This window comes from Bidens hawaiensis, unplaced genomic scaffold, assembly GCF_021521415.1.
Source record: "Bidens hawaiensis isolate Kalapana, Puna unplaced genomic scaffold, B.hawaiensis_p1.1 tig00010597_1, whole genome shotgun sequence".
Taxonomy (NCBI): Eukaryota; Viridiplantae; Streptophyta; class Magnoliopsida; order Asterales; family Asteraceae; genus Bidens; species Bidens hawaiensis.
The window spans coordinates 1-58,590 of record NW_027491812.1 but is presented as its reverse complement, the minus strand read 5'-3'; the positions used below and the strand labels follow the sequence as shown (position 1 = coordinate 58,590).

Below are 58,590 nucleotides of genomic sequence, written 5' to 3'. Positions count from 1 at the left end.
TTTTAATTTAATAGAATATGTTTTTTAAAGGATTAAAAAGGTTTTGGACATGGTAGTTGATTAGTGGAGTGCCCCATATGTTTAAGTGAGCTAGGGTAGTGAAAATAAAAATGGCATGGCATGAAGGGATTGGTGGGTGTTGGAACACCTTAGCGGAGCACCCTCTCCCCATAAAATCGCTACTTTTATCCTCCACTTTTCCTTTAAACCAACTTCTTCTTGTGAACGGCATTTTCTGGCGAATCCCTTTCCCCCAGGGCATCCAACGCCTATACAAAGGTCATGGACATGACGGTATCATCATATATAGAAGCTGACCGACAAAGATGCATGACCAATGGTTTATTTGTTATAGGAGGCCCCTTGCATCATAAAATAATACATCGCAAGTTCAAATGTTCAATACATTAAAATGTAAGTTTACGCTCTATTATATACCAGTAGAAAACCCGCACGATGCAGCGGCGCCGATAACTTACAACGCGATATATGTTTCTTGTTAGTTTATCAATCCTCTTGCGATATATCATATAGTAAAATAGCCGATGTTTATTTCTTATAGCTTTTCTATGTTTATTTCATCCGCTTTTTGAAGTCATTCCAGTGAGCTTTATACGACTGGTTATGCGTGATGTGATTCTCCAACCTCGTCATTTCTTGTACATATTCCATATAATAGTTGTAAGTAAACTTATAAAGATTCATTTGATATAATAAAATTAATAAAAAAATTTATTTGTTTAGTTTAAGATAAGTCTGCCAAATATAACCCATTAAGGTATTATGCTTTTAAGTAAAATGTTTTATAAGTCAAAATCAGTCAAAACTAAAATAATGAAAAATTTGGAATTAGTTAGCATGAATCCAAGATAAAAAAAGGGTGAAAATAAGTAGAAAAATGTTTAGCCAAATTCTTGTACATACGTAACGTGTAACTAAACCAAAACGAAAAAACCCGAAAAAATTCATCTCTTTTTTCGTTTTATTTTGGTCCGTTTTTTGTTTTGGTTTTTTTCTCGGTTTTGTTTCAGTTCGTTTTGATATTTTTTGTTTCGTATATGTTCGGTTTCCATTTTCTTCCTTCATTTTGGTTGGTTTCATTAAGTTTTTTTCCAGTATTTTTGTTTCATTTTGGTCGGCTTTTTTTATTTCTATTTTTTTGTTTCGATTTTGTCGGTTTTGTTTATTTCGGTTAGGTTTCGGTTTTTTTTTAGTCAGTTTTCTTTATTTCGGTTCGGTTTGTTCAGTTTAATAAAATTAATAAAAAAAATATTTGTTCGGTTTAAGATAAGTCTGCAAAATATAACCCATTAAGGTATTATGCGTTTAAGTAAAATGTTTAATGAGAAAGAATCAGTCAAAACTAAAAGAATGAAAAATTTGACATTGGTTACTACGCGCGTAACGTGTAACTAAACCAAAACGAAAAAAATCGAAAAAATTCGTCTCGTTTTTTTTTCGTTTTGGTTGGTTTTTTTGTTTTGTTTTGATTTTTTTTCTCAGTTTTGTTCCGATATCTTTTGTTTTGTTTCTCTCGGTTTTGTTTATGTTCGGTTTCATTATGGTTTCTTTTTTTTTCAGTATTTTTGTTTCGTTTTGGTCGGCTTTTTCGATTTTTATTTTTTTGTTTCGATTTTGTCGGTTTTGTTTATTTCGGTTAGGTTTTGGTGTTTTTTTGTGTTGCTTTTTTTAGTCAGTTGTCTTTATTTTGGTTCGTTTTTCTGTTTTGGTCGGTTTCGTTTCAGTTTCGGTTCGGGCAAACGAAGCATTGAACGCAACATCGGACCCGTAATCGGTGCCAATAAGTGCGTCACACATCGCTTCTGTACAAGCGAGGACACCTGTTTACCGACCCCGATACGCGTGAACAATGTCATCCACGTAATTGATGCATTAACGCACGTAACCTTTGGCGAAAATCAAGAATTGAAAGCAGCAATATAAATAAATCATTTTTTTAAACCAATTGGTTTTGACCTGAATAGCGTTACGACCCAACATCGTTCTAACCGAAACTTGTTCTGACATTACCCCTTTCAACATAAACCCATACTTACCCTACCCGAACCAAATTAACCATTTTATATATCGACTTGTTCGGACACTAATAAGGATTGAACCAAGCCCGTTCGACTCGTTGCCGTCTTAACCGGTAACCACGTAACATGTTGATTTTTTAAAATTTATAAAGTACATCAATATGGTACTCAGGTTAAAGAGAATAAAATGCTTGTTTTTATGATGTATTTTTTTTAAAAAAATATTGGCGTGTTAAAAAGTTATATCCGTTAAATTGGTGTGGGGGTTGTTAGTTTATAATAAAGGTTAAATGTGTTTTTTTTTTGAATTTCCAAAAAATGTGTAAAGTTGAAGGACCAAGGTTGTATTTAGTTTTTGTAAATTAAAGTTTACGTAGATTTGGTGGTGATGCAAAGACCATTTTACCTAGCATTTTCAAAATTATATGCAATGTAGTTTGTACATAAAGCAAATAGTTTTGTACCTCTTAAATTTTAAAAGGTCCTTACTATTTGTTTTATATATAATATAGATATAGATAATAATATGACGATTCATATAAGGTTTTGATATTTTCAATCAGTTTGAATTTAATATAATAATTATAAATCATTGTTACATACTTACATATTTACATGTAGTACTAGTCGTAGTTGACTTTAAGTTCAAACAATTTACCTACAAAACAAAACCTTCCCTTTTAATTTAGTTTAGGCGACTCTTTCTTATTCTCCAAAGTCCTAGTATGGTGCATGGTCATGAACCTATTTTACACGTAAACTAAACACCCTTTACCTTATTGTTCCAAAACGTGTTGTTCCGGACACGCAAACCACCTTTACCTTATGGGATCAATATGATCGGTAATGCTTAGAGATAGAGTGAATTATAAATTGTACGTTATAAAGGAAAATGATAGAAGAATTAATAGAGGTTTATAAAAATCTTGGATATATTTTACATCAATGATAGCGTAGAATAACACTTTATTTGTATAACAAAGAAGTACTAAATGAAACTATTTAGTGTGTTCATTTTATGTTATAAACATCGTATATTACGTATACTTTACAATATTTAAGTGAGGCAAATTTGTATATCTAAACACATTTATAATGACACGAATATAGTGAATATAAGTGAGATGTAATTTGATCTGACATGTTCATAAACATACAAATGTATAAAAAAAATTGGTATAAAAAATTTGGTAATTTTGGTGATTAAGATGATATTGTTGGTTTGACAAAGTGAATGTTGTATGGTTGTTTATTTACTAAACCACATAGTGTGTGAAAACCATGTGATATTGTTTTTGTTAGAATGGAGATTATAATTGAATATGGATCGTATCTCTATGTTTTTGCTACAAGACATACTCAATAAGTTGCAATCCCACCGCCGACTCTGCAAACATACCTAAAAGCCAAAAAGATAGAGAGTAAAGAAATTAAGTGTTTGTTTGCAAATTGATCCGTGTTTACACACAACTTGCAAACTAAACCACTTTGAAAAATATATAATAACTAGATTATATTCCCCGTATTACGGGGGTTGTTTTACATTATTCGTTTTTAATATTTATATATATATATGGATTTTATTTATTGTAAAAAGCTAATAATTAATATACTTGAGATATGATGATGAAATGGTTTCACAAATAAATGATATGTTATAATTCGGTTTAAAAGCTATCTGGGTTTGGTGATACCTATTACCCGTTTATTTTCTTTATTATAAAATTATTTCTTAATTATAAATAATATCTTTTTTTTAAATTAAATAGGATATAAATTTTTAGTATATCCCTATTTTATAGGATCTTCATATCAAATATTTGATGAGATTATTTTTTAATATAATGAGATTTTATAACCCGTTTAAGAGCTATATGGGTTTGGTGAAACCTTTACCCGTGAATTCGGGTCAAATGCGTGAGAAACCTTTATTTACAAATAAAGTAATCTGATGGCTTGAGAGAATGGTTGTTTAACATTTTTCTTTTTTTAATACTTATTTTTTGGATTTTAATTTTTTTTTATTGTAAAAAAATTAATAATATATATACTTAGAGTTTGTTGATGAAAGAGTTTCATAAATAAATGATATGTTATAACCCATTTAAAAGTTATCTGGATTTGGTGACCCATGACCCGCTTATGTTTTTTATAATAAAATTGTTAATTAATTATAAATAATATCTTTTTCTATTTAAATTGGATATTAAATTTTAATATATCCCTATTTTATAAGATTTTCATATCAAGTAATTGGAAAGATTAATTTTTTTATTTAATGAGATGTTATAACCCGTTTAAGAGCTATCTGGTTTTGGTAATACTCATACCCATGAATTTGGGTTAAATAAATGAGAAGCCTCTATTTAAAAATCAAACAATCTGATGGCTTCCATAAAAAGAGGGAGCGACCACATCGAAACACATAGGATTTTAGGATTTTATATGTAGCATTATAGCAAGTCAGCCCAACCAAGGCTGATTTCTTTTTCTTTTTTCGTGATTGAATATAGCCACAATCACCAATCAATCTGAGGGATTAGTTTATATTAAATTTCTACCTCTTAGATTTCGTCAGGGCATTCTCTATGCCCCTTAGAACCCTAAAATTCATTGGTGGCGAAAATCATGTTAGTATCAAATAAGTGTACATTATGTATTTTCAACTCATATTGATATTTATTATAATATCTTTTTGATATTAAGTAAATCTCATGTAACTAATTTTCTTTAATAATTCTATATGATCCCACGACTCTGAACATGACTTCTATACAAGAATAAGACGTACAAATTGAGAAAAAAAAACATAAGTACTCGTTTGACTTCGATTCACTAATTTCTAGATTTTGCCACATTATTAAAAAAAATACTCAAGTGGTGTAGTTTATTAAACATTTTGTCTATTTTCTTAATGATTATATATAAATATTTTATTTGTTTATGTAATTTCAGTTTTACATTTATAACTTTTTATTTACTTTCAGTAAAGTATGCGATGCTTGCATTAAAGGATGTGATTAAATAGTACTTCAAACCTTTTTCTAATAGTGATTCGTGGTCAATCACTCATATTTAATTATGTTTTTAATTCAACTAATCCATAACTTTTATGCACATTTATTTAGGCTGAGGGGTGTGGGGGGCGCGAGAGGGGGCGCGAGTGGGGGCTCCAGCCAATAATATTGTGACGTGTGGCAGAGAGAGAAACTTGATAAGATGGGTGTTGGTTGTGGTGCTCGCGCCCCGGGCCCTGGTGTGGAGGGGCGCGAGAGGGGGCGCGAGCGGTTTATTTTTTTATTTTTTTATAAATGTATTAAAAAAACGTATTATTAAAAAAACAAGAAATTATTTAAAAAAACACACATTTTTTTGAAAATTCATAATAAAAAAAAACATACTAAAAATTAAACAAACAATAATATTTAATAATAAAACTAATCTAATACAAGATCATCTGGTCGCCTCGCCCACAAATGTTCAACCAACTCATGTCGAAGACCCCCGTGTATCTCACGGCTCTTGATATTTGCTATGTTATGAAGTTTTTGTTGATCACTGATTGTGGACGGTTGTGGCGGAATGTCACCTTGGTAGTTTTGGCATATAGCTTTGCCCTCGTCTTCTAACGTCATGTTGTGTAGGATAAGACACGTGTAGACGACGTCCATTATCCTCTCCCGAGTCCAATAACGTATCGGGTTCGCCAGAACATAATATTGTTTTTTTATAGCTCCAAAAGCTCTTTCAATATCTTTTCTAGCAGACTCTTGCTTCTTCGTAAAATATTTCCGTTTGTCGGTGATTGGATCTGTAAAAGCTTGAACTAACACAGCCCATTCGTTGTAAATACCATCGACCAGATAGTACCCGTACTTGAAGAGGTCTCCATTTGCAACAAAAGATTGAGGTGGTTCAACCCCGTCGATAAGGTCGTTGATCAAATGTGACTGATCGATAACATTAAGGTCGTTATTTGACCCAGCAACACCAAAAAAAGCATGCCAAAACCAAAGATTCTGTGACACCGCCGCCTCAAGTATGAGGGTCGGCCCTTCATGATCACCACGGTGGAACTGACCTCGCCAGGCCGTTGGACACATAGCCCATCCAACATGCGTACAATCGATGCTACCTAGCATCCCAGAAAACCATGTTTTTCTGCGTGCACCTCATATATGCGTTGGATGTCATACATTGTAGGTTTACGCAGATATCTCCGAGCGTAAGTCGATATGACTCCTACATACAATATACATTACAAAATGTAATAAATATTTAACAAAAAGTAAAATTAATGTTTTTTACCTTGGCAGAAAAAATGAAGGGATTCACGTGCAACCCTTTTCGACATCTGTAAATACTCATCCAAAGCGTCCGACGAGATGCCGTACGCTAGTTGACGGATAGCAGCCGTGCATTTTTGAAGAGGGGTAAAACCGGGAAGACCCCTAGCATCCTCCCTTTGTTGAAAAAAGGGATACCGTGCCTCTAAATCACTCGCTATACGCGTGAACAATTGCCTGCTCATTCGAAAACGAGTTCGAAAATCCGACTCCGCGTATACCGGTTGAGGGCTAAAATAATGCCTCATCAAAGTATCGTTAGCACCCGATCGATCACGATCACGAGGTGGTGCTCTAACCCTCGGGAGTTGGGGTTGATGGGCTTGATTTTGCAAGAGATTGACCACGGTTGCGGTCAAAACTCCCCCTACATGAAGAAGCAAATCACCCTCTTCGGAGGAGTCGGAATCAGACGAGTACGACGACATTATTTTAAAAAAAAAAAATTGGGACGATGGGTTGTTTTTGGATTTTTTTTTGAAGTCGTGGTAATTGATTAATATGAAATGGGTTATATATAGGAAAAAAATTTTGGGTTTTATAAAGGAGTTTGGGATATTATATATGAGTTTGGAGATTGAAGTTGTGATTGATATGGTTAAAATGGGTTGATTTAGGGGTATTATATAGGATTTTGTAAAGGTTTTTTTTAAAAAAAACCCGAGCTCAACGGCTCTTTTGGGTGGGCCCACCAGCTTTTCCTCTCTTTTCTCCCGCGATCACCCTTGCGCTCGCCTGGAAATCCGCGCTCGCGCCCCTCTCGCGCCCCTCTCGCGCCTCGGTGGTGTGGTGCTCGATAGGATGGCCTCACGCGCCCTTTCTCGCGCTCCACACCCCTCAGCCTTATAATATGCCTATATTTTTTTTACAAGTGTCTTGTAAACGTAACCATCAAAACTAACACATGTCAATTGTGACCATATATTCCTTTGACCAATGTCTTATATATTTTTATCAAATAAGTCAAGTGCTTAATCTGTGTGTAGTGGGGGCGATTATCGCCCCAATGTAGCCCTTCACACCGTCTATGAGAGATGATTTTGAGCAGTTTTGGAGGGAGGCTACAATTGCATGTCGCCCATCTTCTTCTTTCTTTTTTAAAAGAGAAAAAAAACTTTATATTTGATTTCTTTTAAAGGCCACTTTGAGTTTTAAGAACTCGAAAAAACCAAAACTCAATGTAATAATCTTTTTATTTTTATTTTTTTTACATATATGTAATATGTAGGTTACATGTACGTAAAAAATTACAATATTTTTACATACCGAAACGGTTTTTTACATAGGTGTAACTAACGTTTACATTAATGTAATCATCACACATCTTTATCCTCTCTCTAAATTTATTTTTTAATCAGCTTAATCTTAACCACATATTTTATACCCATTTAAATGATTGTGTGGTCTATGTTGAGTTCTTAAAGTTTTTACAACTGATCAAGTTTTTAAAATCTCTCTCTATATATACATATAGGGTTTGGATCAAATATAAATGAAATTAACGTACTGATTATGAGAATCAATTAGAGTAATTATATATACAAGTAGAATAATTATGTAATTACATCATAGAGTAATTACATAATTACTCTATGGTGTGATTACATAATTACTCTACTTGATTTTCATAATTAGCACGCTAATTTCATATGTATACATGATGTGATGGTGCAATGATGTTCGGTTTATTTGTACAGATATTAGTATGTTAACTTAATCGTTTTACTCGTTTAGTTTAGGAACTTTGGTACTTCATACATGTTTATTGTGTTTCAGGTCACAGGTACTCGCGCTTAATTTGGACCTGTACGAACATGAAATGAAGACCCGGGATGTCCAGCACGCTTACCAAGGCAGTCATTTGGATTTGCTAAGAAAAGAGACCCATCGCGTAGCGCAATGGGTGTTGAAGGTGGGGCATCGCGCTACGCGATGCCCTGTAATTTGGCCAGCGTTGACTTGTGGTCCATCGCGTAGCGCAATGGACCAGGGGAGGAGACCATCGCGCTACGCGATGGTCCCCATAATCGTGAAAGTTAGGGTTTTGTTTTATAAAATATTGGGACGACCCTAGAGGCCATTATTCACCTTCCAGGCGATTTTCAGAGCAGCAAGGAGAGCCACCATCACTTCCAATCATCTCCAAGCATCATACATATCCTATCAGATCATAACCGAAGCCCGAGAGATGCCGATGCACGGCTAGATCCTTCGAGTCATACCCGAGATGTAGAGTACTGTATCTTTAAGTTTTTCTCATGTATTAAGAATGAATTAATTGCAACTATCTTTGATGTTAATCTATGAGTATTGATGTCTAGTATGATTGTGCACAACATCAGTTTAGGTTTATTTTGATCAGAACGATTTGTGTGTCAGTTGCTATGATAATTGCTTGTATGATTGTTTTGACCTGTTAATTGCAAGAAAGCATACGTTTGCCCTTAGTTGAGTCACACTGGTAGGGACCGTTTGATAACCAGTGCCGTGTGTTAGCGAGCGTGGATGCCTAAGGTTTAACCAGTTAGTCAGTCTGTAGTTGACACAGGATAGTTTATCCGTTAAGTTGCATGAGTTTGCTGTTAGGTTGCGTACTTGGATTCCCAAGTGTGATTTGTCATTGTTAACTGATTGAAACTTTGATTACTTGTTCGTTTACTATAAAACCAAACTGTTTGCTAGTGTGATCAACACTTTACTTGAACTCCTTCATAATGTTAGGAATCAGTTTCACTGCACACTGACCACATACTCCTCGTGGTTTGACACCTTACTTACCCTAGCTTGCATAGGTGATTAGGAACACTGAATTAATAGTTTTTGACTAGATAGCGACAGTCTAGCATCATGCAATATTGAGTTACAAACTACACCCTAAAATGAAAATCGCTCTCATTGCTGACGTGACGCCATGTGTCAAATTTTTTTATATAATGTAGTCCCTCCACTACACATGGCCTTAGGCTAAATTAAAAACTAACGTTACTATTGATCAACCACTAAAAGTAAGAACTAACGTTACAACTTATTTTTGGCCTCTTTTTTTTTAAAAAATAATAATAATAATAACGGACAGTTCCGCTAATATACTTTATCGAATTTCTTTAAAAATCAAGGATATTTCAACATATATTTGAATTGAATTTCTTGTTACATCATTATTGACCTATGCATTCAAACCATTTTTATTGTAAAAAAGAAAATTACTTGTGAGATTGTCAATATTTACTTGTTTCTTTTATGTATTCACATATGGTATTTACACATGCTTCTTAAATAAAAAGTTTAGAGCATGTGCCATATGTACTAACAAATTAACATGGGGGAAAGCGTGAACAAGCTACGATACACCTTTTTGTGTAATCATTCTTAAAAGTTCCATGTGAGAATATAATTTAGAGTGATAGATTTGCATATACATAAATGATAAATCATAAAACACTAAATTTTACTCATAAAACGTAACGATTGTACACCGATAATACAAATCAATATAATCTAACTATATATCAAAACAACATGATTTTTTCACATGGCATCATTATAAGGCTTCCACATAAGATGCCACATAGATGCAATGTGAGCAGTTTTCTATTTTATCATCTCTTCTTTCAAACACAATATGGAGCATGAACCCGTTTAGTTATGTTCTAACCATGACCCGGTTTCTCTTCAAATACAACCATCTTCATATAAAGATAACATTTTGAAAAATTTTGAAAAATAAATTATTATGTGATACAAGTCTTGAACCCAAGACCACATGTTTGAAACTAAAGATGCTTACTAACTCCACTTAAGTAGTTATTATGTTGAATTTCTTGACTTCTAAATGATATAATGTTAATTCACTTATAATTAATGTATTACATATAACAATTTATTATTATTATTATTATATTTTTCACCTGTGTGAAACACGAGCTCTAACCTAGTGTTTAATATATGCATATGAAGTGATTTTTTTACGAAACATATGACTTAACCTGTTATAGAAGCACTCAGAGACAATCTTGAACTCATTAGACACTTTAATTGTTTTAAATGAGAATTTCGAAGTTCACTATACGAACTCGTTAGACACTTAAGAACCCATCAGATGCATTATAATTTACTCCTGACTAATGGAATCTTTGAATCATAAAAAGCAATAAACATAAGAAATGGATCATTCACAAACAAAATAATCAATAACCCTCAAAATATAATTACAACACTATTTTCTAAGAACATCATCAGGTATGGGTTTTTGCCTTTTAGACAAGTTTCACCCACCAAGTTTGTTGAATACAAACAAATCTCTTGATTTATCACCACTAGATCGTGGGATTGAGGCCCCCTTGTTGACCAGATTGTCATTTAACTTTCTCAAACTGGCATAAAGCCCCTCCAAGTTATGGGCATTACAAAGTAAAACAAACTTATTATTACGTACCTTATTAATTCTTAAATAAATCATCCTAATTTTACACTAGCCACATCGAAGATAATAATAATAATAATAAATGCACGATGCAAATAAAACCCTTCAAAGGTATATATTAAAGAATTCAATATTGTCCTAATTATATGTTCTTAAGCTATATGTTATCGATGCTTATGAATTGGGTGTTGTCTTAATTATATTTTGATAGGTATGCATGTTATATATTATATTACATGGCAAAAAAAGTTATTAATATGGTCAGTCACAAAACTTATTTTGTACGTACATTTTAATATCCATAAGAAATAAAAATTGAATAGCATGTAACATAAATATAAAAAAAATCAAATATTTAGTTGTTTGGAGGGTTAGGGCCAAAAAATGCTGCTACCAAAGTAGGGAGCCAAAATGTGAAATGGGAGTAGGCAAAATCATATGATATGAATTAGCAAAAAAAGCTTAAATTATATGATTAATTATTCCCGTGATTCCTGAACGTCCATGCACCTATACACATGTGATGATGAGACTTAAAGCAATGAGATACGGTAACTAATTAAACTGTCGATATGATGTTTGATGACTCGGCTCTTGTGGAGCGATGATTGCATTAGTACAAAAACCCTCTTATGGAGCGATCTAAAAATATCTTTCCGGAGAACTTTAATGAAAATCGCCTAAAAAACAAAATAACTGCCCTCAAATAATTGAAACCACTTCAAAAGATGATTTTGATTTTTATGAAGCAGTTTACACGAATCACACCGAAAGACTATCTTTTGAAACGCTATTAAACCATGTGTAGTCAAAAGACTAAAACTCTCCACATGAAGGCGGTGCGTGACACGTGACGTTCCAGTTAACAATGGAGAGTTTTGCGAATCTCTCCACATGGGTGGGAAATGCTCACAACGACTACTATTCGAATAAGCACTTTAAAAAGAGACCCTATGAAGTGATTTTAGCATAACCGCATTTAAAAGGTGTTCTATAAATTAAATTAACAACTAACGTTCATTTCTTCATTTTTAAGCTCCTGCATCTTTAACCAGCTACATTTAGTATCCGAAATTTTTAATTGTATTACATTAGTTATTAATATATTTAATTATTAAGCGACTCTTTTATGCATTATTTATTTATTTTCTTAGTTGTGGCTAAAAATAGAATTTATATTTATTTTTCATTAAAATAGAATATACCTTTTCAAAAGTTATCTAATAGAGATTATAATTTGGATTGTCCTCAATGTGGTAATGTGGAAGAACTACATGGGCCGATGCGAGATGGAAGAAGGAAGACAGGTGTATAGGATTTGATGAGAAGAATGATTGTGAAATCATGTGGCAGCGAGCATGTCGAAAGGGGAATGCTAGGTGGTGGGTGGGGGAGGCGTGCCAATGTGGTGATGGTGAAGAGAAGCCGACCTGGAGGAGAATGGACAGTAACAAAAGTTAAATGTTATGTTGTGTCTTTTATCCATCTTTGTTGTTAGATTTAGTCACTAACAGGGAGGTTTTAAGTTTGTGTATGTTCGAAAAAAAAACATGTGCTAAAAATATTAGATAAATATGTACATATTACTCATGTAAGGCAAAGGGGTGTCTTCCTTTTTGACCAATGAAAGTGTTCTGGTCTATTAAAAATGCCCGTGACCAAGAAAAATGGCACCACCAAGTTATAACCTATACATTATGTTTAGAGGACGAATCCCTCCGGTTGTTTTGGAACAATTATAGTTTAAATGGTAAAGAATCTATTAGAAAGTGACTCGAAGCCATAATATCAGGAGCACCTACAAGCGGTCAACACTAGTAGAAAAAAAGCCTTTAATGACACGCGATGATTCATGACGTGCAAATGTGCTTGTCATTAAAAAACATCATATTTTTGAAAATTTAGAAGATCTATGACACTTATTTTTGAATTGAAGAAGCGTGGATCGACTTACTTGTATACGATCAACGTCCCTCGGGTACGAGTGTGCTATATCACCGATGATTTTCCGAGATACGAGTTATTCCACCTACAAAACGAACAGCACCGTGAGCTTACCCCTCAGAAAGGGACAGAGGGGTCCTCTTTGGGGTAACCCTCCGGTGTGAGAATCAGATATTGTAGGATGGGATAATCAGGATGTGAAAATGAGTAAAGGATTTAGAGTATATTTTCCTGCCCCCCCCTCCAACTGTGGAGGTGGTGTGGTATTTATAGTATCAGGGTTTCCAATGACTGGGCTCAGACCCAATTAGGACCTTTTTGGCCTCCTCCTATAGCTTCGCGCCACGTGTACTTAGGACACCTGGTGCTTTTTCATTGATTATTCTCTGACCAAGGTATTTCACCTGACCCATGTGCCATCACGTGGTGGCACATGGGCTTTGCTGAGTTGTCCACCCTTCATTGGCAGCTGTCAACATCAGCACATTCTTTATTCCTTAAAAGATACCTTCTGGAAGGTTGCCTGATGAGTACAATCATGGTTGTCCTTATCCTGATTTGGATTAAACTATTGTCTCATTTGTTGTGTGTCGCTTACGCGCGGCCTTTATGCGCCTATCCCGGGGATGTGCAAGGTCTTCTCTTTATTCTCACAGATGTTTCATGCGCTTGCGCATATGTGATATGCGCCACGCGCAGATGTTTCATGCGCTTGCGCATAGGTTTTGGCTTTGTGTCTTCATGACATCCTGATTTCAAGCCTCTTGTGTATATCTTGTGGGTTGACCCGCCCCGCTCGATGTTAAGGCGGGTGCATACCTCTTCAAGCCCCCCCCAGTCTAATGTGTGTCTTGTCTCGCGCGAGCGAGGTAAGATAGACATTAGACTTAATAGTTTGCTTTTTCAATAGGGCTTGTTTTTTCTTTTTCTTTTCTTGTACGCGCGTTGCGCGAAATTCCATCCCTTTGGTTAAAACGAATCGTCAATGCACGTGGTTGGTTGGTGTTGACATGCATCAGAGATGGAGACGTTATGTGTCAGACCTTTCGTGTGCTCGAGGTGCTACGGTGGCTTTTCACGTCTCCTCATACAGTGTCAGGAACACGTGTCGCGCTTATGTTGACCTACGCCTGCGAGTGGGGGCGCGTGAGCGTAGATCTGATTATTACTTGTTTCTCTCTCTCTCTCCTGGGCCTATAAAACCAAACCTTTTGAACGGTTTTTTCTTCATCTCCACTATCATTTTCAGAGCTTTTGCCTATCATTTACATTCCGATTAAGAGCTTTCGTCTTTGTCCCTGAATTCCGTGCTTAAAGTAACCATATTGTTCGATTCGCAATTGTATGTCTGATAACCCAAACACCACAATTTCCCCTAGTAAAGGCCGTGTAAAATCAGTGGTTATGTCTACTTTGAAGAAAACCGGCAAGGGTACTCGGGTTGGCGAGGCTTCGTCGGAGGAGGGGGGAAAGAATAAAACGGCGAAAAGATGGGACGAGATCCCCTGCAAGTTGAAACAGCCTGAGCTTGATGGTCTCATTGCTTCTCAGGGTTTTCTCCCTGAGTATGGTTGTCTGCTCCCGGCAGCCGGGCAGACGGCTGCGGATCCTCCTGCCGGCTATATCTCTCTATATTCTCATTTTCTTACTCACTGTAACCTTCGTCTTCCGATGACAAGGTTTATAGGTGCGCTCCTTCAATTTTATGAGATTCACATATCCCAAGTTCACCCTTTTGGGTTGGTGCGCATGACTCATTTTGAGTTTATGTGCAAAGCTCAGCGCGAAGAGCCTACTCCTCGCCGCTTTCAATATTTCTATAAACCAAAGGTTCAAGATTCTTGGTTTTCGTTTACTCCGCGCAGTCAGAAGGTTAAATGCTCTACTGTCACTTTTAAGAGCCTTCATGACTGGACTGAGAAGTTTTTCTACGTCAAAGCTGGTGTTATTCCAATTCACATGACTATGCGCGCGATCACTTCTGCGCCCGCGGATGACAATGTCCTTAAGAACCCAACGGGCACATGGGTTAAAAAATTAACTGCTGAACCATCCCCCGCCAAGAATATTTGCGAGGAAGCGTTGGTGGGGGTTGGTATGAGCAAGAGGTGGACTGACAGCGAGACTGAGCCTGTCATCCATGTTGATGGCTCAGGTGGGTTGTTTGTTCATTGCATTAATTTTGCGCGAGTATAATTCGTTTTGCTGATATCACTTGTCTTGTTTTATGCAGAAAGCAAGGAATACATCCACGCCGCCTATGACGAGCATACAGAAGGTGGCTCTGTCGCCCTGAACGCTGGGGAAGTTGCTTTCCCTGATCGCTTCGATGATATGTTCATCCCTGTCGACTTAGAATTTTGCTTTGACAGCGATGCGCCTGGTAAGCCCTTGTATTTGTGTTTAGGCCCTTAGAATACCAAATTTGGTTTTAACATTTCAGTTACGCGTATTGTAGATGCGCTCGCTAATTATGAGTTGGAGCCTGTGGAAGAGGAAGGGGAGGAGGCAGAAGCTGAAGCGCAAAAACTCAAGCGCAAGGCTAAAGGCAAGACTGGCGCAGGGGCCAGTAAAAAACAGAAAAAAGATGATGCCTCTGTTACCCAGAATCTTCCTCCTACTCAAGTGAAGGGACTTGAGAAAACCAAGGGTTTTACTTCCAAGTTTTCCTCGTCTTCTTTGCCTCAAGGTGTGGGCAGTCCTCTAGTCCACATGAGGTATGGTGCTGCCACCTCATCTCTGCGCGCGGCGGACAAGGGAAGCGGTGCTGCGCCTGCTGTTTGGTCTTCTCCAACAGGTATACTTTGTTTATATTTTGTGGTTTTATAAGCGTGATTTCGATAGAGTTATTAATGAAGCTTTGTTCACTCAAATGTTTGTAGAGCCGGCAACGTTGGTGGCTCAACCTCAGGCGCAGCAAGGTGCCAAGGCTATGCCGAAGGTTGTTTTGAAGTCCTCTGTTTTGCCCTCAAAAAGGGGGAAAATGGACTTCATGGCGATGCTTAATTCGCGGACTGCGGTGCGCCAAGGTATTTATTGCGCTTTGATTGTCTGATTTTTTCCTTTAGTTCAAGTCATGAATCATTCTTCTTGTTGGTTTTTTCATAGGAATTATAGCTGGCACACAAGCTGCTGGTGGCACTGCTAGCGCTGGCGCCGTTAGTTCTGCTCCTGCTCCAACAAGTACTGAATCTCCCCTTATTGGGATCACTAAGGAGCAGGAGACTATATTTCGCGCTACTCTAACAGCGTCAAGACCTCTCTCACCTCCTCCTGCGCGCAGCCCTCCTCGTGAGACTATTTTTGATTCTTCCAAGTCGCAGGAGAAGAGACCTGTTATAGAGGATGATGAGGAGGTTGATTTTGAAAATTCTGATGGTGGCCGCGTAAGCCCTACAGCGCCACGCGATTTCGTGGCGCAGCCTTCTTCTCATGGGGCAGGCAGGAGCTCATCAGTTGGCGCTAACCTTTCTGCCAGTTCTCCTCATGTATAACTTTATTTTGCTCCACTGCGCAGACTTCCAAATTAGTGTTTAGATAACTAAAACGTTTCTTTGCTATGCTTTGTGCTTGTAGGGAGCCAATCACATATACCGCCCGAGCTGGAGTATCACTGAAGAGAGCTCATTCCAATCCGTGGGCGTATGTGAAGACTTTTGGGCTTACTCTGTTCCTCCAGCTGAAAGGAGGTTTCAAGAGGACCGCGCTCGCGTGGATTTGCTTAATGACCACCTTTTTGCTGGGTCTGCGTTTTTTGCTGCCTCCCAAGAGCTTCGCCATGATTATATAAAGGTACGTGATGCCCTTGCGGAGGCCAAGCAAGAGGCTAAGATTTCTGCTTGGAATCTTTCTGATGCCCGAGAGAAGGCTGAGAAACTCCAAGCAGAACTTAGCGTGAACCGGGCTAGTTCCAACGCTGCTTTTGTGAAGCGCGGGCTTGAGCTGCAAGCTGCGCGGGAGAAACTGCAAGTGGCAGATGCAGATGCGGCAAAGCACGCGCGTCAAGCGCGTGACCTGGAGTTAGCAGTGGAGGCGCGTGACCAAACTATTGCGCAGGTTAATATTGAAAAATCTTTGTTGGAAAATGAGGTTGCGCGCCTGAAAGAAGAGCTTGTTGCTGCGCAAACAGTGAAGAAAGAGGCCTTGGCGGCGGCGGCGTCCGAAAAGGAAAAGCTGAAGCAAGCCAAAGAAACTGTTGAGTTGTTAAACTCTCAGATTCCTGCTTTTGAGACGTCTGTCTCTTCTCTTGCGCAGGATCGTCATTGGCTGATTTCACAGGGTGTGACTCATTGCGCTTATGCCATGAAATATTCAGACGAGTTCCAAACCCTTGTGATGGACTGTAATGCGGCGTCGCGCTTGGTGGGTCGGGCTGAGGGGTTTAAGGATGGTTATGAACATGGCATGCTAAAGAAGAATCCATCCGACTACCCTTATCAGCTCGACGCTGTCTGCGCTGACATGGCTGAGGTGGGGAGAAGTACTTGAATACTCCAATTCCCATCCTTGAGCAAGTATTTTAACCTTAATGAGTTTACTTGACTTATTTTCATAATCTTTTGTACTTATACTGTTCCTTGTGACTTGCAGATAGCCGCGCTTGCTGACTAGCCCGATCTTGGCACTTTAAAGAAATTACTTGATGAATGTGAAGGGACTGGTGGCAATGATGATGGCGCGGGCAACGCTACCTCTGCCAGCGGCTCTGGCGTGGCCAAAGGACCTACTCCTGACGCTATCATGACAGAAGACGACTATATTCAAGACGAACAGCTTGATTATGGTAAATTTGGAGATGACGAGGAGCGAGCTGCGCCAGATGCTGAGGGAGGAAATAATGATGAGGAAGATGAAGAGGCTGACATTAAGATAGAGACTTGAAAAACCCTTCTTGTTTTTTTTTTTAGTTGTGTTTGTAGTTTCTACCTCATCATTTGTAAATTTGTGAACTTCTATATTTTGGAATGAAATTTTGTTTTTCCCTTATTCGCATCTTGCGCATTCCCAATTCATCTCTTTATATTGCATGCGTGTGCTTGTTGAATATAAGGTATGCTTACACATTGAAACTTGAACAAGGTTGTAAGGAAATTATTTTTACTTAATCCTTAACAGTTGTCATATTTCAAGTTACTTTGCGATATTCAGAATATGCTGACACGTGCCTTGGCCTTTCATTATTCCTCTTTTGCGCGACGTTATCGTGCATTTATTATATGGAATTATGAATGAGTTTTGTAGCCTTTACGTGCCAGTATGTGTTACTCTGTCTATATCCATTATAATCTCATGCGTGGCCCCGACCTGAGACCTTAACAACTATGCTTTGGCGTGTGCTTTGCCTTAGTTGTGCTTAGGTATTTTTATGGTCCGGCTGCGCAATACGTAGGATGGATGCTATGAGTAATTTGAGCTAAGGCTCATATTATTGGGCTAAGACCCTGACGTTCCAGAGTTAAAACTCGTTAACGCGTCTGAGCTTGAAGCTCGCGCATGTATGTTTTACTTCGTTTTATTTTTAGTTTGATGTCAATACAATGTTGTCATATTGCTCAAAATTAATAAAGGGAAGTGTGAAACATGTATGCAAAAGGTAATAGAACGCATATTAAAATAGAGCATATCATTATTCATAATGGCTTACAAAGCCTTAATTACAAACTTGACAACTTTTACATGAAACATTTTCTAAGTTGTGCTGCGTTCCATGTGCGCGGGATCATCTTTCCATTTAAATCTTTTAAAGCGTATGCGCCTTTTCCCAATTCTTCCGAGACTTGATAAGGTCCCTCCCAGTTGGGAGACATTTTTCCCGGGGGTATTGCGCGACTAGCTTCATTGTTCCGAAGGACAAAATCATTCTTCTTGAAGTGGCATTCTTTCACGCGCTGATTGTAGTATTTTTCTAGCTTTTTCTTGTATTTGGCTTCACTGATGATAGCCGCCTCTCTGCGTCCCTCAAGTAAATTGAGATACAACCTCCTTTCTTGCTCGTTATCCGTCTTACTCATCATGAGCACTCTATAGGATGGGCATCCAATCTCTGCTGGAATCATAGCCTCCGTTCCATAGGTTAGGCTGAACGGGGACTCGCCATTGCTGGTTTTGCTTAATGTCCTGTGCGCCCACAGGACATTAGGTAACTCCTCGACCCATGCATGGGACTCTCATTCCAACCTTTTCTTCAGCCCATTCAGCAAGCTTTTGTTCGCGCGTTCCACTTGGCCATTCCCTTGAGGATGGTATGCTGAAGTGAAGACCTAATTGATGTGCAATTACTTGAACCAACTGGATATCTTCCTGTCAGTGAATTGTTTGCCATTGTCGCTCACGATTTCCATGGGCAGGCCAAAACGGCATATGATGTGGCTCCAAATAAATTGCTTCATTGCCTCGGCTATGATTTTTGCCAGTGGCTTGGCTTCAACCCATTTTGTGAAATAGTCTACTGCCACTACCAAAAACTTTACTCGCCCTGGCGCTTGTGGTAAGGGACCCACAATATCGATTGCCTACTTATGGAAAGGCCATGCAGAGGTCACCGGAATCAAGTTGTTCTTAGGCCGCATGGTATTTGGCGCATAGCTCTGACACGCTTTGCATTTTTGGATCTTTTTTAACGCGTCCAAGTACATGTCTGGCCAATAGTAACCTGCGTTCATTGCCTTGGCGATCACCATACGCGGGCCAGCATGTATTCCACAGATTCCTTCGTGTATTTCTCTGATCACATAACTTGCTCCCTCAGCGTCTAGGCATTTCATGAGTGGTCCAAGATAAGAGCGTCGATATAACGTACCATCGAGCATTTCGTAGTTCTGCGACTTGTGTCTTATCTTCCTCGCCTGTGCGCGATCGTCTGGTACCTTTCCCTCCTTCAAGAATTCCATTATTGGAGTTATCCATGATGAAGGTGTTGTATGAATTACAAGAACAGACTTCGCACCCACTGACGGGTTGCTCATTACTTCCACCCTGACATCTTTGCCAAAATGATCGAAGCTGGTTGATGCCATCTTGCTTGGCGCGTCGGTAGACTTATTTTCACTGCGCGGAATGTGTATGATTCTGAAAAAGTCAAATTGTTCGGTGAGTTTCTTCGCCTGCTCTAGATACAAAGGCATGGTGTTCTCCTTGGCATCATAAAGGCCATTGACTTGTGCTGCTACCAGGTATGAATCTACATGAGCCTCTAGCTTTTTAACTCCGAACTTGTGCGCGATGCGCAAACCAGCCAGCAGGGCTTCATACTCAGCTTCATTGTTGGTGCTCTTGAAATCCTACCTGATTGCGTAAGTATACTCATGATTTTTTGGATCCACCAGTTTGAGGCCTGCGCCGGACCCTTCGTTGTTTGAAGCTCCATCAGTGAATAATCTCGAAACGTTTTCTTCATTACTGGCTTGCGGAGGGTCTACTTCGCGCTGAGCCTCTTCAACTTTTCCTTCAGGGATTTCTGCGATGAAATCAGCTAAGACTTGTCCCTTGATTGCTGGACGAGGCTTATAGGTGATCGTGTGCTCCCTTAATTCCAGCGCCCATTTTATCAGCCTTCCTGAGAGTGCGGGACGTCGCAAGACTTGCTGGATGTTGTAATCAGTCAGAACTTCAATAGGATGACCATTGAAATATCTGTGAAGCTTGCGCGACGCATGTGTTAGTGATAAAACTAGCTTTTCTATGATGGTGTAGCGCGTCTCAGGATCTGTCAGCACTCGACTTACATAATAAATTGGTGTTTGGATTCCCTTGCGATCCACCAATAATACTGCGCCAATGGCGCGCTCTCCTGCTGACAGGTACAACGTTAAAGTTTCACCAGGTAGTGGAGCTGTGAGCGCAGGCAGATTTATCAGACATTCTTTTATCTCACTGAAAGCTTGCTCGGCCTCAGGCGTCCACTTGAATTGGCTTTTCTTTAAGCAATTTCTCAATGTGTTAATGAATGGGGTAGATTTGCTTGCATGGTTTGCTAGGAACCTGTTAATTGATACCAATCTACCATTCAACTTTTGAACTTCCTTCATGGTGGACGGTGAGGGCATGCTGAGGATAGTCTCCACCTTCTCTGGGTTCACCTTGAAACCATCCTTGGTGACCATTACGCCGAGAAATTTCCCTTCTTCCACGCCGAATGTGCATTTGCTCGGGTTGAGCTTCATGTTTACTTCCTTTATGCGTCGAAGGGTTTCTTCGATGTCTTTGAGCATTTGTTTTTCCTCCCTGCTTTTAATCACCAAATCATCCACGTAGACTTCTAAGTTTTTTCCAATCTGCTCGTTGAAAATTGCATCCATGAGTCTTTGGTAAGTGGCTCCTACATTCTTCAAACCAAAGGGCATTTTTGTGTAACAGAAAACACCCTTGTCAGTTCTGAAAGCAGTCTTGTCTTCATCCTGTGGTGCCATTTGAATTTGGTGATAGCCCTTATAGGCATCCAGGAAACATTTGAGCTTAAACGGCACCACAGAGTCCACCTTCATGTCAATGTTTGGGAGGGGGTAACAATCTTTTGGACACGCCTTGTTGAGGTCCTTGAAATCAATGCACATTCTCCATGACCCATTGCTCTTCTTTACCATCACAGGATTGGCTACCCATGTTTGATATCGTATTGGGCGAATGATATTCGCGCGCAGTAGATCTTCTACTTGCTCATTCATGGCCTTTGTCTTCTCGTCTCCCATGACTCTTTTCTTTTGAGCAATTGGCTCCACGGACTTGAATGTGTTGAGAGAGTGCTGCGCCAGGTCTCGCAGAACCCCAGTCATATCAGAATGTTGCCACGCGAAGACTGACATATACGTTGTGAGCAATCTTTTCATTCTCACTCTTGTGTCATCTGATATCGTAGCTCCGATTGTGATTGTTTGTTCTGGGAATTTTGGGTTGAGAATCCATTATTCTGGCGCGTTGTTTGCCACTGGAAGCTTCATTCTCCCCTCTCGAGGTATACTTATTACTGCGGATAAATGATCTCGGTACACAAATGTTACTCCTGTTGGTGTTGGGAACCCCAACGCGCCATGCGCTGGTGACGGTATGGCGTTCAATTGGGCAATCGTTCCTCTGCCCAATATCATACTATGGCATGAAGTGGTGGGCAAGACCAGGAAGTTGACAATTTCAGCTCGCTTGTGCTTCTCATCCCCCATAGTTAGTTCGAATTGTATCTGACCTAGGGGGTGAATAATTTCGTTTGAGACACCCGAGATTGGTGCACTCACAACTTCAAGCCTTGCTTGGTCTGCTGGATCCAACTTCCTGAAACATTGCTCATACATGATGTCTGACTCACTACCGGTGTCCACCAGGACTCTTGACACCTCATAATGAGCGATGTGTGCAGTGATGACTAGAGGGCTGCTGATAGACGGGCCTCCTCTGATTCTTGGAAAGATTACTTGTTGCTCGCGCCAATCCCCTTGGATTTGTGCGCTTCTCTTCCTCGATCTTTGCCCTTGCCTTCTTCCTTCAGCTACACAGATTCTTTTGAATTTTTTACTGGATGAGGCTCCGTCTGGTTGTTCATTCTCTGGTCTTGGATTTTTTACCAGGTGAGCCAACTTGCCTGATTTCACATCTTTTTCGATCGCATCCTTCAAATGATGGCATGCATCAGTGTTGTGCCCTGTGGATTTGTGAAACTCACAATATTTGCCACTGTTCGGTGGTCCCTTATGGAGTAATGGCCTGGGGTTTTTAAACTGGACATTCTCTGTGCTTAACACTTGCGAAGGCATTTTGGTGATGGGAGTCCATATTCTTGGTAGAGGTCTGTTAGGCTCTCTGCCGCCTTCCTTCTTGTCACATTCTCCACGATTAAGAATGTCTTTTTGGGGTTGGGGTGAACTTTGTTGCGCTTGCTTTTCTGTAGGAGATAATTGGTTTGTTGCAACCTGGACCATACGGAGTTTTGTTTGCGCCTCTTTTCATTGTTGCGTGGTGCTTCTGTTTGATGCCCTTTATCTCTTGCTCTGTCTTGGGCAATTTGCTTTTCATTTCGCTCGAAGACTCGCGATGCTTCCATAAGCTTAGCCCAAGTGGTTGGCATGCCTTCTCTGCTCACGAGAGCTCTGCGGAGTTGATCACTGTGCGCACCTTGTATAAAGGCCACGCGCAAGAGTTGTTCAGTGATGCCTCCAATTGCAAGAGATTCCTGATTGAAATGAGTTATGTAGTCTTCAATGGTTTCATCATTCCTGCGTACGCAGTGCATGATGTCATCGGGGTCGTGCGTGTGTCTGCGCTGCTGTACAAAGTGAGCCTGGAACTTTTCAAATAGCTCTTCGAACCCATCGATTTGTCCTGTCGGCAAGCTTTCGAACCAGACACGCGCTGCGCCCGTGAGGCAGCGAGCAAACATGTGACACCATGTTGGCATCGTCCAGCTTTCTAAGTTTCCAGTGTTATAAAAACCTTGTAAGAAATCATCTGGATCTGTTGTACCATCGTACTTGCCTAAACCACTTGGCATCTTGGTTTTGTGTTGAATGGGAGCCTTCGCAATGCGCTCAGCGAATTTTGAATGTTTTACCAAGATGTCTGGCCTATATGGTGTGGTTACGTCCACTTGCTCTTTCGCTTGTGGGTTGTATGGTGTGTATAAATCCATATCAGCTTTGGCTCCAGGTGCTATGTGCATGTGTGCGCGAAGCTGTGAACCTCCTGCATGAGTATCTCGCGTCTTCTTCATGCTGTGCACCTCTTCCTCATCACTAATATCAGCTTGTTCGGTGTGAACAGAATGACCGTCTTCCAGCGCGCGCGTCTTTTTTGTTGTTCCCTGAATGGTTTGTTTATCAAATGCGAGCCTTTGTGTTAAATCGGCTAACTTTTTGTGTTTTACCAACTTATTGTATTTGTCCATTAAACGCCGTTGTTCGTTTATGAGCCATTATTTAGGGTCGTTGGTTTCAACTTTCGGGCCCATTGGTCCTTTTTGTTTTGCACCAGTCAGATTTTGGAACGTGAGATCGTCTGGGGGAGTTTCAGTTTGACTATGAGGTGTTGTGTTGAAGGGATGGTTACTGGTGGTGCGCGCAGTGTCACGCGGCGCCCTCAGAACCTGATGTCCCTCATTAACATCCTCAAGCTCATTATTCTCCAGAACTTGATCATTGTTTCGAACACCGGAAACCATGGTGAAGAGAAAATTGATGAAATAGTAGTTTTGTTGCCGTTGTAACAGGTGATGGCACCAATGAAGAAGCGTGGATCGACTTACTTGTATACGATCAACGTCCCTCGGGTACGAGTGTGCTATATCACCGATGGTTTTCCGAGATACGAGTTCTTCCACCTACAAAACGAACAGCACCGTGAGCTTACCCCTCAGAAAGGGACAGAGGGGTCCTCTTTGGGGTAACCCTCCGGTGTGAGAATCAGATATTGTAGGATGGGATAATCAGGATGTGAAAATGAGTAAAGGATTTAGAGTATATTTTCCTGCCCCCTCCAACTGTGGAGGTGGTGTGGTATTTATAGTATTAGGGTTTCCAATGACTGGGCTCAGACCCAATTAGGACCTTTTTAGCCTCCTCCTATTGCTTCGCGCCACACACCTGGTGCTTTTTCATTGATTATTCTCTGACCAAGGTATTTCACCTGACCCATGTGCCATCACGTGGTGGCACATGGGCTTTGCTGAGTTGTCCACCCTTCATTGGCAGCTGTCAACATCAGCACATTCTTTATTCCTTAAAAGATACCTTCTGAAAGGTTGCCTGATGAGTACAATCATGGTTGTCCTTATCCTGATTTGGATTAGACTATTGTCTCATTTGTTGTGTGTCGCTTACGCGCGGCCTTTATGCGCCTATCCCGGGGATGTGCAAGGTCTTCTCTTTATTCTCACAGATGTTTCATGCGCTTGCGCATATGTGATATGCGCCACGCACAGATGTTTCATGCGCTTGCGCATAGGTTTTGGCTTTGTGTCTTCATGACATCCTGATTTCAAGCCTCTTGTGTATATCTTATGGATTGACCCGCCCCGCTCGATGTTAAGGCGGGTGCATACCTCTTCATGAATGTCATCTATGGATTTAATGTTATAAACTAAAAAAAAGTATCTGCATAATAAAATGCGTGTCATTTGAAATGAAAAATCAAACACCCGCACACCCAATATCGGCAACCACAATTAATCTCTCCCAAAAATAGCTTCCAGAGCTAGCCTCCAATTCTCTCCAGGACGCTATCTTCTCCATTGAGTGGGTTTCAGATAATTACCTAAACCCTGATTTCGTTACTACACCACGCCGATATCTTCTCCAACAATTTCAATTTTAATCTTCTAGGGTTTGCTTACTCGAAGGATTTTTTCAGCGGAGCATCACCACTGTTGCACCTCCTCGGCGGACTTATGCCACAAGCACCCTCAAATTTCAGCCAGCAATTCTAAAAACTTTTGGTTAGTATGAACTGATTTATGCTTAATTTGAACTGATTTGTATGTGTGTGGCTAGATTTGTGTTTAATATGAACTGATATGTATGCGTGTATCCAGATTTGTGCTTTATATAAACGGATTTGTATGTGTAGGTAGATTCAGTTGATTATGCTAATTTGGTTTGATTACTCTTGAGTTATGCACTGACTTGGGCTTAAATCAACGGATTTGTGTGGTTTTGCTTGATTTGATAGTGATTTGGGCTTAATGTAATCTGATTTGTATGTATGTGTGTTTGCTCGTTCGATAAATGAGCCCAAACCCAAGCCTAGAAGTAAGCTCGTAAAATAATAGAGCTTAAATGAGCCCAAACCCGATGTGTATATGGTTTATATTAATGAATTTTGTAACTTGAAGTCGAACCTGCACAACCAAGAACTCTATAAGTCAAGTGTTAGTAAGTCACACAAAGACCAACAGACCAAGTTTTCACAATTGTTATTACTCTTGGAATTATTTGATTTAAGCAACATTTAGAATCCGAAACTCAGTTTGTGGTACTGAAATTTGGTTTTAGTCTTTTATAGATAGTGTTAATTATCTAATAATAATAGTCTAAACGAGCTAAACCCGAGTCATGGTTGGTTCGGCTCGTGACTTTGCTCGGATTGTGTATAAATAATAATAACTAGTTAACTCCCCTACGCTTCTAATAACTATGACAGATCCGACCAACGGCAGCCCTAACTCGATAAATTTAACTAAACCAAACTCGTTTCACTCATTTTAAAAAGGGCCAAATTCGACCTGGCTTGTTTTGACTCGTTTGGTAGAGACATCAGTTTGGTTCCATCTATCTATTAATAGATAAATTATGGTCAGACTCAAAATATAATAGATAAACTCATACTCAAAGCTGCATACCCAATATTTGTCTTATGTATAAGACAGTATAACAATGAAATTATATTATTTTATATGTTACGTTTATGAACCCGAACCTACATTTTGTGTTTGTGTGTATGCTTTATGTTGTGATTTTTCAATAAACGAGACCAAGCTCGAGCCCGGGCCCAGATTTTTGTGTTTATATCAATTTATATGTTATGCATATGAATATGTGTAAAAAAATAACAAAATTATATATATATATATATATATATATATATATATATATATATATAAACAAGTTGGCTCGCGAGCCGAGTTGGAATCCGATCGTTTATAAATTAGTTAAACCTGAGCTCGGGCCCGCGATTGGACATGAAAACTACTATGAGCATGGACTCTTTTAATCTGTTTCAGCCCACCGTTCTCAATTCTTGTTCTCCCCTCCTGTATGTTTGATTTCTCTTAACTGTTAAACTCGTATAATTAATGGTTTGCGCTTTTGTTTCCTTCATGAATGACTTTTTTAATCTGCTTGTGTATATGGTATATCATATATTTATATGTTCTTATCAACCACTTAATACTTGAATCTAGAAAGGAGCAATGTGCCTAGCTTTGTTACTTCATTTTGCAGATTCATGCAGTTTAATTTGACTATCATGTGATAATGACTTTGACTTAATTTATTCTTTTACCAATTAAAATTGCAGCCAAGAAAACTTTAGTTTGACCAAATTTGTGAATCCAAAAGAACATGAGAAAACAATGTAGCAGATATTGGCAACATTTCCATAATGAGAATGCTGCTTGTGAGTGTTGTCACAATTCACAAGGTAAGTTGTGCAGAAAATTCTTGTTTGTATACTTTTTTCATATATTTCTTTCTAACTCAAATTCTCGATATATTATGAAATTTGATAAGAGCTCGTTACATGTGATTTGTGATTTTTATAGGATAGTGAATTAATATGAACTTGTGATTTGATATGAATTTTAGGTCTTTAGTAGATTTGAACTTCGTGAAGGCGATCGTTGAAGGACTTGAAACACTCGTCAATAACAATGTAAGTGTAACGTGTTCAACTTTAACTACTCTAATTTACAAGTTTGATTAGGTTTATATTGGTTTGTTTTGACCTCACCAAATTTTTTAAACATTTTTTCTTTTAATTTTCTTCTCAGATTAAGGGGGGCAAAGATGTATGCGGGAGGCCGATATTGATGGAATTCAAGAAATTGGTGGATTTATGTGCCACGGTTTATTTTCCGGTGATGTATTTTGTATTGACAATTAACCGATATTTTTGTTAACTTGGGAATCTTTGTAATATTTAGGAACTCTATTTATTGAATGAAATTGATAGTTTTGTTATATTTGTGTTTTATGTTGTTTTCCATGGGAATTTAATTATTGTTATTAATTTAAAAATTAGTAATTATGCAAAAAGAAATAAAATATATTATTTAAAAAAAATTCTTCGATGACGCGCATAAATGTATGTCATATATTGTGGTCATAAACGTGTGTCACAAATGTATGTCATTAATGCGTGTCATAAGATATGACACGCACATACGTGTCATGTTCAATTTATGACAGGGGCTTCAATGACACGCATTTGCGTGTCATCTGCACTCTTTAATGACACACAATGCGTGTCATTAAAGGCATTTTTTCTAGTAGTACAAGTTAGTAATACACATGTGAATAATCGAATATAGCAAATTGGTTTACATGTGTGAGTAGTTGAATATGTATACACATGTGTGCGATATACATGAGAGAAGAGATAGACGATGAGTTCTTTCAAGGGAGAGGAGTCGAGCCTTTCCTTGAATTAGTACCCTCCCTTATATGAAAAATGGTAATGGCCGAGCCGAATAGGGCCGAAGCCTTAACTTAAAGTCTTAATTTCACATTCTTTTGGTGTATTTGTTATAATTTTTTATATGATGATTCTTGGTACAGACTGATCCTGGCTCAAATGATTGTTGGTACGGGCGAACAATCTCTTTATATTACTTTATACGTAGAATGGTATATAATCATCAATTTCGAATAGGGACCGAAATTATTTATCATTGTATTGTATAAACTAATTACCATTTATAAAAGAGCTATGATATTAAAGTTGGTTTCACTTTCAGGCTTTAGAAAAAGTTGAGGACTATAACGGATAACAGTCACGGACATTGGGCCTGTTAACCCACCTAAAGACTAAACTACTAAAGTATAATTTGTGTAACAACGGTTGTTTACTACTTTATTCAGCCAATCCCATTTCGTCATCGGTCATCCTTTACCAAAAAAGCAGAAAGAAAAGGTAAAAACATAAAAATTAGATAAATTATAATTTTTGTCCTTTAGGTATAATGCTTGTGTGCCCATGGATCATGCGTTTGTTGCGGGTCAAGCTGCATTGAAGGCGGAATCAGGTAATATTGATAAACACGAGAAAGCCTGTTTAGTGAATCAGCACGTGTTTCATCCATTTGCTTTTGATATATTTGGTCCCTAACCCGGGAAGCTGTGAAGTTTCTTAGCAGGGTCCAATGGGTCGTACATGGTACTTTTTCGGCCCTTCAGTCCCAAAGCTTCATTTTAATAGGATTAAGTTTGTTATTCAAAATGGGTTGTGACGCAACTTGTTGCCCGTTTACCCGCAACTTTATTGTAATGTAAAGAAAAGGTATAACGTAAAAATTAGCAGCTTGTTGTCTTGTTAAACCAAAGGTAATTACAAAACAAAAAAATAAAAAGTATTTAAAAAGCTGTAACACTTTACGTCAATTAATGGAAGAGACGTAACGTGTAAATAAAAGATGTTTCTTTATTTATTTTTTTTGGTAGTTAGAGCATTCTCATCCCATCCATTATATTGTACCCCATTTTTAAATTTTAAAAGAATTTATTAAAAACTAACTTCAACCTATCCACCATTCGTTTACCCCAACCCTAACTAATAAAAGTTGCTATACCAACTTTTTATATATAAAAAGTTACTATTCACCACTCTTTAAACTTGTGTGAGTGTACGAAAACATGAAATATGATAAAATAATTGTTTGTGAGTAAGATAAAAATAAAGATGGTGAATGGGTTGTGGGAGATTTTTAAAAATGAGTATTAAATTTTAAATAGTATGAATTTTAGTTAAATTATAGGGTAAAAAATGATGGATGGAATGTAAATGCTATTACTTAGTTAAAGGATACAACCTGCGAGTTGGCTGGTTTGTGAAATTCATAAAAAAATTCTCCACCAAGTAAGCTTGCTTCGGATTCATGGCATAGAAAATATGCGGGTTAAGGTAATTAAGTAACTACAGATCATGTTGGCACGTAACTTCCGTCTATAAGCATATTTAGCTACTGACATTGCTGCAGCTGTAGGTGATGAATATCGAACACTAATGAAGATTTGAAGAAATACATGGATCATTAAAAAATATACATTTAAACTATCAAAAGATTATGTACAGCAGTCCAACTTCAATATTAAGTGAAAAATTACAACGCAATTATACAAAACAATTCATAGTAGAAAGATTATGGATTTCTTTTCTGAAAAAGGATTGCTACAGAATGATCCAAAAACATATAAATTCACTAGCTGAACCACACTACAAATTGTCTACCAAGTGTTATAAAACCCGGAAACCATCAAGCAATAATCACGGGTCATGCTGTGCCAGGAACCACAATGCCATCTGAAGGTGGAACCGTAACAAACCGCAGCAACTCCAAAGAGAACAAGAGTCCCAAGAAATGTGACAGGATCGTGTTTGCACTCGCCTGTAATTACCATATTCATATAATATCAATGCGATTGCTATACATTTACTTTTTTATAAACTTTGAATAAAATGTATAACAGATAACATATACCTGGACCAAGAAAATATCCAAAGCAAGAACAGGGCTACTGCCCGGAGAGATACCCTTGTAATAAGGGTTAGCCGAGGTCGTGAGGGCCTTAGCCACCAGCAGTCCAACGGTAGCTTGCATCCCGAGAATTGCAGCCCCCATACCCAAAAGATTCAGGGCTATCCCGTTTTTCAAACTCTTTACAACATCAGCACGTGGTGGAGCCTGAATAAAGAGAAAAGATTGTATTGAATTAGGCCTGTAAACAAACCGAACATTCCGTTTAGTTTATTGAATAAACGACCAAACATAAACAAATATATGTATATGTGTGTGTGTTTGTGTGTGTGTGTCTTCAGGAACATTCATTTAATGAAATTTGTTTATGCTTGTTGGTTCACGTTTGTTTAAGTTCTGTTAATATCTTCATTTTAAACTTTTTGACCCATTACAACTTAGTTTAGTTTTAATAACCTTTTAGGTGCAACACCTTGTTTTTCACATTACTTTTAGCTGGTTTTAGCTCAGTTATGTTTGTTCGTTTACGTTCGTGAATCGTTTGTTTATATTGTTAATAATGAACGAACATAAATGAACACAAACATGTTTATTTCTCTTAACGAACGAACAACAACTAGAAATCCCCGTTAGTTTAATAGTTCGTGTTTGATCGTTCATTCGGTTAAAGTTAAACAAACAAACACCAACATACTGCATTCATGTCCGTTAGGTTTGTTTACAAGCCTATATCATATAACTATATCGTATAACAATATATCCTAAAAATTATCGATTTTGAAATTTATTTGTACAAAAAGTTGTTTCATGATCTGATAATTATTTTTGGGTATACAGATTCATGATCTGATTATAGTGTTCTTGCATAGTAGTTGTTAAATTGCTAAAAGATAACCTAACAATTTGGCTTGAGGATCATATAATAACTCATCAAATTAAAACTTTAAAAAATGATGAAACATACCTTTGAAGGGTCATTGGCGGTCTTGCGAAGGCGATCAGAAAGGCGAATGTAACCGAAAGACCAGAAAACCGACAAGAAAGCAGCAACAATACCAGCAGAAGTAGCATAGAATGTAGCTGGTGATGTGATTTTTCCAGTAATGACAACCGAAAACGAAAGAATAACTGCAGCTACAACTGTGGAAACAAGCTGCCCCCAAAACCCTAGGCTACCCAATCTCTTGAAATACCTTGAAGTGTTCTCTAATCTCTTTGCAACCTGCACAGCAAGTGAAATACCTTCAACTGAAAACCCAATTCATAGAAGAACCCTAGGAATTGTACCTGAGTAAGCTTAGCTTTTTCGGAAGCATCAATGGGCGAATTGTAGGCGGCTGAAATTGGGGTGAGGGTTTTAGGGTTTCTGATTGGAATTAGATGAATGTGACGGGAAAAGAGAGCAGACGATGTAATGGAAAGAGAAGAGAGTGAACTGAGGACGGGAAGAGGCCGTGGTGATGAGAGTTTGGTTAGTATCGACGGTGGAGGTGCGTTGCCGCAACGACTTGCCGCCACCAAAAAAGTTTGCATCTTGGAAGTTGGTATGTTTTGTTGGTAAAGCTTCCAAATATAGTTTTACTTTTTTTTATTAGTTTGCTTTTGAACTTTTCTTAAAAAATAATGATATTTTTATAATAACCAAATTTTATAATTCAATTATAAATTTATAATTACACTTTGATTTGATAATTGAGATTAGGTTGAGTCTCCTAGCATACAACTAACAATGCTTAACCGAATTAATCAAAATATGTTTTCTAATAAGAAAATCACTAGATTACTTGTAATAGAGAACTGTTTGGTTAATGGTTATAAATAGTTTAAGAAAATAAGAAAAACAAACTATTGGTTAAAAGCTCAATTTTAACACATAACCAAACCCAACATACTCGTGGTCACCCTAAAAGTTTACATCTTGTTATATTTTTATTTGATAAAACAGTATCAACTGAAAATAGATTTGAATTAACTCACACCCATAACCAAACAAATTTAACCAAACCACCCTTTTAATAATAGATTGTTTTAGCCGATAACGAAATTGGATAAATCCATTATTGATCAAAAATTATCAATACATGTGCATTTGAAAGTTTTAGGTCTACTGAATTAGGCGAATCTATCCATTATCGATCAAAAATTATCAACGCATGTACATTTGAAAGTTTTAGGTATACTGAATTAGGTGAAGGTGAATCTATCCATTATTGATAAAAAAAATTAGGTGAATCTACCCATAACGAAAGTTTTAACACCTTTAAAAGAGTAACTTTAGAGCAAACGTGATGCTGCTTTCTGGTCGTGCGTTAGCCGCACCAAGGGTTAATCAAGTATAAAATCAATAGCCAAACCAAAATAGCGATACTATAACCCCTTCCAACCATTAAAAGGTTGAGAGCATACACCACACCAGATTAACAGTCACGAGCGATTCATATATATACTCACACCTTAAACTCTTCAAACATGTTTAGTTCTCGTGGGATAAACGTGTCAAAAACTTGCAGCAACTGGAAATCTAACCACTAATGGCAACATCAAAAACAAAAGTAACTTTTGAGATATCCAGTCTGTCAACTCTTCAATATGGATTTCACAAATATAGCAGGGTTATGATCTTGAGCAGCTGGCAAAAGAAACCTGAAAACAGGTAAACTAGTAAATATTAATAAGCGCCAAGTAACAGAAGTGTATAAATGGATAATTGAAAACCCGCTAATGAGTCATAACTCATAAGACATATTTTTAGCTTTAAAGCAGAATGCATCATTAATTTGAAAAAAATAACAAATCACAGATCATATTCTGTTCATAAATCGTATAATAGCATTGTTATGGCTATTCTAAAAAAACCGCCACTGGTTGAAATCAATACATAAACTCTTGTAACATTATAAAAACTGGGTGTCTATTAGTGATATAAGTTTAATCTTAAGCAATAAAGTGATAAGTGATTATCACTCAAGTTAAAAAGTCAATCAAAACCTTGTACTGGCAATGACTGAAATCAACCAAATTTGCTCAAGACGTCGTGGTAAATTAGTAACAAAAAAACAATGGAAAGGTGTTATATCATGTAATACATGCTTCATAAAACAAATGTAAACTTGCAAAAATTTGTCTTTTGGTGTAAGAAAGAAGAAGCCTGAGCAACTTATGACAAAAGCATTCATAACCACAACACATAGCTCAAAACATCAAGAGCCACCTAAACAAACTTTTTCTTTGTTTACTATATTTTTATAAAGTTTGATGGCACGATTACCTTTAGCCTATTCAGTCTTCTTTTGCTTCTTTTGAGCCATTGGAATGTTCTGCAATATGAGATCGACTTTCTTGAATACCGTGCTCATGTTCTTGTGCACAACTACCAGCTTTTCATCTATCTGAGGCTGGAACGTGTCGTATAACAAAGGAACCGACAAACTTAGAAGCACCCCTAATGTAAAATCAAGACAAACCAACAACTCAGAATAAAAAAAAGTTCATGTTTAATCGCATATTAGTATACAAACTCCCAAAAAAAATGTATATAAATAGCTCACCGATATAAACCAGTGTAAGAAAGTTAAACAGGCTACCAATACAAGAAATCATCCATAATCCAAAAGCAACCTGAACATTAAAGCCATATTCAACAATCATAAATCTCAAATACACAAATCTTGAATTTAAAATGTACCAGAAGTAAAGTTCTCAAGTTCCCATCAACCGCAATTTCATGAACCGTGGCTAAAGCCCGATTAACCAAAACTCTGATCTCATCAGCAGCAATAAGAACAGACTCTTCAGATATATCCAAATCAGGAATTGGAGGCAAAGGCCTAAACACAGACCATATTCAATAACCATATTCAATCAAATTAACCTAAAAACAAAGATTAATACAATAGAAACACACGCACCGATTAAGAAGAGAAGCCGATTTCGCCCAAAAGAACAGGATCACAACCAAAAGCAACAGGGTATTAGCTACAAACGATAAAAAATTGTATCCAGCTCGTTCAAACAAAACCCACATGAAAGTTGAACCGATCAACAACATAACACCTCCGTAGCATTTCCTCCATAGCAATGTATCAGCAACTGTAAGAATCCATTAATAACAAAAAGGTTATCGTCTTATCGATCAATTAATCAATCAATGGAATAGATCTGTAATTGGATTGGATGTTTGATACCTGGGCCACCGCCGAGAGCGTGGTGGACGGAGATTGGACGGAATTCGCCCATGATTGTTTTAGGGTTTGTGTTGTCTAGAAAGAAAGAAAGAAAGAAAGAAAGGAGGGAGATTTTTGAAGGTATGTAAAGCGTTACGAAAGTTTTTACTTTTTGCATAGATTGTAACGTGTGAGGGTATTAATTAGTTATTAAATAAATGGTGTTTGATCGCGTGCATTATAATTTAGTACCCAGATTCATGATCCAATCAAAGATTCAAGGGCTCCATGACTCTATCGTACCTTCCGTGACTAGTGTGGATCAACCACTCCGATAAACTGCCTTGTATTTAGTCTTTACCTACTCGGTTGAGTACTCAGTGGTTACCCTTCTGAGACTCTTTCTCCAACTCGCCATATATTACTTGGACTCAAATTTAGGTCTGAGCTACTTGGATCTAGTCGGTGGTCAAGTCGAAGCTACTCGACGATTACTTGGATCTAGTCGGCCAAAAATATTAAAGAATGGATATCGAATTTTGAAATATTCTAGTATTTGAAAATGCTTTCTTTTGATTTATATTAATATTCACGTATTTTGTTATACATATTAGCGAACTTATGATATTTTACATATGCGAAATTTTGCACAAATTAATTTCTTTAAGCAACATGATAGCACTAGGGACTTCTAAAACCAGGTCTCAAACCCGACAGGGTGTTTGAAAAAGGAACTTGGTGGATTGATACTATTGTCTATTCAAAGCCCAGTCTTAATGTCACTCAACCAACCTGGGCTGATAGCACCTAGAGGCTTCTAAAAACCATGTCTCAAACCCGATATGGTGTTTGAAAAAAGAACTTGATGGATTGATACTATTGTCTATTCAAAACCGAATCTTAATGTCACATTAGAAGCTGACTTTAAATCAACTATATCCAAATACACTTATAACAATTATCTAGATAATTTCAAGTTTGTAGCAAGTTTAAAATACAATATGCTCTTTTTTTTAATTTTTTCTTTTTACTTTTTTTACGACTAAATTTTTGCATTGTACATGGTTTATACTAATGAGTAATGACTTTCTACTTTACACTTCAATCACCCGAATGATAGGGTTCATAGACTTCTATTGGAATATATATAGATATTTGTCTTAAGACGTTTCCTAAGCCTTAGGCTTATTTTTGGCTTTGCCTTAGCCCTAACTATGTCATAGCTTTAGCATTGCGCCTTAGCCTTAGGCTTATTTTTGGCTTTGCCTTAGCCTTAACTATGTCTTAGCTTTAGCATTAGCCAGCCATTCCTTAGCTTTAACTTGCCTTGATATTTGTCTTGGTGTATAAATTTCTATAAAGTAGTGTATATGTAAGGGGTTAATGCTACTTTTACTTATCTCTTGGCTATTTTGTTTTTTTAACCATACTTTATTCAGCACTTTATACTTGGTAATTTACTACTATCGTTACTATTGTTTTTATATGGTTGTTGCAAGAATCATTCATCACAATTTTAACATTCTACGTGTTCCATGCCTTTAGAGTATACGGTAATGTTTTCAACATGGTTGTTCTCTTTACTGAATGTGTTTTAAATTTTTTATTTTTGTAATGTTTTCTATGTGTGGTGGTTCATCCCAACCTGTTTTCTACGAAGATACATTATGAGAGTTCTGTTATGATTAAACGCACACACGAAACTGAACATACACACGAAAGCAATAACGAACATGAGGATTTAACGTGGTTCGGTCTAAACTAACCTACGTCCACTGGTGGCAACCAGATATTTCTTTATTGAGTGACAAGGGATTACAAGTACATAACGTCATATATATAGAGACTAGTCTAGGGTTTGCATCTTATTAAACAAGAAATCTAAACCGGGCCGGGCTTCGGTCTGGCCACCCTACACCCATCTGCCATTTGCACTTCAAATAATAAACCGGCCCGAACAAGGCCTACGAACCCAACAATCTCCCACTCGGAGGCCTTGAATACTCTCGTCTGCACTCCTAATTGTATTTTTGTAATCTGAACATTAAACTTCTTCTAGTTGCCACCGCCTTCTCATCAATTAACCTGAAAGCTCGTTGAAGCTCCCCGGAGCTCCAACACGTCAGTCACGGCTAAAACTGCCCCTGACCCGTTCTCTGTCCCTACCGGCTCCCACTGTAACGAACTACCGGATCCTGAGATAACCTGAGAACAAACACTCTCCATATTCGACAAGTAATTCACTGGAGAGACTTTTATAGCTGGAATACTGGTTTTCTTAATCCACTGTCGACCTGGAACTGTAACTGAAGCACGACCTGTGCTCCCACTATCATGATGTCCTCCAACTAATTTAATCTTCCTAGCTCGTTCATCCTGAATCTTCACTTTGGCTCTGGGTTTGTTACTTGCAAAACGAACCTTCTTCTGCCCACGAGATTCTATGAACCGGATTTTGTCTTTCACCAAAACAGGATCCACTCCTTTCGATGACATATCGACCATATACAACGAACCTATTTTCTTGCCACGAGCAACCACGAGATTCCCTTTAACTACCTTCCACTGCCCATTCCCGAACTTAACATCGTGCCCCTGGTCATCAAACTGCCCAACTGAAATCAAACATTTCTTCAAACTTGGAATAACCCTCACGTCTTTCAAAGTCCAAGAAGTACCGGCTGAAGTTATCAAATCAACGTCTCCCATACCCGTAACCTCTAAAATATAATCGTTCGTAAGTCGAACCTTTCCAAAATCTCCAAACTTTAGATTCTTCATCGTTTCACTACAGTGAGTGGCATGAAACGATGCGCCAGAATCCATCACCCAAGAATCAACGTTACTCTCAACACTGCATATCAATGCCTCATCACTACTGACCCCGTCATCTGTGTCGTATTTTGTAACGTTCACCTCTTTCTTACCATTCGGACACTAGTTTCTGAAGTGTCCCTTCTCTTTACAACCCCAGTATTCAATATCTTTACGAGTCTTAGACTGACTCCTCTTCCTACTCCCACTGCCTCGCTGTTTTTCCCTACCTCTACCTTCTGTGACTAACATATTTCCTGATGATTCACCTGAACTTCTGCGTCTTGAATCTTCTCCCAGAATCAGGTCCCGAATCCCATCAAAAGTAATTTTTGTAGACGAACTACAAACTACAGTCACTGTTTGCGACCAACTGTCAGGTAAAGAGGATAATAACAATAGGCCTTGAACTTCATCAAACCTAATGTCAACTGACACTAAGCGAGACAAGATCGAATTAAGATTATTGATATGCGTTGTAACTGACCCACCTTCTTTCATTCTTGTTATCACTAGCTCTCTGATAAGATAGACCTTATTCGCTGCCGAAGGCTTTTCATACATGTTGGATAGTGCCTCAATCATACCACGCGTTGTGGTTTCTTTCATGATGTTAAACGCCACATCTTCCGACAACGACAATGTAATACAAGCCCTAGCTTTCTTGTCTAACGTCTTCCAATCTGCTTTTGACAACTTTTCTGGTTTTTCATCCTCAAGCATTACATCTAAGTCTTTCTGACAAAGTAACGCTTCAATCTGCATCTTCCACCAACCAAACTTCTGTCCATCAAACTTCTGTATCGAACTCTTTCCGTCTTCTGCCATGACAATGACTAAACGAAAAACTGGATAAAAACAAAGACAGACACAACAATGGCACGGGCCTGAACTTAACAGCTGTTCTACTAAACTCTGTTAAACAACCAACCTATTTAAAACGCAGCGGAAATACGAACTGTAAATCAAAAAACTGAAACTTTAAACTGAAACGATAAAACCTAACAAACGCGGTTGGCACTGGTTCTCTGCTTCTTTATCGCTTCTTCTGATGAAACAAAGTTCTTAAAGAAAAAGAATATTGATTTAATTGTCTTTACTCAATCCAAAAAAGAAAAGAATCTCATTTCTTAAATCTTGAGTACTTTTTGAAAGTAATCCAAAAAATAAAACCTCCTTGGATTGGATGTTAATTACCTTCAATCTTGGCGCCTGACCTTCGATGAACTGCTGATAACTGATCGATGGTTGGGTATAAGAGACTTAACTGCCGTCTTTAAACCGTAATCGACCTTCTGGTGTAGCAGCGAGAATCGAACGGCGACGAAACCCTAGCGACTGCTAGCGGCGATGCGACGGCGTAAGAGGCGGTTCAACGTGTTCTTCGTGTGATCCGAACCTAAGCTCTGATACCACTTGTTAGGATTAAACGCACACACGAAACTGAACACACACAAGAAAGCAATAACGAACACGAGGATTTAACGTGGTTCGGTCTAAACTGACCTACGTCCACGGGTGGCAATTAGATATTTCTTTATTGAGTGACAAGGGATTACAAGTACATAACGTCATATATATAGAGACTAGTCTAGGGTTTACATCTTATTAAACAAGAAATCTAAACCGGGCCGGGCTTCGGTCTGGCCACCCTACATCCATCTGCCCATTTGGACTTCAAATAATAAACCGGCCCGAACAAGGCCTACGAACCCAACAAGTTCTTTCACTAATTTTCTGAAAGGATGTATGTGTAAGACAGAGTAAACTTGAATAATCCTCGCATTATAGTCATATTGTTTGAGTTGTGCGGACACTAATTCTAAGTACTTAAGCATTGGGTATGAAAACTTTTATGCATTGCATACCTATTGCGAAAGCACACAACCTGGAATTTGAAAGTACATAGTTGTAAAATATGTTATCCAAAAAGTTATAAATTACTACTATAGAAAAAAAAATTAGTGGTTTGGTACCGCCATAAGTCTATTGATTTACTTGACAGCATCCGAGTGGTCATGCTTTTTTTTTATTGTTGTTGTCGTTGTTGCTTTAAATAAGTTTTGTTAGTTATTATTATTATCACACCGTTAGTATCGGGCGAATTGGCGTTAGTTCGCCATGTAAAATGTTGGTTATTATTTAATTAGGTTCATCACGGTTTTTTTATTGTTTTATATATGCTAGTTTGTTGTATTTGGGCTCGAATTCACGTTGGTTCGCGCTCGCAACACATTTTTTTATTTTTCTAATGTCATCACCTTCGAACAACTGAATTCACGTTGGTTCGCAACCACAACACGTAGATTTTTTCTGTTCGTCACGAGTTTTGATGCTGAATTTATATTTTTGTTTAGTTCCGATGTAGTAAACTGGCACCGGCCGAATTCGTGTAAAGCACCACTGCAACGCAAGGTTTTATTTCATTTAAATATGCTAATTTGTTGTATTTGGAAGTTGATGAATTTATTATTTTTAATGACCACATCATCAGCCCGGCGCAACATGCCTAGTGATCAACCTAGTTTATTTTAAAAGTGGCTTTGACACTTGAGGGTAACTAATAAAAACCAGCATTTGAGTGTCACAGGTAAAAACCACAGGACACATAGTGGAATCTTAGGAATGGATTGAATTAGTTATGTGTAAGTTTTTTTCTTCGTTTCAGAATGTTTTAGTCTGATTTATTAATTGTTGAAGTAATAGAGGAACCACACTTCCTTATTCGCTGTTTTATCTCTAGTTTACGCGCCGATATCAAGCAATAGGTCCTGATCGGTTGATCCATTGGCATTCGACAAACGTCGTTAAGAGGTGGCGATGATGTTGGTTTAGCTCCATGAGAATCGGATTCAATTAGAGAAATGTGTGGGCCGGGTCACTGTTGGCAATAGTAGGCCCATACTTCCCAACCCCAAACCTCAAACCTGAGTACCTGACTCTAGCAAACCCAATTCAAGCTGCAAAATGACTGACCTTGAAATGCAATGAAATGAAATGACAATTATTTTCGAATATATAATTATGTATATGTAAATCTTATGTTGATCATTCATCTTTTATTACTTCAAATTCTTGTGATACAAACTAACGATTTCAACAAAATTGAAAACCTGGTTCAATCAGTTAATCTACTAGACTACAACTAATCGTGCATCAAACACTATTTTAAAATTTATCACGCATATGTACTTTTTTTTTCATTACAAAGTGAATCTATAATCATTCTTGTTTTCAACCAAACACACCATAAACATTTTAAATTATAAATTTAATAAAAATATGAATGTAACAAGATTTCAAAGTATAAATAACTTGTACAAGTTCATATTTCATAAGCGCGTGCAAATATTTATATATATAAAAAAAAATAGGGGGTATATTCCACAATGCTGGTTTTGAAGGAATGATCATCAATTTCATCTCATGGATTGATGTTAAACGACCTTTTGAAGCAAGCTATCCTCTTGAAGAATAATGCTTATGGGAGTTTCACCAACACCATGAACCCTGGCTAACATGACTTCCTTCATCATTGAACCAAACTCCTTGCGATTGAACGTACCCTTTTTTTCAACACCAAATTTCTCAAATAATACGTCGTATAGATTATCGATCTCTTCCTTTGATTGCAACGCCAATTCCATATTGGTTTCGTTTTGGATTTCATCACGAGACAAAACTCCGTCTTTGTTTGCATCTAACGTATTAAATCGTTCCTCAATGCATTTTTCAAAAGCTTCTAAATTGTCAACGTATTTTTGTATCATATGGCTATCGATAAGTTCAACGCCCATATTGGCGAAATTTGAGATTATTTAAAATTTATTTATCTTTTTTTTTTGTAATTATATAATTAGGTTTTGAGTATTTTATTTATATAGAAGAAATAAGTTCCTCCATTAAAGGACTACCTTTTAAAATGCTTGAAAGCCCTTTGCTTTAGAGTTTAAAGGGTTTGAAGGTTGTGCGGTTGTTTCGCCATTCAATATCTCCCCTTGCAAAGAAAATGGTTGATCCAAAGTAATTATATTATGTGATTTAAATTATTATTGAGAGTATGAATCAGTTAATTATTTCGTTTTTTTTTTAACAAATGAAACATTGTTTTCTCTTAAGGACTTAAGGTGAGTATGCATTATAATAGAATTTTAAATGTGGAGATATTTTTAAATGTTTTGGAAAGGAATAAAATTTTATATATCATTAAAATCAAAATCATTTACCTTTATATCAATTTTACAAATAATTAAAAAAAATAAATATGTTCCCTCTTTCCTTTTAAGACAAAGTGGCAAACTAAATCATTATGTGTGGTGGCTACGCGCGGAATTCCACCTTAGCGTTATAACAACCCACATATCGCGCCCGCCTTTTGTTGATGACCGTGACTGCAGCAAAGCTTGCTGGTTTCCATTTTTTCTCATTTGATTTAATTATCCCAATCAAATATTTACATATCACAACATTTTGTCTTAATTTAGACATCATTTTAACAAAGTGGTTAGCGAAACCAATACATACTTTTGAAGGAAAAGTTAGCGAGAGCTTACTCCTTTAATGGCCTTAGAAAGAAATTTTGTGAGAAAATTACCGACTGATTTATGATACATTATTGGGTTCTTCACTAATTTTCTTTGTAGTGGCAAACTAAATTATTATGACTAAGAATTTGTACTCATAACATTGTGTGTAGTGGCTTCAAGCCGAACTCCACCATAACGTTATAACGACCCACACACAGTGTCCGCCTTTTGTTGATGACCGTGACTGCATCAAGCTTGCTGGTTTCCTTTTTTCTCATTTGATTGAATCATCCCAATCAAATATTTACATATCACAACATTTTGCCTTAATTTAGACATTATTTTAATAAAGTGGTTAGCGAAACCAATACATACTTTTGAAGGAAAAGTTAGCGAGAACTTACTGCCTTGATGGCCTTAGAAAGAAATTTTTTGAGAAAATTACCAACTGATTTATAATACATTATTTGGTTCTTCACTAATTTTCTTTGTAGTGATACACCAACTTTGGTTCTTCAAGTTTTTTGTTTGATTTGCTTTTATGATAATATGATTGTAAAATTTTTATATGTGTGGAACATATAGGCTAATCTATATTCTTTCAACATTTGGGGTTTATGCTAATTTATATTGTAAGTCTTGATAATAGAATATTGATAAATTTAGTTTTTTATTACTTTTTTACTTTTTCGTCTGATTTGGTTTTATGTTAATTTATATGGTTATAATTTTCAATAGTAATAACTAATGGTAGATGGTGTGGTTCTTATACCGTCCCCTGTCGCTCCTCGTCCCGAAGCCATAGAGCGGTGTTTTTGCCAACTCCCACACCTCTACAAAGCTTCTTTCAAATCAGGAATTCAGGATGCACCATCCAGATGAGGTGTTAAATAATTGCGATATCGATGGGATACCCAAGGCCACCTTAGCCTCGCTCGTTTGGTCTTTCTTCAGCACCGTCTAGATCAAGTTGATGAATTGCAGTTCATTTGTTCTTAATTCTTTGGTTAGGTTTTATGTTAGTGATTAATATAGGCTCATGTTAGGATCTTGCATACAAACAAACTAAACACAACAACGAACACGAGGATTTAACGTGTTTCAGTTTAAACTGACCAACATTCACGAGTGACAACTAGATATTTTTTATTGAGTGACAAACAACTACAAGTACATAACCTCATCATATATATAATATAGAGAGAGACTGATCTAGGGTTTGCATCTTATTAAACAAAAAATCTAAATCGTGTTGGGTTCGAGGCTGGCCACTCCACACCTGTCTCCTCTTTTTACTTCAAATAATAAACCAGACCCAAACAAGGCCTACGAACCCAATAGCTCTTTTAAGTTCTTTCCTTGGTCTTACACTAATTTATATTGCAGAACTTTTAAACCGAGCATGAATACAGGCCGGTTTGATTTTTTCATTATTTGATTTTAAGCAAATTTGTTTTGCAAACTTTTTGTTATTGATGTTGAATATTAGCTTAGTTTCATTCATTCTTTAGTCTTATTTGGCTTTCTGCAAATTTTGTGTTGTAATCATTTCTAATTTGATGACGAATATAGACTAATTAGGTTCTTTATTCTTTAGTTTGATTGCTTTATTCTATTTTTTTTTCTTTTGAAGGCAAACTAGAGTGTTCCCGACGCGCTTTGCGTGGGGAACTCGACAACGGACTCGCATATTAAAACGCGAATACGCAAACACATCGTAACGAATATCACTTCGGCACAACAAAATAAAAGTTTATCTAACCATCAAAAGGACTTGGTTGGTATTGGTTCGGCTCACGGCATTGATGTGGTACCGACACTCGGTATGTGGTTACAATACAAAAAAAATATTCTATTGCGAAAAAAACTCCGTTTTCATCTGAACTTACATAACTTGTTGCGAATACAACTTCGTTTTAACGACATGACATATAAAAATATGAGTATGTCGTAACGGCATACTAAAGTTTTTAAAATATCGTATGCTAAAGAATACCAAAGAATCAATAACTTAAATTTATAAGTAATAACAAAAAACTATATGGGAAGTAAAACGCATGTTAAGGTATATATTCTAAAACCATGAAAACTTTGGGATGCTAAAGTGAAAAGTAATAAAGTAACAAAAAAAATGTCATGGATTAAAACTAAAACAATTTAAAACTTGGAGGAACTAAATTAAAACAATCTAAAATTAAATGACTAACATACAAAATTATATTATATAATAAAGAAAACACTATAGCAGTGTTTCTCCTTTAATATATAGTATAATTTGTTTATAGAATATTATTCAAATCGATGATAAATTTAGGTTAATTTTGGCTATTTCATTCTTTGATTTGGTTTGCAACGTGATGATATGACTAGTCGATCTAAAGTCTAATGGGTCCATTCAGTTGTCAAAAGAATATTCGAGTAGCCAAATTAATGACAAAAACATGTGTAAATTGTAATTTGTCGGGAGCAGAAATGCATACATGTTCTTTAAACAAAAGCCAAAATATTGGAACGTCATTGCATACGTTGTTTTAGTTTTGTATTTTAAGTTTTGATGTTTCGTCACACTTGCACCGGTTTTATGGCGTATGTTGTCGGTTGTGTATTCAATAGTTACTATGCATATTATATTCATATTAATAATTGTTCCTTTTGTTGGGAAAAACGACCACCTAGCTAAGAACGGTAAACAAAAATGCGGAATTAATCTTCGTTTGGCTAAACTTTTTCCCGACCCGAATGAACCAATGAGGATGCAAACAAATAGTGTAATTAAAAGTAACAAGGACACAAAAAATTTTAGCGTAGAAAACCTTTCAAGGCGAGAGTAAAAAACCACAGGACTACTACAGTCGCTTCAAATCAACTATCACCAATCATAGCAATTCAAAGGTCTTCTCTAGGTAAAACTAGAGGCATACACAAATCATCATATACTTGGTACAAATCAATCTTCAAATATATGGAACAAAACAAACAAGTAAGAGGTAACACCAACGAGAAACAAACCGGTCTCTGGAACGTCTCTTATCTTCTCAAATCACCAAAAGAAAGAAGCACCAAAACTTTGTCTTCGTCTCTGTTCGTATTCAGCAGCAGAGGAAATCCCAAAGAAAAAAGTTGCTTTCTTTTCTTTCGAATGTATGTAAATGTCGGCTGAAAATTCCACCAACAAGAACCCTTTTTTAACTTTGTTTCTTGAATCTTGGTGCACACGAAATAACCCATAGTCATGGGGCCCAAAGCCCATCAAAACCAAAACACCACCTTTTGGTTTCGGTGTATATGCCGTGAACAAAAAACCATACACATATTTTTCTTTTTTTTTTTCTTTTCTAATTACTTTCATTACTAAATAATAAATAATAGTAATAGTAAACCCATTTAAAGTAATATTTGTTGGGATTTCTCATGGGCATAAAATACCCTAACAAATCTCCTTCTTTTTGTCTATGAGAAAAAACTCACCACCCCGGCAAGCGAGCAACATATCTTCAATTTCTCCCTTGCTACAGCTTTGATTAACATATCGGAACAATTATCATTGGTGTGAACTTTATCAAGTTCAAACAACTTGTCTTCAATACCATCTCTAATCCAATGATACCTCACATCAATATGTTTTGTTCTTCTATGATGCATAGAATTCTTAGCAAGGTGAATAACACTTTGATTATCCCAAAGAACCACGTAGCACTATTGCAAAAAGCCAAGCTATTGCATAAATCTTTTCAACACAATAATTCTTTGCATGCTCCTGTTGCTGCCATATACTCTGCCTCGGTAGTAGACAAAGCAACACACTTTTGCAGTCTTGACTGTCATGACACGGCTCCCCTGCAAATAACATCAAATATCCAGAAGTGGATTTCATGTTGTCCTTATTTCCTGCCATATCAGAATCCGTGTAACCAACAAGCATCGGCTCCCCATTTCCAAATGTTATACCCAATTTGGAAGTACCACGTAGATATCTAAGGATCCACTTAACTGCTTCCCAATGCTTCTTACCCGGATTTGACAAGAACCGACTAACAACACCAACTGCATGGGCAATATCAGGCCGTGTACATACCATTGCATACATCAAGCTTCCAACCGCTGATGCATATGGAACACCGTCCATCTCTTCAATCTCTTTCTCAGAAGTAGGACAATCTTTTTCAGTTAACTTAAAATTGGGAGTAAGAGGTGTACTAACCACATTAACTTTAGACATCTTGAATCTGCTAAGCACCTTTTCAATGTATTGCTCTTGTGACATGTGCAACTTCTTTGAAGCTCTATCTCTGGTAATCCGAATGCCAAGAATATTCTTAGCTGGCCCCAAGTCTTTCATAGAAAACGACTTGCTTAAGTCTTACTTCAGCTGAAAAATTCTTTCCACATTCTTGCCAACAGTCAACATATCATCAACGTAAAGCAATAAAATGATGAAATTATCATCACCAAACCTCTTGAAGAAAACACAGTGATCAGAGGCAGTCTTTCGGTAGCCTTGCTTCCCCATAACTGACTCAAATTTCTTATACTATTGTCTCGGTGCTTGCTTCAACCCATAAAGAGTTTTCTGAAGTTTACAAACATAGTCTTCTTTACCTTTAACCTGAAAACCTTCAGGTTTCTCCATATAGATCTCTTTATCTAGATCACCGTGAAGGAATGCTGTCTTGACATCCATTTGCTCAACCTCAAGATCAAGACTAGCAGCTAAACCAAGAATCACTCTAATGGAACTCATCTTCACAACCGGAGAAAAAATCTCATCAAAATCAATACCCTTTCTTTGACTGAACCCCTTGACCACCAATCTTGCCTTGTACCTAGGTCGTGAGGTATGCTATTCAGTCTTCACTTTGTAAACCCACTTGTTCTTCAAAGCTCTTTTGCCCTTTGGAAACTTCACCAACTCAAAGGTATTGTTCTCATACAAGGAATACATCTCATCTTGCATGGCTTCAACCCACTCTCTTTTATGCTTATCTTCCATGGCCTCTTTGTAATACTCGGGCTCTCCCCCATCAGTGAGTAAGACGTACTCACCAGTCGAATAACGAGTAGAAGGTTGACGGTCTCTAGAAGACCGCCTGAGTGAGACAAATGCAGGCATATCTACTGGTAACTCGGGATGAATATCCTCATCCAACTCTGCCTGCTCTTGATTATCAGCATTATCAACACCATGTTGTTCGTCATTTTGAATATCTTCTTCGTGATGTGGCTCAGATTGCTGAGTAGGAATAGGATCCAAATCAATGAGATCATCACTGTACTGAGGAACTACCTGTATCTTCTCAATATCTTTCAACTCTCATCTTCCACAAACACAACATCACAACTTCTAACAAGCTTCTTTGAAACCGGATCATATAGCCTGTATCCAAACTCATCTTGCCCATAACCAAGGAATATACACTGTCTAGACTTCACATCAAGCTTTGATCTTTCATCTTTGGGAATATGCACAAATGCTTTGCATCCAAAGACCCGCAAATGACGATATGAAACATCTTTGTCACTCCAAACCCTGTCTGGAACATCATTATGCAAAGGAATACAAGGAGTAAGATTAATAACATGTACCGCTGTATTTAAAGCTTCACCCCAAAAAGAATTAGGCAACCCTGCATGTGAGAGCAAACACTTAAATCTTTCAACCAACGTTCTATTCATCTGTTCTGCTAAACCATTCAATTGTGGTGTCTTTGGAGGTGGCCTTTGGTGTCGAATACCTTTCTCTCTACAATAAGCATTGAAATGACCAATATATTCACCTCCATTGCCTGTTCGAATACACTTGAGCTTCTTCCCAGTTTGTCTTTCAACTAAGGCATGAAATTGCTTAAACACATCAAACACTTGATCTTTAGACTTCAAAGTATAAACCCATACCTTCCTCGAATGATCATCAATAAATGTGACAAATATAAGCAGCCCCTAGTGTTCTAGTCTTCATAGGACCACATACATCTGAATGCACCAAGTCAAGTATACTTTCTTTTCTATGAGGCGGATGACTATGAAAAGAATTTCTCTTTTGCTTACCATTCATACAATGAGAACACTTCTTTAAATGAACATCGTTCACACCGGACAATACATCTTTTTTCAATAATATAGACATCCCTTTTTCACTCATATGAGCAAGTCTCTTATGCCACATATCGGTTACATCAGAACTCGTTAACGAACGAACCGAGTCTCTGGAAATCTTTGGATGTGCCATGTATAACTTTGAAGTTCTTTCACTTCTTGCCACGATCAACGAACCATGAGTGAGTTTCCAAATTCCACCACCAAAGGTACTGTGGAAACCATCATCATCTAATGTGCCTGCGGAGATCAAATTAAGTCTAATATCCGGAACATGTTTTGCATTATGTAAAACCAACTCCATCCTAGTATCAAACTTCAAGCAAACATCCCCAACACCAACGATCTTTGATAGCCCATTATTACCCATCTTGACATTCCCAAAATCACCAGGAGTATAAGATGAATAAAAATCACTTTGTGATGTCACATGACAAGTAGCACCACTGTCAACAACCCAACTCGAATCATCACGTGCAACGTTCACCCTATCATAATCACAACAAATATGAAATTCTTCGGTGGGTAGTGTTAGCTTCAGAAGTACCTTCATCACCGTCATCTTTCTTGTGGTTGTTCTTTTTATTGTTGTAATTAGCATTCTTATTCTCCTTTTTCAATTGTCTGCAGAATTTTACTGTGTGTCCTTTTCTAACACAATGGTAGCACTTAAATTCTTCAAATTTGCCTTTGGACTTACTACGGTGCTTTGCTCTACTACTCGGACCTCTACTATGGCTTCTCCCCTTCTTTCGGTAACTAAGGCATCTGAATGTGAAGAGGAACCTTGTGACTTTCTTCTCATCTCTTCATTTATAATACTATCTTTAGCCAATTCCATAGTAATAATACCGTTTGCTGCGGAGTTGGAGAACGATGTCCTAAAAGTCTCCCAAGAATCCGGTTACTTACCAAGAAGCCATAAACCTTGTATATTGTCTTCAAACTTAATACCCATACCTGCAAGCTGATTAATAACACCCAGAAAAGCATTTAAATGATCAGTAACAGGCGTACCATCACGGTATTTCAAGTTTATCAACTGTTTAATCAAGAACAACTTATTGTTCCCGATCTTCCGAGCATACAACTCTTCAAGCTTGGTCCAAAGAGTACGAGCATGAGTCTCCCCACTAATATGGTTCAAAACATTATCATCAACTCACTGCCGAATATACCCACAAATCTTTCTGTGCAAAATATTCCACTCTTCAACAGTTTTATCTTCAGGTTTATCGGTAGTGAACACAGGCAAATAATAATCCTTCACATAAAGAAGGTCTTCAATCTTACCTTTCCAAACATGATAATTAGAACCATTTAAATTCACCATCCTACTTGTATTAGCTTCCATCGTTCAAACAAGTCTTAACCCAAGAACAAGAGCCGAAGCTCTGATACCACTCTGTTAGGAAAAACGACCACCTAGCCACGAACGGTAAACAAAAATGCGGAATTAATCTTCGTTTGGCTAAACTTTTTCCCAATCCGAATGAACCAATGAGGATGCAAACAAATAGTGTAATTAAAAGTAACAAGGACACAAAAAATTTTAGCGTGTAAAACCTCTCAAGGCGAGAGTAAAAAACCACAGGACTACTACAGCCGCTTCAAATCCACTATCACCAATAATAGCAATACAAAGGTCTTCTCTAAGTAAAACTAGAGGCATACACAAATCATCATATACTTGGTACAAATCAATCTTCAAGTATATGGAACAAAACAAACGAGTAAGAGGTAACACTAACGAGAAACAAACCGGTCTCTGAAACGTCTCTTATCTTCTCAAAACACCAAAAGAAAGAAGCACCAAAACTTTGTCTTCGTCTCTGTTCGTATTCAGCAGCAGAGGAAATCCCAAAGAAAAACGTTGCTTTCTTTTTTTCGAATGTATGTAAATGTCGGCTGAAAAATTCCACCAACAAGAACCCTTTTTTAACTTTGTTTCTTGAATCTTGGTGCACACGAAATAACCCATAGTCATGGGGCCTAAAGCCCATCAAAACCAAAACACCACCTTTTGGTTTCGGTGTATATGCCGTGAACAAAAAACCATATACATATTTTTCTTTTCTAATTACTTTCATTACCAAATAATAAATAATAGTAATAGTAAACCCATTTAAAGTAATATTTGTTGGGATTTCTCATGGGCAAAAAATACCCCAACATTTTTTTTCCACATTAACATTGTTGCACATGCATCCTCGATTATCAAAAAGTTAAATCACTATTTTCAAAATACAAATCTGCTTCCAATCACATTTAGAATGTCCGACAGTTGTTGGCGGCGTCTTGAAACCGAAACGCCATGGAACACCGCCTTGTACATATCGTTCAAGTGGCACACATTTTGAAATGCTTCTTGTTCTTTTCTTTCTCTTAAGCCCAAAATTAAGTAAAAAATAGATGAGAATGGGTTAAAATTGAACCAAATCGATAAGCATAACGATTTTTTACCTCTGTTGGAACCATAATCAAACCATAACCGAATCAAATCTTGGGTTAGATTTCTTCGTCGTGCTTGTTTTAATGAATAGAGGAAGAGGACAAAATTGAAGAAGAAGAAGTAGGCCTGTAAACGAACTGAATGTTCGGTGAACATTCGTGAACCATTCGGCGGGAAGTTCGTTTATGTTCGTTTATTTAATAAACGAACGAACATGAACAAAAAAATTGTGTTCGTTTAATTAAACGAACGAACATGAACACATGTTCCGTTCGTTCATTTATGTTCATGAACGTTCGTTTATGTTCGTTTGTTTATGTTCGTTTATGTATTAATAGAAAATAATTAAATATTATCTAGATAGGTCATTTGCTTAAAGATTTTATATTTGTTAATTCGTGTTCATTTAAGTTCGTTTATGTTTGTTTGTGTTCATTTACATTTGTTCATGTACGTTTGTTTGTCTTTGTTCAATTATGTTCGTTTAAATTTTAAACAAACGAACACAAATGTCCCCTTTTAATAAAAGAACATGAACATAAATATTTGTTTAATTAAGTGTCCGTGTTCTTTTAAAGTTAAATGAACAAACACGAATATGCTCTTATTCGTGTTCATTCGATTCGTTTATAGGCTTTCATTATTCACATTGATGAATACATAAGTCTCAATCTCTGGGTTTTGCCAATTTTATTTGTGTTCGTGAATCGTTCGTGAACACATTAATTTCCTTAATGAACGAACACGAACATAAAATCCCGTTCGGTAAGTGTTCGTGAACCGTTCGTAAACACATTATTTTATTAACGAACAAACATTAACAAGGCCTTGTTCATGTTCGTTTGGTTCGTTTACAACCCTAAGAAGAAGGGTAAGGAGTTGGTGGGGTTGGTTTATTTTTTGTTTGGGTATTTTGCTATTTAACTCCTCCAACATTACTAATTTAACTATATATATGTATATTAATTTGCAAAAATATACATAAAAGTCTGATAAAATTAAAAAAATAAAAAATAAAAAAATAATTGAATAATTATTGTTGTAGAGTTATGAGGAGAGCTATGACTATACCCTTTTTTTGCAAAATGTTAAAATGTTGACTGGACGTCACATGACTTGAAATGTCTAGGGTTAGCTAGGGCATTTTAACTACGCATGATCTTAGTAGTTTTAGATTACATTTGATTTTATGTCATTCATCATTCGTGGGTACGTGTTTCTGAATTATTGTAATTTAATAGTTTGTAACGAGATTTATGAAGGTTTATTAATGTAAAAGAAAATTAGAATTTTTGAGTAAAGTATGAAATATGAGATAAAGCTATATATGGTTTGAAGAGGTTTGTTATTTTGCGGGCTCTTAACAAGCTTTTCACTTTGGAGTAATGGTTTGAAATTAAAATTAAATTAAAGAAAAAAATTTATATAAAAAAAAATGTGACTGGATGGTTGAGGATGAATCCAACTTCTTATGCTCATCGGCATCTGTCAAAACTTTGGCAATGTGAGGTTTGGCGCCCAACCGCTCACGTACTCGTTTTGGTGCCCCATTTAGCTGATGTGCAGGGGTGTTAGGATTAGAGGGACCTGTGGTGTCCCAGGTCACTTTCGTTTTTACATCTAATAGTGTAACTATTTGCGATATCGTCCGAAAAGTTTTATTGATACTGAGCCCGGCACCCCTAAATATTTTTATGTGACTTCAGCCACCTCTTGATTAAGCCCAAGCTTTGACATGGCTAATGTGGCCACCCGTTGGTACCCCAACTCTCCACTTGCATAGTAAAAAAAAAACTTTGTTATTCGATCGAATGAACATGAATTAATTTAATAGTTGATTCATTGAAGATGCAAACTAGATTCGGAAGATGGGACCATTTTAATTATCAAATTTCTGCCACACACAATCTAGTTATATCCCATTATCCCCCGAGAGCATCTCCCTAGGACGTTATCAAGGTCACGTGAAAATATAAACTACTGAGGAGAAGATAAGGCTGATTTAAACGAGGTACACCAGACGTTTTTAAAAATATACATATAACACAAAAACAGATGACACAAGGAACTTCTTTTAATCAAATTTCCTCCATTTTGTTAAGAGGTTCAATTTGGATTTGATTTTTGTGGCCTATAAAGTAGATCACTACTTCTTTTCATTCCTTCATTCTCTTCTAAACACACACCACCCAAACTACACACCAATGGGTTCAACTTCAACCTCAACTCCTAAACCAAACCAACAAGCAAATGTATTGCTTGTTACCGTTGCCGCTCAAGGTCACGTAAACCCAATGCTAAGGCTAGGCAACCTACTCGTACCCAAAGGCCTCCATGTCACACTCGCCACACACGACTACGGCCTCAAACACCGCTCGTCCACCGTATGAAACATCCACCTCGAGTTCTTCTCCGATGGTTTACCCGAAGACTATAACCGACAAAAAGCCGATTTCAACTTCTACATGAACTCATTACGTACACATGGACCGGTCAACCTGTCAACCCTAATCCGCACACACAGTCTCAAATTCTCATGCATTATTAACACCCCTTTTGTCCCATGGGCGGCGGATGTCGCCGCAGAGTTCGGGGTTCCATGTGCCATGGCTTGGATCCAACCATGCACGATCTATCAAATATATTATTGTTATTACAATAATCTCAACGAGTTCCCGACCGAAAGTAACCCTAATATAGACGTCAAGTTACCGGGGCTGCCTTCGTTTAGTCGCGACGAGTTACCATCATTTGTCCTTCCATCCAACACGTTTCCTACGTTTGATAGTATACTAAAACAAGTGTTTCATAACCTACACAAGATCAAATGGGTGTTGGGAAACTCGTTCATGGAGCTCGAAAAAGATGTGATAAAGTCCACGAATGATCCCGGACGTCCGTTTTGGCCGGTGGGGCCGCTTGTTCCCGCGACTCTTTTGGGAAAAACGGATAATATTGGAGGCGATCTTAGCGGTTTCGATAAGTTGAAGTCTGAAGATGAGAGAAACTGTTTGAAATGGTTGGATAGCCAGAAACCGACTTCGGTTGTTTATATATCATTCGGAAGTTTGATATTCTCTTCGGAGAAGCAAATAGAAAGCATTGCTAGCGGTTTAAAGAAAGCAAACCGGCCGTTTGTGTGGGTGATAAAGCTGCCAGAGAATGAAGAAAGAAGAGAGTTAAAGATATTGGATGAGATTAGGAAACTAGGTTTGATTGTGAAATGGAGTCCTCAAACTGCGGTATTGTCACACCCGTCGGTCGGGTGTTTCATGAGTCATTGTGGGTGGAACTCGTTGGTTGAAAGTGTTACCGCGGGTGTGCCAGTGATTTCTTGTCCGCAGTGGACGGATCAGCCTACAAACGCTAAGCTTGTGACCGATGTTTGGAAGGTTGGGGTGAGAATGAATAAGGATTCGGATGGGGTTTTTGGCTGGGAGGAAGTGGCAAGATGCGTGGATGAGATTATGAGTGGGCCGATATCGGAGGAGTTTAGGAAGAATGCGGTGGAGTTGAAGACGGCTGCGCTTGAGGCGGTGGCGGACGGTGGGTCGTCGGACAAGAACTTAGGGTTGTTTGTAAATGAAGTCGTTAATTATCCTTTGCTAGATTTGTGATGCTTGTCCAAACAAGCAAAATATGCGTGGTTAGTATCATTAATTAATGTGTTTTATTTTTACACAATGTTATTCGAATCTCAAGTTTAAGTTAAATCTATCAAAATAATTGAAGGTTTGGGTGCATGTTTTTGAACGCATTGACTATATGGTCTTTGTGAATTTTTATTAAATTACTGATTAACTGTGGCTTGATTATGTGTGTTTTGGAGCAGCATAGTTAATTCTGAACCAACAGGTTTTCAACATGTCTTGAATTTGTCAAGATACATTGGCTAGCGGTAACATGTTTGTCTTTTAACAATACCATGCGATGGAAAAATATATAACATAAGAGCATGAAGAGTCTTTCAACCGCTATTGATTTTTCTAGGAAAAATTATATGTTCGCAACTTTAACATTTAAAATTATCGTTTTTTTATTGATCATAGGAATTGATCCTTTACCACTTAGAAAAATAAACTTTTAACCAAGATCTTAATTAACACTGTTATACCAAAGGCTCTGTAGTAACCACTGTTCTTTACCCTTTCTCGTCCACATAAATCTATGGACATGGGAAGCTGGTGATTGTTTATATATACGAATTTCAGGTAAAAAGACATGGAATCCTAAAAATGCTAGATTGGAATCAGTATTATCGATCAAATAAAGTGGAGTGATATGATTTTGGGGTGCCACATCAATGGAAGTCACGTAAGAAAGCAAAGTGAGGATACTGAGGACGCATAAGGATGAACCAGATAAGAAATGAAGCTTTCTAGTAGAAATTGGGATGACATTTATCTTGGATAAGATAACCGCAAGGGAGGGGGTGGGGGTTGGTTTGAGATGGTTTTGAGGACAATCCCAAGTTTATTAAGGTTATGTATGTTCCTAGAGTTCACTAAAGGATGGAAAAGAAAAGAAAAGAAAAATGGGGAAATAAAAAAAAGTTGTGTTCCATAGTGTTTTTAACAAAGGAAAGAAAATGAGATGTAGGATAGCGTTTGGTATTTATTAATGATAGAGGGAATTGAATGAAATGACTTATTGTAAGGGAATGGAAAAAAATAGTGTTTGGTTGTTCAATCACAGGGCCGTCTCTGAGAATGCACAAACCATTATGGACCTTGTGCGATAAAAAAATGGGCCCTTATATGAACTTTTATATATATTTATATACACAAAATAGTGAAATTGTTAACCTATAAATTCAAATAATCAAGCAATTGTAATTACCTAAATACTAGGGCTGAGCACGGTTCGGTTCGGTTCGTTTATTAGACGAAACCCAAACCGAAACCTAAGTAATCGGTTATTTAAATATGCAAACCTTTCGGTTTTCGGCTTTTTGGTTTTTCGGTTAATTTCGGTTTCGGTTCGGTTATTTTCGGTTTTTTGCCAATTATGTGTTGACATTGCAAAAAAAGAAATTAAAAAATGAAAATGCATATTTTAAGCTTGTGTAACGTGTTAGAGTACCGCAGTCCACATATATGTTCAATTCAAAAAACAAAAATAAGAACGTGTTACGTGGAACTATACGAATATATAGTTACTAAATAGAGTTTAAAAAATAAAAAGTATTAAAAGTTTAGTCCCGATCTTCATTCACCATCTTATTTATTTGTCTCAAACATTTACTCCATTCATCATTTTCTTGATAATCTTTATTATCATCAATCGGTTCGGTTCGGTTTTTTAAAAATGGACAACCAAATCGAAATCGAAATTTTCGGCTTTTCAAAAAAATAAAAAATTAACCGTTGGTTAATTCTTCGGTTCGGTTTTTTCGATTCGGTTAATTCGGTTTTCTGCTCACTCCTGCTAAATACCTAATTTTAGTTTTTATACTCATAGCCTAAATACCTAATCAAACAATTTCGACTTTCAGTATTTCAAGAATCTCAATATACAAAATATAATTTCAAATTATAGTTTACTCGTGAACCAAAATATAAACTAAAAACTAAAAGTTTTATATGACCAATGAAGCCACGAGCTGATTATCTTAAATAAAACCCTATAATTTAGAAGTGTTATACAGCAACTTCACGTCTTCACGTTTATAATTATCAACTTAAGTAGTAGTCGGCTTTTAAAGGAGAAATGGGCTTTTAACTTGGTCTAAAATGCATATGATGCCTAAAAAATTATGAGCCTCTGGTTTTAATGGGCCCTGTGCAGGTACACACCCTACACAGACCCAAATCCGATACCGGCTCAATGGAACAGAATCAACGATAACACATAGAATTTCATTCCTTCTCATCCCATTCTTTTTTTTTTTCATTTCATTCTTGGTTCACCATACTTTAAATAACACCACCGGCCACCACCAACACCTGACCACCCCCACCCCCACCACCTAACCATCACTGCCGCCCCACCACCTAACCGCCACCATTTTCGCCACCACCACAACCATTGTTACCGTTGCCAAATGATCACCATTGTTGTTGCCTGACCACCACTTGACCATCGCCACAACCATTGTTGTCGCCGGAGCTACCACCACTGTCGCCAGGGTAATTTTTTATATTTTGGTATATAAAAAAAATTGTGGTTGGAGTATTTTTATCAATTTTTTTTCAATTCCTTCATTTTTGTGACTACCAAACTATATAAAGTAATAATTTTTCTATTCTCATTGGTTAACTAAACAATATAAATGGATAGTAATGATTTATTTTATTCCCTTATTCATTCCGGTTATTCTCTCATACTATTCCACTTTCAGTCCATTATCTTCAACCAAACATACCTTAGTTGTTTTCGCAAGTTTCATTTGGAATAGACGCTCTATCCCTAAAATAGAGGAAATGTTTGTTTTGATATGTCTTGTTCTATCAGACCCTATCAATAACTCTAGTATTATGTTAATAAATAATTTGTTTGGTCGGTTGTACTCGGCTACTTTTTCCCGGCTTCAAGTGACGTATTCAGTGAACCATCCCACATGCATCATATTCACCTAATTAATGTGTGAAAAAAGATAGATTCCTAATTTGCCCTTTAATAGCTGACCTATTACTTTTCACAAAAATAACATGCCACTATTTAATAGCATCCCAAGTAGGACCAAACATGTACCTAAGAGCATACAAAGTGGTAACGGGAACTCACGAGAAAAATCCGGCCCGGGCCGGGAATACCACCTCCCGGATTCGGGGTTTTGGTTTGTCTCAGATTTCGAAGATCAATCCATGTTTTTCCCAGTTCATTTTTGTGTGTGGATTCCATATTTCCACCAAAAATAAAGGATAAGAGTTTGTCTGATTTATGGTAATTGAATGGAGGGAGAATTGAATGGAAGAAGAATAGAATTGACAAAGAAGTAGAATGGGTTATTACAATTTCTTAGTGTTGTTTGATAACTATGAGAATGAAATGGATTACTACTTTATGTTGTTTGGTGGAAAATAAAATAAAATAATAAACGCATAAATGAAATAGAAATAATATTAATATTCATATTTGATTGATCACTATAATTTTCATCTATAAATAACTATCTCATCCAAATCATCCACTCTAATATTAAAATACAATATAAGTTTTACATCATAAAGAGTTTCAATAACATTAGCTCTTCTCAGTTTTTTTATTCATTAAGACATGATATTACTATCCTACTGCTCTTTCTAGTAACAATCATATGGTTAAAAACTAGAGCATAACAAATGAAATAACTCAAACATAATGTCTCTTATGATAATCAAAAACTCATTTAAATAAATGTTATCAGTAGAGTTATTCTAGATTCAGTTTTTCCTAAAACTAATCAAAATAACTCCTAAGATGCATGCATTCCTTAAAAATTCAAACTATAAGATTAAATTGCATTACTTAATACATCATAATGTATAATATCATGACCCATAATATTAATTAGCTCACACATGAAAATAAGTGTGATTTTCTAGTACATTATATACTAAATTTTTAATAGTACAATTTGATGCCTTTAGAATCAACTATAACACTCAGAAGTATCAAAGAAAAATGAGTGTGTTGATCAGCAACATATGTACAAGGAAAAAAAAGGAAAAAAAACTAATGGGTACTGGAAATAAGATGTTATTCAACTCATTACCACTAAAACCTAAAAGAGGAAAATTCTAAGGTTCATGAACAAAATACAAGTATTACTTTCTACTTTAAGTTCTCTAAGAAAAAGTCTCATTGCAAAAATATGCCGTTAGATTAGGCATAAGCAACAAGACTATCCATAATTCAAAAGAACAAGTAGCTAAAATTGATAGTTGTATATTAATGATATTTAAGTCTGTTAATCCTAATATTCCCATTAACACATGATTGATGCTACGTGATATTAAAATAATACATATTAAAATTTATGATCATTAGATTAATGAAAGATCATTATATTTTATTGAAGATGTGATATGTCTATTATTAAAATAAATTAATACACTATAATTAAAAGTTCTACTTAAACAAAAAATAAATCACATTTGGGCAGAATTAAAATTTATTTAAGTATGTGTGCGAAACAATTGTAACATATCACCTTTGGGCAGAAGCGACACAATTATTTTAATTATGCACGCACTAGTTTTGCTAGATAAAATTGTAACGAATCACCTTTGGGCAGAAGTGAGACATTTGGATCATTTTAGGCAAAAACTAGCAAAACCTTTAGTTAGACTTTAATAATAGGGTAGATGTAACACATCACCTTTGGGCAGAAATGATATATCTAAAAGTTCATTCAAGCTAAGCTTTTTATGTTTTGTAAAATTTTATAAAATCTAATTGTTTACAAAACATTTAGTAAACAGTCTACGGGAATTAGTTCTTGGGAAAATATAAGTTCTCGGAAATTGGATTATTTTAACCTGTGAACGTTTTAAACCCATAATCCCATAAGCCATTAAATGATAAGTTTTGGTTCGAATCTTTAGGGATTGTTCTTTTATATCCAAGATTTAGTTAATTTTTCGAAAATATTCCTTTATTAATTATTCAGATTTCGAAAACCTTGGAGATAAAGTTT

General features: G+C 37.0%; 4 protein-coding genes across 4 annotated transcripts; 1 reads left to right on the top strand and 3 right to left on the bottom strand.

Moving 5' to 3' along the window:
- Positions 1-29,589: 29,589 nt before the first annotated feature.
- On the bottom strand, positions 29,590-31,455 carry LOC143535746 (protein TIC 21, chloroplastic-like). Its single transcript, XM_077029916.1, has 4 exons — positions 31,210-31,455; positions 30,887-31,144; positions 29,926-30,129; positions 29,590-29,832 (listed from the first exon to the last, which is right to left on the bottom strand). Exons 1-4 carry the CDS (start codon positions 31,453-31,455, stop codon positions 29,719-29,721), a joined length of 822 nt encoding a protein of 273 aa, XP_076886031.1. The 3' UTR covers positions 29,590-29,718.
- An 828-nt stretch (positions 31,456-32,283) lies between these two features.
- Positions 32,284-34,173, bottom strand: LOC143535745 (reticulon-like protein B11). Its single transcript, XM_077029915.1, has 6 exons — positions 34,107-34,173; positions 33,831-34,011; positions 33,608-33,749; positions 33,471-33,540; positions 33,191-33,364; positions 32,284-32,565 (listed from the first exon to the last, which is right to left on the bottom strand). Exons 1-5 carry the CDS (start codon positions 34,156-34,158, stop codon positions 33,198-33,200), a joined length of 612 nt encoding a protein of 203 aa, XP_076886030.1. The 5' UTR covers positions 34,159-34,173; the 3' UTR covers positions 32,284-32,565; positions 33,191-33,197.
- Positions 34,174-40,336: 6,163 nt separating this feature from the next.
- LOC143535741 (uncharacterized) lies at positions 40,337-40,696 on the bottom strand. Its single transcript, XM_077029911.1, has one exon. The coding sequence runs from the start codon at positions 40,694-40,696 to the stop codon at positions 40,337-40,339; it is 360 nt and encodes a 119-aa protein (XP_076886026.1).
- Positions 40,697-52,191: 11,495 nt separating this feature from the next.
- On the top strand, positions 52,192-53,598 carry LOC143535744 (UDP-glycosyltransferase 84B1-like). Its single transcript, XM_077029914.1, has one exon. It carries the CDS (start codon positions 52,436-52,438, stop codon positions 53,585-53,587), a length of 1,152 nt encoding a protein of 383 aa, XP_076886029.1. The 5' UTR covers positions 52,192-52,435; the 3' UTR covers positions 53,588-53,598.
- The last annotated feature ends 4,992 nt before the right edge of the window (positions 53,599-58,590 follow it).

Coding starts and splice junctions, on each gene's coding strand:
- LOC143535746 (XM_077029916.1), bottom strand. CDS start 31,455: ATGCAAACTTTTTTGGTGGCGGCAAGTCGTTGCGGCAACGCACCTCCA. Junction 31,145..31,209: donor AAAAAGCTAAGCTTACTCAG/GTACAATTCCTA, acceptor CTTGCTGTGCAG/GTTGCAAAGAGATTAGAGAA. Junction 30,130..30,886: donor CCGCCAATGACCCTTCAAAG/GTATGTTTCATC, acceptor CTCTTTATTCAG/GCTCCACCACGTGCTGATGT.
- LOC143535745 (XM_077029915.1), bottom strand. CDS start 34,158: ATGGGCGAATTCCGTCCAATCTCCGTCCACCACGCTCTCGGCGGTGGC. Junction 33,541..33,607: donor ACTTGAGAACTTTACTTCTG/GTACATTTTAAA, acceptor TTTAATGTTCAG/GTTGCTTTTGGATTATGGAT. Junction 33,365..33,470: donor TCTTACACTGGTTTATATCG/GTGAGCTATTTA, acceptor ATTTTACATTAG/GGGTGCTTCTAAGTTTGTCG.
- LOC143535741 (XM_077029911.1), bottom strand. CDS start 40,696: ATGGGCGTTGAACTTATCGATAGCCATATGATACAAAAATACGTTGAC.
- LOC143535744 (XM_077029914.1), top strand. CDS start 52,436: ATGAACTCATTACGTACACATGGACCGGTCAACCTGTCAACCCTAATC.